At 45.0% G+C, this 72089-nt stretch overlaps 1 protein-coding gene across 1 annotated transcript; it reads right to left on the reverse strand.

Moving 5' to 3' along the window:
- Window positions 1-5011: 5011 nt before the first annotated feature.
- On the reverse strand, window positions 5012-53882 carry LRRN1 (leucine rich repeat neuronal 1). The gene is made up of 2 exons (XM_069206355.1): window positions 53608-53882; window positions 5012-8966 (listed from the first exon to the last, which is right to left on the reverse strand). Exon 2 carries the CDS (start codon window positions 8736-8738, stop codon window positions 6588-6590), a length of 2151 nt encoding a protein of 716 aa, XP_069062456.1. The 5' UTR covers window positions 8739-8966; window positions 53608-53882; the 3' UTR covers window positions 5012-6587.
- Between the last annotated feature and the right edge of the window lie 18207 nt (window positions 53883-72089).

A 72089-nucleotide genomic window follows, 5' to 3' on the forward strand; every position in this document is an offset into this window, starting at 1 on the left:
ACCTGGATTCAACCAAACCATTGATCACCATCTAGCTTGCATTCTAGCCATGAACAAGTCAGAAGGGCACAAGACGGGTGTTCCGCAACATGCACAAAAGGCCAAGTCATGCATATCCCATACAAAGAAGGCATGCCTGTTCTCTGGTGTAGTTTAAGTCATTGACCCTGATGGATGGGACCATCACCTGTATAGCTTTCTTGGCAGATAGGACAACAATCTAAAGGTCTGAAAAAAGGACATATCTATGGTTGGCGACACCAATGAACTTTGTGGGTAGAAAAAGAATGAGGACATTCAGCCTTGATTGGTTCCTGAGATTTAATGGGCCCTAGGCATCACAGGAACAACTCAAGTCATCCTACTGTGGGAATGAAGTGCCTTAAGGTGGATGCTCACTTTATTGGATAGAAGAACTACTTTTCCCTCTGGATCTTCTATGGTCACTGGTAGACACCCAGAGAAGATCAAATTAGATAGCATTGTGCACCCTAGCCATGTCTGTCTTAATGCATCAATGAAGAGTGAATATTGTGCTGCTAGATTCTTGCAGACATGGAGACCTGCCTCATAAGGGAGATCCAGAAACCCACTGGTTGGTGCCTGGATAGGAATGAGCAGAACCTATCAGGGAATCCCACAGATTGCCATACTGCTTCTTTTGCACCAAGTACCACTTAGACGTGTACCACCACCTTAGAAAGTTATGCTGCATTGTATGCCTATATGTATTGGTATTTATATAGCGCAGACTCAGTTGGGCAGAAACGGATTGCTGTACACTAGTTAGGCTGCTGGAAGACGATCTACATGGTTGTGCAAATCAAGAAGGGGTAACACAAATACATTTCTTGCACCTTATTTCACATTTTAATCAACTAATTGCAACATTATTAAGATATGATCACTCAGTACCAATACTTAATGAACATTAGCATTCACTGTCTTAGCAGCCATTAAAATCCAGTCTCCATCATTCCTCCTCTGAGAGTCAACCTAATGTGGTCATTGCTATGTTGTAATTCACCATCACTAATATAAAAACAGCATGCTGTATTGTGAGCTTTTAACTTGATTCAGCCTTGTTCATCCGATTGTAATGGATTACCTTTGTTCCTGAATTCTTGCCCCTTGCCAGAATCGCATTTGAAACCGCCCATTTCAGATTCGCGGTTGCCAGACTCATTGCTGTGCCACAGACACCAAAGCGCAGGCCTGTATCTCTGATCAGGATGGGGTCGACGCCCAGCTCCTTTACATCCTCTTCTTCATTCTCAGACCTTCAAGAATACAGAGATTTTGCAATTGCAAGAATATAGTGATTTTGCAACTGGGGAACAAAGCAAAAGCGGCGCTTCTGTGAAACCCCCTCACCTCCACTGCCACAATGTTTCAGAAATAACCTGGGAGCAATCTTTTAGTGTCCCTGCACTGCGGCGGCTAGGGCAATAAAAAGAGAAAAAACAGAAGGAAAGAGAGGTTTTCACTTCTACCGTCTCCTGCATGTTCTGTGACACCTCCAGGAATCTCCCGGTGGGACCTGAATCACTCTTCACAGAAGTGTTCCCCTGGGGCTCGCTTCAGACCCTGCGAAGGCAGCACAACCAGGAGAAAAGACTCACTGCTGCCAGAGACCAGGAAGCGGCAGATATTAGTGCTTCTCTAGCCTATGTCACCCTCATCAGGGACACTCTGCTTTCTCTGCCCCTTTCTCCAATAGCACTAATCCTTCTATTCTCCACAATGGACCTTAGCTTCTCCTGCCCACCCCCGTAATCTCACTCACCCTACTGTGGCCACCTTATTATTCGTGTGACTCTATGGCATCCACACCAGGCACTGGTTAGGAAGCCAGGAGGTAGTTAGGAGTTGCAAGCACTGTGACACCTCCCTTGAAACCCCAAAGTAAAATAAAATAAAAAAATTCAACTTTTGCTTTCTTAGGACACAGAATTTGCCTTTTTTGGGTTGCAGAATTTGCCAACCTACGGTGCCACATCATAGCGTCTACACAGTTCTCTCTGGTACAAACCGTAGAATGTAATCCCTGTGACTTATGGTGCTGTATGTTGGCAGCATTGCTTATAGCTCTTCCTTCAAGGGCCAGCTACAGTTCAAATTCCATCTTGGTTCCATCTTGGTTCCATCTTGGTTCCATCTTGGTTCCATCTTGGTTCCCGACAAGGGCTCCATAGAGGCCATCTGATGTAGAGAAAGAAGACAGTCCTCTTTGGCCGTCCGTGCAGCTCTTAACCTTCTGCCCTCTGTGGGCCCACACTTAATCATTTCTACAATTTGCAGATCCCCAATGAATCAATATTGGGATCCAGAGATTGCCCCAAGAATCCTTATTAGAAGCCAGGGATCCCAGTGTAAGCAATTGCGATGTTTTGAACCACGGAACAGTACGCACACATACCGAAACCAGCATTCAAACAAATACACAAACATTGAAACATTGTATTTAATATGTAAATAAATAGAAGAAAAAAAATCAACATTTTAATTTTAATAGGAAGGTTGGAGCTTTTCTAAATTTAATTGATGTCAATCATCCTCCATACTATATTCTGTTTGATGTACTTACATTTCTCCCGCAAATCGATCTCAGGATACTAATGTAATGTTTAGCCCCCAGTCGTACTCCTTCACAATCCCAGAACGTTTTAAAAGGGTCAAATGTACATTTTTTTCTTTACTTGTATACACTTTATTAATCTGTTAGTATTATTTAATTTTCTAAGCAGTGACAAGCCCCCTTAGTAGGCTTTGGGGATCCCAAGTGGTTCACAGGTCACAGGTTTAGGGCAACTTTTGGAGAATAGTTGTATGAAGATCTCAGCTTTGGTTTTAAGATCTGTTGTGACATTAATCGCTAGATGGCCCCTTTAAGCCTCGTACTTGTGTGCACACTAAGCCCAGATGGATTAAATCAGCTAATACGGTGGGCTACCTTACATGAATTCCTTTGGAGGCACTTACCGTCATTACTCTTTCTACATACTGTTCCGCTCAGGTCCCCCTCTCCCTTGGTTGGTTAATCACACCCACAGAGGTGGGTGAGCAGGTGACATAAATATAAACCCAGACGAACTGCAAGGCAGACCCAAGGGTCTAGCATGGGCATGGCTGTTACACCAAGCGTCATGTTGAGCCCTATTGCTACTCCTATGGAAAGACAAACAATGGAAGGGGCTTGGAAGCTTCAAGTGAAAACTAATTAAATAACATGGATCAGTCACTGTGGTTCCTAAGGACAAAAAGGTGGCATCAGTTGAAGGGATTTATTGAGAGTTTAAGGATTTCCCTCTTTGATTAAGAAGGCAACCTGTGCTTTAAGTCAGAGTTCTTGGAGAAATGAGTGGCTGAACATGCGCGTCTCTTTTACAAGAACAAGTTGCCAAGAATACAAATGTTGTGGTGGTAGGAATTCATTTCCATATTGCTAATGGAAAAAGTTATTTTGTTGTCTTTTGTTGTTGTATGCCATGGTAGTTATTACAATTTACTGATGTTTGTAGAGTGCTTCTATGCCAGTAAATAGTTTAACTGTCTTTTAAAAACAGACTAGAAAGTAGACGTGGATTACTGATTGTGGTCATCATTAATATGGTAAGTAACTAGGTCTTCAATCTCCTCTATATCTAGTATAGAAGGATGCACAGTTGCATAATTGGCAAGGCTATGAAAGCACAGCTGCACTACCCTACCATTGAAAATTTGATGACTCTTAGCAGATGTTGCTCAGTTGAGTGAAGAGTCACAAGTTGTGTTTAATGGTCGTATGCGACCAAATACAAGGATGAATTGCACTAAGGCACAATGTATAGAGTTTTGAATTTTAAGCTGCTGTTCCACTAGGTCAACTGTGAAGCAAGATCCAATGTGATCACATTTGGTAAGTAAAAGTAGAAGGTGTGCTGTCACAATGTGCACTTCTGGAATCTAGGCAGTGGACAAGAAAAAGTGATAAACTACAACAGATTCAGTTTTCAGACCATTAACATCCTATGGCTGCTACAGCAGAATCACATGAAGTGCTGAAGGATCAGATGACATCTTGACTATTGAAAAACAAGACTTGAGCTCAGTGTTCAGTTGTTGGCACAGAGATAACACACAAGGAAAAGAACCCACATTTTATGAATGAGAACTCGCGTTGTCCTAGATGGGGTAGCCAAAGAAGGTCGGAACACATATCGGATTGGGCATTCATGGTCAGAAGTCTTCCTCTTATTAACCTATAGAAAACTGAGAATCACTCAAAAGATTCTTTGCTCCATGAAGGAGGGACACTGAAGTCACCACATTTTCAAACATCTCCAGCCAGAGGAGGACCTGGGTGTCATCCTTCAAATATACACATGCATCAGTATACAAAATGAGGGAACCCACTGTGTCGAAACAAAGGGCTGAACATGAGCAATACCTTAAGAAAGGATTCAGAGATCATTTACATTTGGACAGAGTCTTCGGTCTATCGTGTAGGTATGCAATGTTGTATAGAGGAGATTTGTCATCTTCGAGGAAACACCACAGCAATGGCTGAATATATCCATTAATTAATAAGAAGGGACCAGGATAAGCAATGAACACTTGGTGACAGGCACAGATTAAAACATTGAAAGGAGGCACTGGCACAGGGTGAAAGCAGTACATTGGAAAGGAATGGTCCTAGGATTGAGGAGGTGGTCACCTCTGGAGGTGCAGTGCCTGGAAGAACTGGGGAGTTTGCTACAAAAAGGCCACATGATTAGGGTCTAATTTAGACAAGGGCAGTAATGTATAACCTGACACATAACAGTGGAAACATAATATCCTTTACATATAATGTTTGTCCAAGGAATTTCCTCCCACGGATTGTGCATCACCACCACCGTTCCTCTAAATGAATTCAACAGCTGTTTTATCACATAAACATCATAAGTAAAAAATAAAAAAAAAGTCACATTGTGTGTGTGTGTGTGTGTGTGTGTGCTTGAGTGTGTTCTGACACAAGAGAACCACTGTGTAATTGAACCATGTAGTATTTAATCCATCACCATAGAGATCCGTGACATCCAAAAACTACTGCCCTTCATCCCCATCCATGGGGTCTAGAACTCTTCTGTAGGTTGCTATGCTCTAATATCGGATAGATATCTTATCACATATAAAATTACTTTTGATGGATTTTTACAATATAAACTGCTGTATTGTCTTTCCAAGGTTCTTCTTGTGTTCATGTTTTTGCTGCAACATTTAACCTGACATCACCTGATCTTACTGCTGTTTTAAAATACCCATAAAAGCACTTTTCCTTCTTCCTCACACAGTATGCGTTACTAGGAGATTTCTTTTGCAGTCCTGCAGTTGATCATCATATGCGAGAGAAATATGTTAACATCTCTTCATAAGAGCATATACGCAGCAGCCTTACAATATTTTGTCATCCCCAGTAGAGAACAGTGTACTAAAAACACAGAATTTTACAATAAATAAGCAAGTTTTATTACTTTAAAAAACGTCTATGCTGAAAACGTTGTACACTAAATATAATTCAAGACACTAGTTACGTCTTTTAGTGATGCACTATCTGACATTACCTGCAGATTCTCTAAAAACGTGATTCCTAACAAAAAAATAGAACAGATTTGAAAAGGGTTTTTGCACGTAGAAGGGTGATAGGCATATTATCTTGTGATAACTGGTAATACAAGAATATAGACACATTTATTTCGAGAAAATGCAAAAATTGGAAAGAATGCTGTAAATTTCGTATTTATAAAAACAAAGCAAATACTTTATTAAAGGTCTGCTAGCGTTCTTCACCAGGCACTGGTGATTTAAGCGTAGCTAAAAACTTAATGTATTTACTAAATAGAAGAAAAAAAAAAGCATGTTTTTTTTTTGTGTTTTTTTTTTTTATAAAGGCTTGGCTGTACATTGTTCTATTATCAGTTCTCTTCTAGTTAGGTCACCTAGTCTACTTCAATACAAAAGAAACAACATGTCGGTTTAAAATGGCAATGTTCTGCATCAGTTGATACAACCACACAGAAAGGTTGGGCAGCCTCTTTCAAGACACCAAGAGTGCATGTGCTTCCGGTCCATCCTCGCAGGGCCTTGTGCTGCACAGGGTAGGGTATGGCATGGAAAGTGTAACACCATCCCTCCAACCTCCGCCTGCTGTCTTTCATTGAAAACATGGAAGGGCATGGGGGGGTTGCACTAAATTTGTCTTGAGCACTACCATGAGAACAGAAGAGTTTTTTCTCTAGCACTGACACAAATTACAAAAAAAGGAAAAGCCAGGTGGTGCTGCTGCAGCTGCAGTGTTTGTCAAAAAGTGTTGCGATACGCTATACTAAAACAAAAGGGAAAACATATTTAAACTGTCCACCCGTGAATCTGCCACAGTCCAGCACGGCAGAAAAAGAATTTAAAAAAAAAAATCACCATCTCCAAACTCATCACTTTTGCAGAATAAAGCAAAAAAAGGTCTTAGAGCTTCTTATTACCAGAAGCAAAAACTACACTCCCGGAAATGAGCGCTTGAGCTCTTGGAAGTGTCCCCCGGCACGGAGGGAACGCTAAATGTCCCAAAGTTAGCACATGTAATAGCTCCTGGTGGTGTCCACCTGGCTGTGCTTCCCCTCAGATGCAGCGTCTTTGTCCTTCTCGCTGTCTGCTTCCCAGAGGTTGATCAAAGGAGGGTACAGTTCATTTAGGGGAATCGAAGAGGTTTTCTGCATGTACTTTTTTAGGGAGTGGTGGTAATTCTTCCTCTTGAACCTCTTTGCAAGGTAGACGGCAACAGAAGTGAAGCTGATGACTGCAAACATGGAACCCATGACAGCTGCAAGGGCTGCGCTCGTTTCCTGGTCCGAGATGTCAAGGGCAAAGGAAGCACCACTGGTGGTGACATTTACACAAGATTTGCGCATCTGCTGATGGATGTTGGATACCGTGAGACAAACTTCATACTCTGTGGCAGGCTGAAGGTGGGTGAGGTTATACTCATGCACATCCACAGGGACGCGTGCTGTGTAGGTGATATGCGGGTTATCGATCTTCATGGTTGCAGACGACCATTTCAGGTTGGAGGTCATCACATTGGAGTTCACTTTCCAAGACACTAGAATGGAGTGGGCTTCTGCTTGCTTGACATAGATTTTCAGTAACTGTGTGCCATCCAGAAGAGTTCCGTTTACTCGTAAAGTGGCCACTCTGGTATCTGCACCCTCTGTGTTTTGAGCGACACATGTATATCTGCCAGAATCTTCCACTTGAATGTTGGAGATTGCCAGGGTGCCTTCACCACTTAACCTATATTTCTCAGAGAATGTTTCCACTGTGATTTTGTTTCCCATGGGAGTGACCCAATAAATCTCTGGGTCCGGCTCAGCCATGGCCCGGCAGTCCAGGAAGACGGTCATTCCTATGTCTAGGTTCAAGTGATTAGGGAATGCTTCATGAGAGATCATTGGCAGGCACTGTTCACTGGAGTCCTGCAGGAGCACCTCCTTCACCTGCTGCCCTCTGTACTCTGGCGGCATGGCACAGAACATTGACAGAGGCTCCATGAAGCGGATGCTCGTCTTGTTTGGGTTCATCCAGTGGATGACACAGTCACATCGGAGTGGATTGCTGTGCAGGCTGATTTCACGCAGGTTGGGAAGGGATTCCACAGTGTTCTGGTACATTGCATTCAAAGCATTGTTGTTTAACATCAGACTCTCCAGAGTAGGGATGTTACGAAATGCCAAACGATGGATGTATGACAATTTAGGATTATTAGTAGCTTCCAGCTTCGTAAGTTCAGGAAGGTTATCAAGAGCATACTTGTCAATGGAGACTAGTTCTGCCATATTGTTGATACCAAGTTCCTTCAACCTCAGCATATTTTTGAAGTCCCCTTCTTGGATTTTGTGGATAGGGTTTTTGTTCAGATCGAGGAATTTCAAATTCGGGACTTTCTGGAGTGCCAGCTGAGGCACTTTGGTCAGTTTATTATCATAAAAGGAGAGACTCTCCAGGTTATCCAATCCAACCAGAGCATTTCCAGGAATGTCTGTGAGGTACATCCCTGCCAAAACCAAGCTCCTCAAATTGGCCAATGGTTGGAAATTCATGTCTAGGATTCCCACCACTGGGTTCTCCCCTATCATCAAAATTTCCAGGTTGGGAGTGAAGTCAAACCAACGGCTGTCAAGAACTTTAAGTTTGTTGGAGTTGAGGTGCAGCCTCAGAAGGTTCTTTAGGCCAGCGAAGGCTTTGGGTGAAATGTCGCTAATCTGGTTATGATTGATGTACAGCTCCTGCAGGTTGCTGAGGTCTTGCAGGCAGTAGTCTGTCATTTCTGAGATCTGGTTTTCTTCCAGATGCAGAGTTGTGAGTTGGGTGAGGTTGGATAAGCCAGCGTCCTTGATGGTGCTGAAGTTGTTCTGAGAAAAGTCCAGCTCGGTCAGATTGAAGAGACGCTGGAGTTCGTCTGCAGTCCGGGCAATGTTGTTGCTCTGAAGAAGCAGGACCTGTGTATCCAAGGAGAGGTTGGTGGGAATCCTTGTGAGCCGCAGGTCATTACAGTCCACCGTTGTGGCTTCTCGATAGGTGGACTGCGGCGTGAACCATGGGCGTATTTCGCAAACACAGAGCTGTGGACACTCATTCGGGGCAGAGGATTCAGTAAGCGAATGTGTTAACAATCCGAGCACCAGCTGGCATGCTGCCAATGCAAAGGCATTAATTCGGGCCATGCTGAGCTTCCCTGGCAAGTCCAAGGCAACCCTGGAAGTTATCAGCCAACTGGATACAAGTTATGTAGCGGAAAATGTCAAATGTAAATATTAATGCAACGCGTTGGCTGTGTGTGGAGCAGCTGAGGTCTTCCAGTGGGTGTCCACTGATCCCAAGTCGGTTCCAGGTTCTCGCACAAAGCTCCTCTGCTGGGCCTGGTTCGCTCACATCAATGTCTGCAGACGTGCCTGAAAAGCAAAGCAGAGCAGCTGTTAGAATCAATCCGCGCACTGTGCTTGGAACAGTCCTACATCCATCCCCCCTTTGTACTCTTCTAAAAAGAAATAATAGCGGCGCCTTCTCCAACGAGGAACGCTGCGCTCCTTTTAAAAAGAAGCTACAATGTGCCTACTCTGAATTCCCAGCTCCTTCTCATCTTAATTACCTCGCGCTCTGATTTTACTGCATGAAAACTGCTTCGGAAGGCACAGAATACACATATAATTTGCCCGGCATTTGTTTTGCAATGAGCTGAGGAGATGCGTCCACAGCCGTCTTTTCAGATATCGAGCTTTTGAGGCTAAAGTGGGCACACGCCATCTCTCGAGGGGTTTGCCTTGTTTCTCCATCACTGAACGTGCAACCATTCCTTTGGAAGGGCAGCTTCTCTCATACGATCACTCTCTCTCTCTCTTTTTTTCTCTCTCTCTCTTTATCTCACTCATTTGTGTAGGGAATGTGATTATTCAACTCAAGCTTATTTATTATTTATATTGCTGAGGTTCTCTGGAGTGCAAACCATGTCTATTTTGAAGTCGTATCCTTTTACAATTAGAAACAGTTGAGAACAAAAACATTAGTTAGCTCAGTGTGCCATTGTTGGGAATGGAATGGTACCAGCTCGACTGTGTGCCTCTGGTATGGTAGTTTCTGAAACTGGCCCTGATGTCACTCCAATCAAGAGAGGTCTTGAGGCCTGGGCCTGTCCCTTAACATGAGTGAAATCCTGGACCAGCGCTGCTTGGACACCCCTGGGACCCACTTTGAACACCCCTTGCATAAGATGAAGTTGAGATTGTTTTCCAACCCAGAGGAAGTCGGAGGCTGACATTTCTGAAGCTAGAGGAGGAGAGCGAGACACTTATTTGAGGGAAGAGGAGACAAGACTCTTCTAGAAATTCAGTTAGGCCTTTTCTTGAGCCTGGGGCTGATGCTTAGTCGTCCTGGAGTGCTGCCATTTTGTGGATGATTGGTACGGAAACTTTGTTGTGTAAAGTGCAGGGGGCCCCTTAGGTGAGGTTTGTACTTTTAAATTTTCCTCTGATCACTCTTTCAATTTCGCTCATAATATCCAAGTGCAGAAAACTCACACATCTTTGGGACCCGGAGCGAAAACTTGTAAGGAGAACCAACACAAGCTGATTCTGAAAGTAAAGCCAATTAATATAATAATATCCTGCCTGCTGTTACTGTATATAAGTGGGAGCCCACTAACCCACTTGTGGTTCCAGTTCCAGGCTCTCTATGATCAGGGAAGGGAGTGCTCTGCAGAGTAATTAGAAGACTGCTGTACAAATGGAAGTAGTGTCCGCCTGTCACCCAGCTTTCCAGAGGTGAGGGAACATCACCTGAGGCTATGGCCCTTGCTGGAAGAGCTTTATACATGACCTGAAGTGCCTAGAATCCAGCTTGCCAGCTGAGTGAGGGAACAAACCTTCCAATCATGCAGAAGAAGTAACTGTCAAGAAGGAACTAGGTGCAGGGTGATCCTGGAGCTGACTGTAGCAAGCAAGCTGTGTACCTTGGTGTCGAGAGGTTGCAGTCTCTCCAACAGCAGTTCCTGGTGAAGACTGTGACGACTTAACCTGAAGATAGTCAAAGCTGAGTTGGGATATGATACGAGTCCAGTGCAACTTATACTGTATAGAATTCGTATTTATTCCTTACTAGGTCTGGCCCGGAGGCAGCATTAGATGTAGTGCGAGTTTGCTTCCAAACATATCATAATACATATAACTATACTACAAATACATATGTGGGCTTTCACTCAACCTTTTTCATTCATTGTTCAGTTCAAGTGTCATTAGAATTTTGGTTCCACTGTCACAACATATGGTAAGGAGCTATGCGTCAGCCCACTTCATCCAGTGGCTATATTACACTGTGTGTAACGGTTTTTTCCCTGCCAGCCTGTGCACAGCTGCCTGAAAAGGTATGCCCTTCAGTACCATTGCTGGTGTGCCTGGCTTGCGGGGCCACTGTATTATTTTGATATTTTTTATATGTTTTCCATATGTTTGGGGAAAAAAAGTAAAATATAACCATTGTACTCTTGCCTAGGACGACCAGTTGGCTTTGCTTCTTTTCAATGTTTAGGTTTTGTTTCAGAATTCGCAAAATATTAGCAAAATCTTCACACTTCTTTTCTGAGAGGTCTGTTACAGCTGGCTGCGAGGGGTCTGACACTACCAACTAAGAGATTTTAGTTGTATTCTTTGATGATGCCTATTTGAAAGAAGTTTCCATTGCACTTTGTAGCTTTTCATGCCTATTTTCTTTGGGTTCATATTTGCATTTTGGGGTCTTTGCCACCATACCCTTTGCAAACATTGGACGCATTTGGGGTCTTAACGTTAAATTGAATTGGAAATTGAAGATGGGGTAAGGGTCATTCAACAAGTGTGGAGGGTACCGTAGGGGGTACCAACTCAAAAACAGCAAGCCACAGTAGCCTCCAGAATCTCACTTGGGAATACAAAGTAAGAACAATGTAATTGCTTTCAAAATGGCACAGCTCAGCTCCTCCGATGAGCTAAAAATGGATTAAAAGTCAGTCGTGGCTTGCGGGAGTTACAGGGGGTGGGGCGGTGTGGGGGAGAGGGGTTGGGGATGTTCAGGGGGAGAGAGGGATTAATAAACTGAAAAAAATAAATTGAAAAATGTAAACAAAACTTACCGCCGCGCCCCCCATCCTCCGTCGTCTCCTCAGCAGGCAGACACCAGCTCCCAGACTGCCCTGCGGTCAATCCTGACGCTGCTCAAAGCAGCATTAGGATTGGCTGGGAGGGCAGACTGGGAGCCTGTGCCTGCTCTCTCCAACCCAGCAACACAGTGCTGGACTGGAGAGAGCACACTGTGTGTGTGGGTTTGGCAGGCCCGCGCCGGCCGGCCAAATATACATGCGCATTTAGAGGAGTGCACAGTGCACTCCCCTCACTGCTCATCACCCCCATAGCCCTGTCCCTTTCTCAATGAAGGGATAATAAACATAGCGGCTGTTGCTGGCAGGGCGGTGACGCTCCTCCGCAATAGCGGAGGAGCCGCGGCTCTTAAAAGCTGCACTGAAGCACACGGATAACTACAGTGACCTTGAACATGGGCTGATAGTATGGGGTGTTAAGCCAAGGAGTAGAAGCAATTGTGATGTAGCTAATGAACTGCAAAACATAACTACATCCGTAAAATAGCAGGAGCCAATAAAGAGAAGAAGTGCTATTACAGCCAAGATCACACTTGGACATTACAGATGATGGTCTGCGGGATAGCAGCTACACTGTGTCTATACAATAATTTGTGAGTGGTGCATATATCAGACTTCCACCTTGATGCTGTAAAGATTTCCACCCACATGCATTAGAAGCACAGTGAGCTTCACACACCATTCCCATTGACTGAGTGGTTCTGATTCTGTGTCCTGGTGCACTGTGGATTTCAGAAGAGGTACCATAGGTCAACTTGAAACCAAAACCCCTTCTTCGAAGAAAAAAAATTGCAATAGTTTGAGTCGAACACTGGAAGTCAAGATTGTGTAAAGCATGTGAATCTACAACACTACAAGTCACAAACAGATTGTTACAGATAAGTAACTTTTCTCATTTCTTTCTGGAGGGAAACCAGACAGGTAGGACCATAAGTAATTAGTAAATGACAAAAACGTAATTTGGGTAGCCAGCAGTGTAAAGTCTTTGGAACTGGGATGTGACTTGGATGAAGAGTTAGGAATTTGAGTAATTGGTGACCAGCCTAGACAGACTGGCTGACAGAACAATAAGGGATGCCTCATGCTCACAAGTATGTCACCCTGTTGAACCAGGACACCACTGCAATCACGGAGAGGGCGGGTCTGGTAAGAATCTCTTCCTAATTTGGGAGATGCTATGAGGCGCAACAAACCCTCAAACTGATCAATGTTGTCAGAACCCATCGGAAGGGTGGCAACTTTGTGGCAGTGCCCTGACCTTGCCCAGTCCTTGAGATAAGAAACTCCATATCATTGTGGTCCTTGATATGAGAAGCTGTGTACTCATCTACCAATCTACTGAGTCATCTAGTGTTTACGATGAACCATGCTGCACTGTGCCAGGTCACTATGCTCATTCAGTCCTTGTGGTATGTGGCTCCGTATGTGAACTGCAGGCTTGATGGCATTCAAGTTCAGTCATTGAGTTTAGAGACTCTATACTCCTGTGCTTTGCAACCCACCAAGACATCCCAGTACTTCACATGAGGGGGTGGCCACTCAATCCTTACTCTAGTCTAAAACGCTGATCCAATGGATGAGATGTGACTTTGTTGTCCTGTGCCACCAAGCCTACATGGCTCATTTGGTCATTAAGGTGACGGCTCTGTGTCCCTGTGCCAGTTCACATGGATATCTTTTGCTTAAGGTGGGACAGTCTGTGCCAGTGCGCTGCACTGATCCTGTCCATGAGACATGTGCCCTTGTATTATTGTGCTGCCTGGTCTGCTGAGGTCATTCAATCCTTCAGGTCAGAGGCGATCAGTTCTAAAGTTTAAATTTTGTTTTTGAATCAGCCAGTCCACACAGGATCCAGTTTTATGTCTCAACAGCCCCTCATGGGGTATGGACCGAATTTCGAATATGTAGGTGCAGTCAAAGTAATTTTAATAATTCTGCATTACTCTTTAACGTGGAATTACTGATAATTACACTATTTCTCCTGTTTGCATATTTAAGAGTAATTTGGGGAGAAATATCCTACTGCTAGAGCACATGTGGCAAGCACAAGGGGGCACTCGCTAGTCATGTTCTGTTGCATTTAGTCCTGTTTCTTAATGCAAAATGCATCTTCGTGTCTGTTTTGGATGCAAGGGTGCATTTTGTGCAAAGAAAATGGACCTAATAGCGGTAAATGCTGGTAGTAAGTTGGGGGTAAATCCTTCTGCAAGAACACTTACAGCGAGCGTTTCCAATTTGTGTTCTGTTGCATTTACAGCTATTTCTTAGCATAAAGTGCATGCTTGCATCCATTTTGAACGTAAGAAAGCATTTTTGGTCTAGGAAATCATGCTAAATGCAGAAGTAGTCTTCTTGTGTAATTCCAGCGTAATCTTCAGTAATTCTGCATGATTACACTACATAGAATTGCACGACTCATGCCCACCCTTGATCCTCATTTCCCTGACAGACAAGGTACTTGCAATTTAAAAACTCTAAAGGTGAAGTGTATAGCTTCTATGCCAACATCGTGAGTCACCAGTTTGATGCTGAAGGTCACCCCTCCATGCCACCCTTTGTTAATAACAGACATTTCATATACATCCAGCCACCTGCAGGTCTGCACAAAATTCAGAAAACACGACAAATGCCTTCGTGGTCCTCTAGGGCATGAAATACCTGGCAGCTCCAGCTTGGCACAGCACAGCTCTTACAAACCCTGAACCAAGTTAATTGAAGACCAAACTCTTTTTCTCACACGAGACGGAAAAGCATTTTAGAGAGGTTCTAACCCAGTCATTAAGCATCAGAAACACACTGCACCCCATTGGGACAATCAAGGACTGGAGTTTAGAATCTAATTATGCAGTAGGCGACTGCGGAGAAAATAAAGGATAATAGCCGTTTCTCCAGCAGAGATGCCGAAAGGTGAAGCAAGCCTCAGCCAATGGAACAAAAAAAAACACATTAAGCACAAAAGCCCATCAGGATCCCACCAAACGCTTTAAGAGTATGCTGAGGTTTGATGCAAAAAAGAAAATCGTGCTCCAAAGCCAAAATGTCTAAAGTGACACACACGTCGCCGCATGTGAATGTGGTTGTGGGCACCTGAGTGGCCATACATTTTGGATCCTAGTGCACAGTGCATTTTGGGATCGTTTGGGTCCATAGTTTTAGTTGTGCTTTTTGGCGCCACGAGAAAGTGCTTTTTGGACTCCCCACACTGCCTGTTACACCTACCCTTCATCCCCCTTCAGAGTAATTGCAATCAATGTGGGCTGGCAGGAATGGCCGTGCCTTCAAAGTTTAGGTATATGACTATGCCTTTTGTTTTTGAGTAGGGTTGCAGATTTTGGTCTTATGTACTGGTTGCTACTTTTGGACACACGCATGTGGGAATGAGTCATGGTTCCAAGAGTATCGCCATTCTATCTGGGATTGCAAGCGTTGCTGGTGCCTTCTGAGATCACATGTATGGTGGTATCTTTTGAAGATACTCGTAAGATTCTGTCTGTTAGGCCACCAGTGTGGCTGTGGCTGTTGTGCCAGTGAGTATGGCAATGCGTTTTGGACCCTGAAAAATGGACCTGCCGTTTGGTGAATGGTTTTGGCCGACGAGTAGGGTTGTGCCTTTTAGGTCTTGAATACCTGGTGGTCTGACTGTGTACCTCTGCTTACTGAGCCTTCCAGAAAGTCTTCTATGGCTGCAAGAATGGATGTGGCATTTCAGCCTGCAGTAAGGCCATGCCTTTAGGGCCTGCAGACATAACCATCATTTTTAGATTTCTGAATATGGTCATGTCTTTTGGCCCAGAGATTATGACTGTGGGCCTGATTTAGAGTTTGGTGGATGGGTTACTCCGCCACAAACGTAATGGATATCCCAGACGCCGTATTACGACTCCCACAGGATATAATGGGATCATAATACATCAGGTGGGAGATCTGTCACATTTGTGACAGAGTAACCCTACGCACCAAACTCTGAATGAGGCCCGTGTCTTTTTTGCTCTAGAATAAACCATGTTTTTTATCTTCATCAGGATGAGATATCAATTTTAGGTCCTACGTGTATTACCATGCTAAGCTCTCAATTACTGGACTTCAAATTTCTCTCCATATGTATGTTTATGCATAAGTACTGGAATAACTTTCTGGTTCACACTTGGGGACGTGTCTTTGGGTCTGCAAAGATGGACACCTGTCTGTTGGTCCTACAAGTGTCTGTGCCTTTTCAATTAACCAAATGTATTGTTATGCTTTGTGGGGTTCAAGAATAACCATTTATTTTGGGGTCCAGGGGATGGCATGCTTTTACAACTGTATGTGCGTGCTATGTGGGTGCACGGGTATGGGTGTGCCTTCTGAATGCATGGAGATGCCATTGACTTACGAGTCTTTAAGTACCACTGGATGTTTTTTATCTTCAATCTGGCCAGGCCACTTGGCCCAAAAAAAATGGTTGTTCCATTTCTGCCTATAGGTATGGCTGTGCCAATTATTGCCACAAGTGCCTTTGAAACCCAACATTATGTGTAGGTTTTTGGGTCAATGTTTATTAGCAAACATTTTGGGTCTAAATGTGTGCCTCTCCCTTATGTGCAGACAACCAAAGGCATACCTTTTCTGCCTACAAGTATAGGGATATCTTAATGACTATGCTTTTTAGGCAGTGAGGAACATGCTTAAAGCAACAGGTGCACCTGTGGTATATAAAAATATAATCTGGCGATCATATATGTTTTTGTCCTCTTGTGCGTGCTAGCTTCTGGGCCTACAGTCTGAGCCTACTGGGCCCACAAACCCTGGTATCACTCGCACTCAAATTGCAACTATACGCCATGGGCTTGCATGCATGCTGTGCATGTGGAGCCTGCGGGTATGGCTGTCCATGTTGAACTTATCAGAAAGGGGGTGCCTTATAGCTATGTAACAACAGATGTGGAATTTCTGAGTCCACAAATGTCGAGGTACCTTTAATGCTGGATGTAGGGCGATGAATGACTTGACGGTAGGGCAGAAGATCGGGATCACTGACAATGGGACAGAGTTTTGGAAGACGGTGCCTGACTTTCTACGTAGATATTCACAGAATCTGGAGGTTTAAGTGCTCAAAAAAGTAATAAAGATGGAAAAGCAAAGCCGAAGAAGGTTGAAATCATAATTGTGTGTATAAAGAGGACCGAGGGCGACGCTGAGAATGAATTAATCAAAGTCATCCTTCATTGCTGCCAGTCACAATCTGTGGGCCTGGTAATGGTGTCCTGGAGTGAACTTAACTATGCGTCATTTCCATATCTGCAGCATTTCCCAAAAGGTAAAATGCAAATTGGACAAGACTGAAGAAAGTGGTGGCAGCGCTCAGACAACAGCCGAGCAAGTAAAGCACACACTACCGACATAAACAGCCTCAGTGTCTAAAGGCACTACCTACAACATAAATATATTTTAAATTATGATTAAACAAGGCATTTTCACAGAAGCTCACCTAACGATAAAAGTCATCGGTACCTACCATCTTCAATTAGACTGTTGTTTTATGGAACGGCGCTGCATGGGTGCCAGAGGCGGCTTTGAAGTACACACCCACATAGGCAGACAAGAGGTAAGTGATACAGACCACGAATGTTTGCTTTTGTGCAGGAATCTGTGGAACTGTTTTTATTAGTTTCGGGTACTAAGTCTATCTTCTAGCCAGGCCTCCACATATTTCATACCCCTCCCCTAAGGGTCCCCAGCTTGCGCCTCTTGCGCAACCCGGGGTGGGGGAGGGGAAGGGACCTGAATAAGTAGCAGAGAGGGGGATTTAACCACCAGACCACTCAGCCATCTAAAAGAGGAAGGAACCTATGCAGAATGTAGCAGGAGCTTCCACCAGCCCTTCAGTGCCACAGGGCACAGCACCATCAAATGGACCTGCTTGTAGCAGCATTGACATATCCACCCTTGCTTCTCCTTCTGAAAGCATGCAAGCCTGTAAGTTGCACGGGTAATGTTGCTGATTTGCCACAGGTTAAACACATACCAAGTTCTCATGCTTGTTTCTTAAAGGAAAGCTCTTTATCTTTCCAAATCCATTGGTATTTCAGCTCAGTGGCCTTGGATGGTGCTTCTATTAACAAATTCAGGGCCAGCACTAAGTGAAGTGTGACAAGGCAGTGGCTTCCACCTACATAATCATTATCTCTCCCTATTGCATGAAGCGCTGCCTTATCCTTGCATAAGCTTCAGTACATAACATTTATATATCACCCAGAAGTAGGACATAAAATGATGCCCTCAGTCTTTGTAAAGTTTGGAGAGGGGCTCTATAATTTCCCATCATTGGTGGCCTCAGTAGTATCCAATAGAATTAGGATTAATATCAGCAGGGTGCCCTGGGGTCTGGAGGCCACCGTGCAGGACAGGGGCTGCAAAGAACTGTGTCATACTCTTTAGTATAACCTCACCCATCGCATCAAACAGGATTTGCAGCTACAACTTGCAGTTATAGATGTGCCCTGATGATCCAAGCCAGTGGCGTGCATGTGCCTTCTGTAGATCACAAGGAAGAGCTGAAACGTCAGATAGGAGACATTTGTGGGCTCAAGTTGGTCTATTAGCTGCTGCTAGTCAATGGTATGGAACAGCCTTAAAGGCAGATCAGGCTGTTCAAGTATTGCTCTGTCCCTCCAGCTCCACTCACAAAATGAAGAACCCTCTCAAGTAAAGGTCGTGATCAGCATGACTGGCCCTCATCTGAGCATGATTGGATGTACTAGGTGTACACATACCTCCACTGAGCATGGCTGAATGGTCCCCGTGTTTAAAGGTATCCATTGAGCATGACTGAAGCCCCAGTATACAAAGGCCACCACTGAGTGTGGTTGGAAGGTCCATATATATATAAAGGCCTCCACAGAACATGGGTGGAAGTCACAGTATATACAGGTCCCTAATGAGCATGCCTGGATGGTCCCAGTATATAAAGGCTTCCATGGAGCATGGTTGGATAATCCCTGAGTATATAACCCTCCATCGGGTATCACTGGATACTCTCAATGTATAAAGGCCTCCTCTGGGCTCCTGGAAAAAAGAGCAAGACCTGAGCGGCTCTGTCCCTTTAGGGTATACTAACCACTGACCGCAGGGAACCGAAATAAAGTCACCTTTCTCGAGTTACAATCAAACCTCATAGGATGAACATCTTAGACGCTCTAATATCAATCATTTTAATAATAACTTGGTCTATTGTAGAGGCTGCCAAGAGCTCTACATAGATCTTTGTAGCAGGTGCAGAAACTCACTAGGCTACTTAAACCTTCAATTAACCGGTCTAGACTTTTCTAACACAATCCCAAGTAACAGAAGCAGACAATAAACCTTACCATCTATTGTACAGATTGAAAACCCTGCTTCAGTCACAATTTTGCACAAAGCCTACCCCAGAACCTTGACCTGTTGCCCGCAGTTAAAATGCATGGACCAGTCTTGCATATTTTCCTGTGGTGTACCAATGGCTGTCATTCACTTGATGCTGTGGTATAGAGTAGTATGGACGTTTTAACATTTCCAATTTATAACACACACACTGATCGGGCGGACACAGGGTGCAACATTTTGTGATACCATATCTATGCTCTTTAACCGTGTATGCCTGTGGGCTAAAAGGATAGTAATAACTCACAAATTCTACTACGGGGAAGCCCATTGGATGGTCATGTTGGCTCTCACCAGACAAAAGGTCATGAAGTCCGAGTAGTAGCCTTTACAAAGTCCCCTGTTGTCCTCACAGGGCTAAAGCTTCATCAAAGAACAACTTGTGGGTGTTAAAGTCATGTCCTCACTCCTTCTTCCAGACAGTGGATCATAGATCAATTTGTTCTCCCAGATGTGTCCATTAAGAATGCACCGTCTATAACAAGTTTCCAACGAGTAGCTCATGATCTATGGGTAGCTCTCCAACTACCTCTAAGTAGCTCTTCTGTGTTTAGTCCAGCCTACTCACATAGAAGCTTTTGCTAGGTTCAATAAATACATGTAAAACAAAATTAAAAATTGCATATTTGAGATGAAAACGTCTGCATTTTCAGAACTCATAAGCTGATGTTTGGTGAAAATGGTAGAATGTTTAAAATGAATTTAACGCTATAATTTGAGTGATAAATCATGCAGAGAGAGTAATGTTGGTATTACTACTTTCCAAAGACAAGTTCAGGAGCAAATGAAAGGAACACTCTTACGTTCAGGGAGAATCTTCCAGACAACCCATGGACACAAGATAAGTGGAGGACTTGAGTCTTTCCCACAGGCTAACACTTCAACTGGACTCAACTGCCCTCAGAGACATCTCAAATAACATCATGCCAGCATAATGCATAGCCCCCTGCGTGTTTGAAATGCTGAGTAAGCAGGTTTGAAAACCTTGAATTGTGCCCGTGCGTTTCATTTCCGGAAATCAGTGTTTAAGATGGGCCGGTACTCTTAGGTACTGAGGGGCATATTTACAAGAAAGTGGTGCAACAGCGTTAATGTTCTACTTTTCCTGCACCTCCCCATAATGGCATCATGGGTGTGCCATATTTATAATAAGGCACACCATGGCGCACAATACCACAATAGCGTCAACATTTTTGGGGGTATTATGGCGCTTTGGTGCACTAGCGCCAAAAATGTTGATGCTAGTCCAGCAAAGTACAGGGAGGCCCATAGGAGATCATGGGTGCGCCATTTTTGCGCCTGCCCTGAGCAGGTGTATAAAATGATGCCAAAAATGGCACAGTGAAAGCTAGTGATTTTCACGGCACCATTTTCTTGGGCCTCCCTGCATGGAAACACCCCCCCTGCATACATTATGCCTGGCGCAGGCATAGTGTCGCTCATGGGTTTACAAAGTGGCGCAATGCAGTCATTGCACCACTTTGTAAATATGGCGTGGTAAATTGCCTCCTTAATGCCACATTAGTGTCAAAAAATTACACTAGGACTGCAATACTTTAAATGTGCGAGTACCAGCGCTTCTCAGCAGGGGGTGCACTACCTTTAAACTGAGAGACGGAAATCTCTCAAGAGCAAACAGCTACTTTGGGATATAATCCCTGGTTCCTCCCTCTATAATTCCCTTTGCAAGCACTACCTGAAACTTTAATAAAGAGCTCACGTTCTGAACTCAAGGCACCTCGGAAAACCATGTACACTCGGAGACACTAAGCAATCCTGAATCAGAATCCAAATTTCCCCCGAAGCATCGATCATTTGACACTAACCGTTGACAGAATACGCCTCCACGTCTCTCCTTCTGATATTCTGCCGAAGTAGGATATACTCTGCAAGGCTTCAAGGTAAATTAATCAGTCTTACTCGCTGGCTGTGGAAACAGTCTCCTGATATCTAAAAAACTGACATCCAAGCATAATTTGAACACAAAAATTCTTACTGCTGGAGATAAGTCAACGCACTTATGGAAATACCACCCTCAGTCTATGGATAAAGCCTGCAAAGCTCCCATACTGCCTCTGCCTTCAACCACCACAGAATATGTGCCACGGCGCAGGACACACACCTCAGCCGAACAGCGGCTCCATAGCAGAGAGCACCTTTTTGCAGACTTAGGTGGTCCCGCCAGGCGGGAACCGCCAATCGGCCGCCATGCTGGCCGGGGCCCTGTTAGGGGACCGCTGCACTGCCCATGCCAGTGGCATGGGCAGTGCAGGGGCCCCCAGGACACCCCTTACCGCCAGCCTCTTCCTGGCGGTGAAAACCGCCAGAAACAGGCTGGCGGTAAGGGGGTCAGATTCCACAGGGCAGCGCTGCTTGCAGCGATGCCCTGGTGAATTCGCCCAGCCGGGGCAAAAACGGCGGGAAACCGCCAGCCCCGGCTTTACCGCCGCGGTCAGAATGGGCTTGGAAGCACCGCCAGCCTGTTGGCGGTGCTTCCGTCATTCTGCGCCCTGGCGGTCCAAGACCCCCTTAAAGTTTAACTCCTGCCCTTTAAAACTGGGAAACAACAAAACGCCTACAGGTCTATACAAATGTATGGTCACAAATGAGAACGGGGGCTCTATATATTTCTAGACCATAGTTCAGGGAGCAGAACTCACGGTAACATCTTAGAAGAGCAGAGTGGAAGATTTTCAAAATATACTTGGGAGAATGTATTCCCCCCACTGTCAACCATTGAAGGAGAAGCATTTTCAGGAAGGAGACAGCCAACATAAAGCAGTTTTTGGCTTAGTGTCTCCTGCCTGAATCGGGTTTATTGGCATGTATGTAAGTTGGCCTGGTGTTTTCCTGGGCCAAAGCCTATGCTTCATAAGGCATAGCGAGATGCAGCATGGGGCATCTGTGCTCTCTGACTAGCCCTTCTACAGGAAGGCGGTCCCACCATTGGTGTAACAAAGGCCCCTGCATCCCCTGCGGTGTGGCGGAGGGCCCCGAGCTCCAGGGGCCCCATACCAAAGTACACTGTGCATTGGTGGCAGGTCCATGACTGGGTCCAGGGCGGAAGGGCCTCCCCTTCAGGTACTTTGCAGGCAGGGTGGGCTCATGTTTTGTTATGTCACCGGCTCCCCCTTGTGAAGGACGGAGAGGGGACTAGTTTCTTAGGCTCTGCCCTGACTGCGCATGGTGATTACAGCCAGAGTACAGTTCACCTGCCTGTCAGCCGTTGTACACATCCAGCTTTGGCCATACGCAGTGCTTAATTTGTAAAGAACAAGGTGCCGGTGCTCAAAGCTCTCCTCTTAAATACGCAGCTGCTGCAATTAAATGTGGGAACACGGAATACTGAGGCAGCATAATCCTGAAGCCATCTCGGGCCACTTCATTAAATTTAAAGTCGCTCTGTGCACCTTCAGCTCACTCCTGCAGATTTCTGCTTTCTCCCATTGTGACGCTTTTTCGTTTTATTCTTCCTCCATCTTTCCCATATGTGTCTTTTGCCCGCAGCAAATGCTTGGGGGCGAAGAATAAGCGCCGACCCTCAACAATAAGTGCCGGTGCTCAGCACCAAAAAGAACAAGCACAAATTAAGCACTGGCCGTGCGTGTGCTGTATGTGGCATTTCCCAGCCGTGAGCCGTGCTCTAGTCACACCCACGCAGTGGGTGTCATTTCATCTCTCAGTTTCCGTGCATACGATCACTTGCACCAAAGAAAAGGGAAGACGCCCTGAACCTGGGGAAACAGGGCAGTTAGTAAACGAAATGAAAATAAATAAAAAGCTCAGGATTATTTTATAGATTCCAAAAGGCCATAGCCATTAACACAAAGTACGTCAAACCACGGTCACTGGATTTATGCGGCACAGCAGGACCAAATTGTGCAGTACCGTTGCCTACATTATGCATCCAAAACAAGCACATTAATTGACATATTCCAACACATTTTGTGATAACATGACCTCATTAGTTTGTTCGTTTTACACGTTAACAAAGCTTAGGAAATGTTTCATCTCATTAGTCCTAGTTTAAAACCCGGACACAGCAATAAGCAATTAAAGATTACCATTCACCTGTCAAAATGTATGTAGCGGGTGCAGAAGTTACTGGACCCAATAATTAGAGGGTATGGTAAACTTCGCACAACTAGTAATTGCGATCCATTTGCAAACTGGGGTTTTGCAGGGATCTTAAAAATTCAGGGCACTAGAAATTGAGGCTGTTGTATTACTTATTGAAAGAACATAGGCCTCCTGGCACTGCACTCCAACCCTATTACGCAGTGACTCTCTCAAACCTATGACGTAGTACTCAGTGGTACTCTTAATCCGTATCACACTTAGTAACAGACTCCTTGGTGCTACTCTCAAACCTAAACACCATTAGGCATTCCTGCTGCTACTAAAACGTATGTGCCACATGGAGATACTTATTCCTTCACCCCAGGACTTGGCCTTCCTAGTGGTAATCTCACTCTTTAACACCTAGTAGCTAATGGTTAATTTCATCACCATTGTGTAGGTCACACGGTGCAGGTAACCCTTACTATCAATTTATATCATATGCCTCCTGGTGGTACTGTCAATCCATATCTTCTATAGGGTTTAGTCATTTCTGTACTTCTCCCAGACTCCACTGCGCCAGGGAATGGGCCAGTCAGAGGTGGCTAATCCCTAACATCATATAACATTGTCCTCTTGTTAGTAAACCCATGAGCCTGGAGAAGAGATCTCCTGGCAGCACTTTTGATCTGGTGATCTGGTGATATTTTCAATCCGTATCTTCTTTAAGGCATGGTCCTTTTGCAACTACATCCAGATCCCTCCGCTCCAGGGAACGGACCTGCCGGAAGAAACTAATCTCTATCATCATAAAACGTGGTCCTCCAGTTAATAAACTCATATCCCATGTCCGGAGGCAGAGACCTCCTGGCAGCACATTCAGTCTCTATCACGAACATGGCACTTCTGGTGATAGTTTCAATCCATACCTTCTTTGGGGCATTGTCCTTTTGGAACTATAAACAGTCCCCCATTGTCAACACAGGTAGCTAATCCCAGCACCATAGGACCTGGTCCTTTTGTTGGTAACCCCAGACTCCATCATCCTTCATCAGAGACCTGGAAGCAGTTTCAATCTCTATTGACGACTTGACATTTCTGGTGATATTTTCACCATATGTCTGTCTTCTTTAGGGCATTGTCTCTTTGGAAAAATACACAGACTCTTTTATACCAGTGGTGGGCCTAACAGGGGTACCTAATCCCAGCATCATATGACCTGGTCCCTTTGTTCTTAACCCCAGACACCATCACTCTGCATGACAGACTTCCTGGAAGCACTTCCGATCCATATCATCAGGAGACATGACACTTTTGTTGGTGTATTCTTTCTCCATTGCTTTAGGGCAGAAGGCACCAGACGTTATTCGTATTGTCTCATTTCAGAGGCCAGGATTTTCTCCTTAGGTTATACCATTGCTGTTTCTCTTATTCCGTAAACCAAGGATAGGTCTTGTTGACCTAACCTTTGTCCCTTTCACAGACTTATACTGATATAAAGCTACCCATCACTTTCTATCTCGACATGTATGGGATTAGTCTGGGAAGTGCACGGTTCAACAATCCACCTGCCACCTGTAAAATAGAGAGGGGGGAGCCAATCTGAGAGCATGCAGCCCGCGCTGACTTGAGATCATGCAGCCTGCACTGATCTGACACCCTGCAGACTGCACTGATCGGACTGCATGCAGCCTGCACAGATCTGACACTCTCAGGCTGCACTGATCTGAAAGCATGCATCCTGCGCTGATCTGAAAGCATGCAGCCTGCACTGATCTGAAAGCATGCATCCTATAGAGTTCTGAAAGCATGTATCAATCAGAAAACATAAAGCCTGCAAATATTTGACAGCATGCAAAACTCATGGATCTGAAGACATGCACCTTGCGCAGATTAGAGAATACGAAGAAATCTGAGCGCATTAAGCCTGCAATGACCTGAAATCCTGCACCCTAACCTTCACAGATCTGAGACCATCACCCCTGCACACATTAAGGAGTGCAACCTGTTCAGGTCTGAGAGCGTGCAGGCTGCAAATACCTGACAGCTTTCAGCCAGCACAGATCTAACAGCATGCACACATTTGAGAGCAAGCTGCTTGCACGTTTCTGATAGCAGGCCAGTGCACAGTTGTATTTTCAAGGCAGGCACCCCGCAGATCTGAAAGCATAAATCTGGGTGCACACAGGCCGCTAGTATCGGAGATAACATCCTGCAGGCTTCTCGTCTTAGATTGAACAAAATACTGCAGTGTCCCAAATGAATGCTTCGCTTTTGCAGATGCAGTCGCTTTCAAAGCCCTGCAGTTCGCTCATTACAGGCAATGAAGAAAAGATGTATTATAATGAATGCACAAAGCTAATACAGCAGTAAAAAAAAAAAAAAACAATAACAACATTAAACTCGTTGTTTTAAAGTGTTTAAACAACTACATTTACTACCGAATCTTAACTGGGATCCGAGTTTCCCTCTGACTTCAAGCTCCATAAGAAGCCCTTTAAAAACATCTCACAATGTACACCTACTTGGACACTGTTAGGCTGTGCTCTCGCTGAAGCAACATTTCTCAGCGTGGACTGACAGACTGCCTGATTCCCAGAAGCCTCCACTGCAGGGTGTGTGAATGAGTCCTAACTGAATCAAGGATCTAGCATTACCTGGGGTGTATAAACTAACCAGCTAAGGCACCGCCGGAAGATCTGATCCAATGGCCGCTTTCAGGGAGTGCAGGCTTTACCCAAACACTTTTAAGGTGTCATAGTGTGGCTGTGGAGTGCACATAGGCACCTTACCTTTAAACCACTCAAAGATCCATCTTGGTGAGCTGTAGGATTCTCCCTTATAGCCTGTCTTTTTAAATGCTCCACTCAAGACACCCAATCAACTACTTGGAGGTCCTGGCATTGATTTTTACAGAGGGCAAGGCATCCCAAACAACGCAGGAACCTCTTTGCAAGAAGGTGGGTTGGTCCCCTGGAGGGAAAGCCTTCCTCTTGAGACAGCTGGCACTGCTGCATTCGAGGTAGAGTGCTCTACACGCTGCGCAGCGATGGATCACTTATGTTGTAGATGACTTTGCAACCGTGTTGAGCACATTGACGATCACCAATGAACATGTTGTGCCTCAAGGAGCAAACCACCTTAACCTGACATCCTGAAATTCATCCTGTGCCAAAAGAAATATCATGGAAGACAGAGATATCACTCAAAACATTCCTTGGTCTCTGTGCCTTGTACCGAGTCTCGGAATCCAGAATACAGTCTGAGGGTTCTTGGTTTTCCCTCAGGGCTTGTCTCCGTAAAGAGTCTTGTGTGTAAATGATACCGGTTGTTGGCGGTCCCATGCAGAGTTGTTCCCAAGGGGGGGTAAAGTCTTCAGTGCACATCCTACCTGCCTGATTGTTGTAAGTTGTCTCCTGTTGTGGGTCTTCCTTGGATGAGGGTTTGTGTAGGGGAGAGAGAGTTGGACTTCTGCTTCCAATGTATTTCCACTTTTACCAAACGGTGTCCATTGATGTTAGAGATGCAGATGTGCAGAGCTACCTCCCCCAGTCTGTGCTTGTTGCTATTGGCATATCCCCACTCTCAGAATCTCTTTGTCCTCATGAGTCTCTTTTGACATGTTTATTTGCATGTGTGTGTACATGTCCGTTGGTTTCACTGCCCCACTCTCCTTGTTTCTGGGTGGCGGTTCCATTTCCTTTTGCCTCGCTGTGTTTCAATGTGCCACGAATCCATCTGCCCTCCTATCTCTTTATCACCCTTCCTGTCTTATCCCTGTGTCTCCTTATACCCAGTGCTTAATTTGCGCCAATGGTTGTGGTATGTTGGGGTGAGGGGGGGACCAACACTTATTTTTGAGGGCCGGCACTTATTTTTCTGCATCAGGCAATTACTGCGATCAAAGGACACATATAGGAAAGACGGAGCAAAGAAAGACGGAAAAGCGTCAAAAAGGGAGAAAGCGAAAAGCTGCAAGAGTGAGTTGAAGGGGCAAGGAGTGGCTGTAAATGGATTATACAGGCCCGCAATGGCTTTTGGATTACGCTGCCTCAGTATTCTGTGGTCGCACATTTAAATGCAGCAGCCGCGTGTTTCAGAGGACAGTTTTGGGCACCGGCACGTTTTTATTTACAAATTAAACACTTGCCTTTACCACTAACACCTCCTACCCCAGTCAATGAGCAAGCAGAAGTCTGCCACTTAGGTGCCCTAAAATCTCCTTTCTGGCTGTTCAAAAAGGGAGGCAAACCTGCTGCCCCCCTCACTTACCCCATCAGCAGCCCCTATTCCTCCCACCCTTCTGGTGTCTGAAGGTGCCTTGTTGCAGCAGTTTCCTGTGCCTGCATCCAGAGCTACTCAGGTCATGAGCAGAGATGGGAGTGAACCACAAGCAGGGTAAAGAGAATACGTTGACAGGGACCGAGAGCGATCACAGCTAATGAAGGAAACCATATAGTCCAACTGGAGATAGGATCTGACAGAACTCTTCTGAAAATACTAAAATGAAGCTCTGATATCTTTTCTGCCCAAAGTTTTGAAGAGAACTACCCAATACATGAAAAGGAACAACACCCATGGTGCGCTTGGCACACAAAAATGGCTATCATGTTATGGTGTGTTATTAATACTCATAGAGTGCAGCTGCTTCCCAGAAGGGTACTGGCACTAGACCTGAAAAGAACAGTATCAAGCTGGGAGACCGAACAGCATTCAGAAATAAAGTGAAACGTAACAGGAAAATGGAGTCAAGCCTCTAAGCACACTATACTAGTGGGCTTATTACCCAATTAGGCCAAGAAAGTTCACATTGAGAAGGAGCTTCTTTCTTTCCAGAAGTGTTTGGCCCTTACACAAGCTCACACATTTGACCAGCAAGAGGGGATTTGCATGAGGCTTGATTTGCACCCTTAAGTTCAGAGTATAAATATATATATCTCAGTAAGTGCACACTTAGACCCATACCAAATATCCCAAACACCTCACGCAGTGAAAGACCCAAAATAAAATCGATATGAATAAAAAACAATCCTAACATAATTGTAGCTAAACAGAGACCAGAGGATGCCACAAAAATTAAGAAAGACAATTGGACATCAGCAGATCACGCAGCTGAAATGAAAGAGCTGTGTGACATTCTCCAACAAGAAATGTCAGGGAACTGAAGTATCCCTATAATTTCATTTTAAAATCGAGTAATAAATACTCCATCTTTTATCAACGAAGCTGTTCACTTTAGAAGTGCGCACAAAAAAAGAATAAAACCAAAAAAAAAGCAAAAAACGTTTCCCACATGGATTATCTGAAAATGGTCCAGGGCCTAAATGAGAGTCACTTATCGTCCATTCCTTTCTTAAAACATGTACATCATTTTCTGGTATCGTTTGCAAGGGTTAAATTGTGCCCTGACTGCAGACTGCATTTCTGTTGATCTAAAAGAATCAAGCATTTGCAATGCAATGGGTCTCGCACTTGCTCGAGTTAGGGCTATAAGCCTTGTAAATTCCTACGTGGACTTTTCTTGCCACATAAATTGAAAATGAAGAGTAAAACAGTTGACATAAGTGAGCTGATTTAGAGTGTCATGGCCGCCGTGAGCATGAGCGCCAAGGAGAGACACAAAAAGAAAAAGAAGTTTGCTTACAGTCAAACGTAACAGCGGTCGTGCAGTTATCCATGTAACAGGTGCAGTCTGCAAGGCGGTAACAAACCACCTCAAGGAAAGACAAACGTAAAGCATTTACCAATGATGATAGGATTTTTGAAAGGCAAGCCCACGAACGAGTGAAAGTGATGGGCGTGCGGTGGGTGTGGTTAAAAGTCCGCAATACTTGCACGCTCGACCTAATAAACAAACTGATCATCAGGATGAGGAGGTCTCTGCTAGGAGATCCCAGTGCAAGCTATAGAGAGGTCTGTGGTAAATCAATGTAGGTTTCTCCATTAAGGATGTATGGTGTTGGTTGGGGCTACACTGGTCTCTGCTAAGCAGTCTCTTTTGTGGTCAAACATATGGTCTCGTAAAGCTAGCCAGAAGTCACTGTAAGTGCAATGCAGCAGCTCCTGTTGAGGGGACAGAGAGGTATCTGGCAAGTTTGTCTAGAGCTCTGCAGCTGTTTCTGTTAACACTACAGGGAGGTCTCTGGTAAAGGTATATGGAGGTCTCTGTTAAGTAATCTTTTTTAATGTTATGGAGAGGTCTCTGGTAACTCTGTATAGAGGTCAAGGTTAAGGCTACAGGAAAACCTCTGGTACATCTATAGAGAGATTGTTAAGGCTTTGCAAACCTCTGTTAAGGCTATAGAAAGGTCTCTAGTAAATCAACATGAAGCTCTAAGTTAGAGCTATGTGGCCGTCTCTTGAGGCTATAGAGAGGTCTCCGGAAAGCTTATAAAGAAGTCTCTGTTATGGGTATGGGTAGGGTCTCTAGTAAATCTACTAGCGGTCTTTCAAGGTTATGGAGAGGTCAGTTCTAAGGCTATGGAAGGGCCTCTGATTACATGTAGCAGTCTCTGTAAAGGTTTTTGGTGGATCAATTTAAAGCCTACTTAATAGTATCTGGTAAATTTTAAAAGATGTCTCTGTTAAGGCTATGTAGGGGTTTTTGTTGAGTCTATATAAAGGTATATGGTGAATCTAAATAGAACGTCTGTAAGACTATGCAGTAGTTTAGGACATAGAGAGGTCTCGGGTAAATTTAAATAGCAGAGTCTGCTAAGATTATGCAGAAGTTTCTGCCAAGCATACAGAAAGATCTCCTCAGGCAAATTTTTATACAGAAGCCTTCTATACAGAGGTCTTCTTACGTTGTGAGGAGGTATCTTCTAAGGTGAAGGGCGAGTCTCTGATTAAGCTCTAAAAGTCCCTCTTAAGGCCTTCGAGATCCTTTTAAGCCTATATGATAATTTCTGGTATCTTAATATCTTAAAATGTGTGGAGGCCTCTTTTAGCTCTATTCAGAGGTCTTTCTAAAGACTGTGCAGGAGTCCTTGTAAAGGCTATATGAGGGTTCTCTTAAGGCTGTGTAGAGACTTCATCTATGTAGTGGCCTGTGTTGAAACTATATAGAGCTTGGATGCCCAAATCAAATCACCAAGGTAAGTTTGGCCCTTAACCATTTTCACTGATGAAAGCCATGGCTTTTCCGAGATTTACTAATTGCATTTTAACACTTACACCAGACATGGAAAGAAATACCAACCTCACTTGGACTGGAATAGTGACTGTATCTGGATGTGAGACATGTAAACATTCTCAGGTCAACAAACACTTCATCATCCACACACTCAATGAGGACTGAAGAATATGCCTTTAAAGGCACTCAAATCACAAATACCTTCCTGGACTCATCAAATGACTAAAACAGAGATTGGAAACCACACCAGATTATATTCTTCTGAGAACTGTAGACAAAGACGAGTCAGCCATACTGAATGTGCTTCATGTGCTGGAAAAACACTGACATCCTGGAACGGAAGAGGTCTTCCTCTAAGCATTAGCTTAATGGCAGTAAGAGCAGGAGAGATGGTTCTGGTGACTCCAGTAACAGTCTTCTGATAGTTTACCTTAAACAAACAATGGCCTCAATGTCAGCTTAAACCCACCAACCAGCGGGAAAAAATCAAGTTCCATTTCATGTTCCATGGAACAAAGCAAGACAAAAAAACCTCCTAACAGAGTGAAGTTGCCATGAGCACACTGGAATTTAACTTGTTGTTCAGGTTCAGTCACCTTCTTCCACTGGTCCTTTTCGGAACTAGCACAACAGTCTTTCTTCTGGCTCTTAAATACGGTACTGTGATCTACAGGGCGTGTCGCAGAAGTGACACACCAGAGCTACCTGAACATGCAGTGTCAGCAGCGGAGGAGCATGTTGGCGTCTTACAGTGGCCATCTCTGGTTTATGATTCATTAAGGCTTACTATTCTGTTTCTTAAATTACCTGACTTAGCAGTCATTCCCTGACATCACTCTACAAGGTAACTAATAATCTAACATTATACATAAAAAACACAAGATCCTGTAACTAAGCATCTCTTAAAATCAAAAATACTCCCTGTTGCATGAGGGCTGTGCACAGGCCTACCAGAAAGGCGTGTTTTGTGTTTCCAGATAGCGCCTTTTCACAGCAGAATGCCACTGCATGCTACCCCCTGCTGATCAAGGCCACAATATACAAGAGTTCAAATTAACACTTACTCACGCCTACTCCATTTTATGCTAGAGAGATGTCTGTCATTCGTAGATGTCTACCTTAAAGGGGGCGCATTCATAAGTCTCCCAAACATGCTCACCCTCGAACACCAACTTCATCATCAGCAGTAACATTAATTTATTTCTCTCTCAAACCAACACCTACAAAAAAACAACTTCTCCATTCTAGAAAATACGTTATTACTCCATACGAAACAAATTCCCTCAGCCTCCAAGACCAGCATATGGACCAAGGGTCTAGGCCACGTCACAGAAGCTGGCAAGACAGTCCAATGATTTAAAATGATAGCAGCAGATAAACTCAGGGAATCGCATGTCTGACTGAAGTCCCTCTAGGGTACCAGCAGAAAAATGTTGGTGACCAGATGTCTGACAGCCGTCCAGGGAGGGTAGCACCATCACATATCTGATAGACACCCCGGTACAGTAGCAACAGATAAACTCTGGGAACCACTTATCTGACACTGCCGTCAGGTGGGGTGGCAGCAGATAAACTGTGGGACATAGAAGCCCTGGTAGGGTAGCAGCAAGTAAATTCCAGAATCTCCATGTCTGACAACGTCCTGGTAGGGTAGCAGCATATAAACTGGTAACCGCATCTCTGCTATAGACGTTGTGGTAAGATATCAGCAGATAAACTGGTAACCACGTCTGCCGTAGACGCCCTGGTAAGGTATCAGCACATAAACTGGTAACCACATCTCTGCTATAGACGCACTGGTAAGTTATCAGCAGATAAACTGGTAACCACATGCCTGCTATAAGCGTCCTGGTAAGGTATCAGCAGATAAACTGGTAACCACATGCCTGCTATAGGCGTCCTGGTAAGGTATCAGCAGATGAAGCCTGGGATCCACATGTCTGCTATAGACGCCCTGGTAAGGTATCAGCAGATAAACTGGTAACCTCATGCCTGCTATAAGCGTCCTGGTAAGGTATCAGCAGATAAACTGGTAACCACATGCCTGCTATAGGCGTCCTGGTAAGGTATCAGCAGATAAACTGGTAACCACATGTCTGCTATAGACGCCCTGGTAAGGTATCTGCAGATAAACTGGTAACCACATGTCTGCTATAGACATCCTGGAAAGGTATCAGTAGATAAAGCCTGGGAACCACCTCTGACATGGCGGATACTGCATATGTGGAAGTCTGTTGGCCCTACATTCTTTCTTCGTATATGCCGCAGATGAACCTATAACACCCTGTACTCATGGCTTCACAGGTGTACACCTTAGCCAGGGGTGCAGATACATATGGGGCCAGAGGAAAGGCGGGGTGAGAGAAGGACCCCGTCTAGATCACCGAAACACTTCAAAACGATACTGTCTGCGGGAGGGAGGCACCTACAGCAATCACGGTATTTGATCTTTACAACAATGGTGCTTTCCTTAGGAAGGTAAACATCTCGCAGTCAGTAAGCAGTGGTGCCTGCGGTGGGACGCTGAGAAAGCAGCCTTTGTGTCCCAATAACTCCATGCACTTTGTGATAAAAACATTTCCTGCCCCGATGCTGACAATTGTTACTCGACAGGAAGTGAATGACGAAGAAGGAAAGACTTCAGCTCCTGATTTCAAAGGGGCTCTTCACACATTCTGTTCCCAGGGAAGACGAAAATAAAACAACCCTCTTCAGAAGGGTGCATTTGTGGCCTTTGCGTGACTTCCTAAAATCCCACACGCTGCCCCACAATTTAGGGTTTCTTTTTTTTTTAAATCAGATTCTTTCTGCATCCTAAAGCAAGGGTCGGGAGAAGGTCGTGACCCCAACTGGCATAAGGCCACCTCTTATGGCAATGGGACCACATGTAGGGCTAGTTTGGGTAACTGCACCTCACTGGTGGTGGTGCACTTGGTGATGCATGGTATTTCTGTAAAGTGGGACTACCAGGACGAGCATCAGTTAGGGCTCACCCTGCCTTCTCTTTGGCACCCCTGATTTCCTTACTCAGGTTTAGGGGACATGGAAGGAACAGAAAACAAGGGAGATTTTCAGGGCCTGGCTGCAAACGAGAAAGCAGCCCTGGGAACCTTGTCAGACCTCGTCCTCTCCCCCCCCCAGTGCTGGAAACCAGCCCCCACCCTCCCATGGAAATGCCTAATGCCCCCTATGGCCAGTCCGGCCGTGCACATGCTTATTTAGGATACTCCCACTCTCCCGCCTTCCCCTACTGCAGTTCTTTACAAGCAAACATAAATATGCAAAGGGCCTGAGGATGAGTCAAGGAGTCAATCCTGTGAGGTCATCCGGGGGCAAGAGGTCTGTGATAACAAAAGAGAGAGAGAGAGAGAGAGAGAGAGAGAGAGAGAGAGAGAGAGAGAGAGAGAGAGAGAGAGAGAGAGAGAGAGAGAGAGAGAGTGTGTGTGTGTGTGTGTGTGTGTGGTGGATCAGTAGAATAAGTAGAGGGAAATATATATCGTCATTGGGAGTAGTGGATGTGGTAGACATGAGTCTGTTAGTTGGAAGACTAGGATAGATGATGGAGAGAGGAGGGGAGATTTTAGAACGGATTATTTAAGAGTTCATGGTAGTAACAGATGTTTGGATGAGTCAGAGAACCTGTTAGTTGGATGACTTGGACAAGGGATGGAGAGAAAGGGGAAGGCTTTGGAAAGAGTGGTTTGGGGGTGCATAGTAGTAAAAGAGGCTTGGGATGAGGCAGAGGGCGAAGGTAGGGGATATTTTGGAAGAGGAATCGGATGTCAGAGGGTGGTGATTGAATGAGGTTTGGAGTGATTATTTTGTGTGTGTGCGTCTACCTAAGTGCATGTGTGCGAGCGTGTGGTGTCTGTGTGTGTGTGTGAGTCTTTGTGTGTGCTGTCTCTTACTATGTTTGTGTGCATATACGTGTTTGTCAGCTTCTATATGTGCACACGCGCTTGTTTAATTGCTTTGTTATTTGCTTTATTTTTTTAATTGAGAAAGGGTAAAAGCAAGTAGATCTGGAGTTAAAGTTGTAGGAAATGAAGGAGAAAGCGCAGTCGGCAGCGTCAGACAGACACAGAATTTGCCCTTTTAGAAGAAGTGCCAGCATTTAGCAGTGAAGCTAAAAAGACAAACCATTCTCCCTTCCGCCCATCTGTTCCTTCTTTTAATTAGTCTGAAGTACAAACTAACGACACCTTCGGATCTCTGACGAACACAGCGCCAGCATCTTCACGAGGCGCTCGTCATCTTCAGGGCTGCTGCCAATGAGAGCACGAGGAAGCTTACACTCAAAGCATCTCTCTTCTTCACACTAGACAACGCGCATTTAAATGAAAGATAATTTCCATTAAATGCATTTTTGTCATTAGTATTTTTTTTCTCAAAAGAGCCACCTTGCTGGTGCCCATAAAACACCCGTGCACCCCACCCATACAATGATAGCGCTTCATAGATTCTTAAATAAACTATCTAGGCCTGTTTGGCGCAGCAAGGTGGCCGAACAGTAGAACAAAATAGACGCAAAACGCCAAAAGTAATACACATCGCGATTTAAAGCATATTTTAGGATGGGAGCGCGGAGGGTTTATTCTGCGTCGTGCAGCCTCCTCCCATGAACCCCCCACCCCAGTGCACTGCCTTCCCACCTCTCTCTCCAACATAAAGTATTTGTACTGCGGTATTAGTGGCAGGAGGGCGACAGACGAGGGGCAGGAGAGGGTCACACACTAGAGGCGCGAGCGCATCCATGGAGTTCCAAGGCAGCTGTCTTTGTCTCTGGGCAGTCACAGTGCAGGGGTGTAAACTTGACGCTGTGAGGGGGAGGGAGAGATGGTACAGTAAGGGCCTGCGCGAGGCGTCGGCAGAGAGGTCACTGTATGCAGGATATGCAGGTGACCTTGAGGCACGAAATATAAACACATCTTCTGCCTCATTCAGCACAGAATAGCGGCCACCACGCTGACTTCACACTCAGGCCCTGATTTATACTTTTTTGGTGCAAAACTGCACTAACGCAGTTTTGCACCAAAAAAGTTTTGCATCGGCTTGCACCATTTCTAAGCACCAGCCAGGCACCATATTTATGGAATGGTGCAAGCCGGTGCAAAGGGTAGGCTAGCGTAAAAAAAAAAAGTGACGCTAGCCAGGTGGGGCAGGCGGTATGGAAGAAGGAGGTTTTGCACCAAAAAATGACGTTAGGCAGGATGGAGTAAAAAAAAAAGACTCTAACTAGCCTAGCGTCATTTCCTGACGCAAAACCATCCATACCACATGACTCCTAGCTTAGAAAAGACAGGAGTCATGCCCACCACCCCAATGGCCAGCACAGTCCCCTGTGCATGGCCATTGTACCCAGTGCCATGTAGGGGGGCCCATTTCAGGGCCCCCAATGGCAGTTAAAAAAAATACTTACCCATACTTACCTGGGATGTGGTCCCCCATCCTCCGATGTCCCTCTGGTGTGAGTGGGGGTGTCCCTGGGGACTGGGGAGGGCACCTGTGGGCTTATTTGATGGTGTTCCACCATGGAAATAGGCCCACAGATCCCCTAATGCCTGCCCTGACCAGGCGTTAAATAATGGTGCAAATCAAGCTTTGCACCATTATTTGACCCCCTCCTCCTCCTGGGCGTGATTTTAGCACAGGAGGATAAATATGGCACTAAGACCATAGAGTTATTTTATACACGGGAACGCCTACTTTGCATCTCATTGACGCATAAAGTACAAAAAAATGACATTAACTCCATAAATTTGGCGTTAGACAGGTCTAGCGCCAAACTATAAATATGGAGTGTATTATGCACCGAACGTGTGTAAAAAAATGATGCAAATTACGTGCAAAACAAGTATAAATATGCCCCTCAGTAGCCACGGCCCCCACACTGTGAGGGGTAGCTGCAGACTCCCAAGCACTGTAAAACACTGTGAGAGGTAGCCACAGACTCCTGGCACTGTAGCACACTATGAGAGTTACACACAGACTCCCAGGCACTGTAACACACTGTGAGAGGTAGCTGCAGACTCCAGGCACTGTAGCACACTGTGAGAGCTGCTTGCAGATTCCCAGGCACTGTAACACACTGTGAGAGGTAGCTGCAGACTCCAGGCACTGTAGCACACTGTGAGAGCTGCTTGCAGATTCCCAGGCACTGTAGCACACCGTGAGAGGTAGCTGCAAACTCCTAGGTACTGTAGCACACTCAGAGTTACCCACAGACTCCCAGGCACTGTAACACACTGTGAGAGGTAGCCAAAGATTACCAGGCACTGTAGCACACTATGAGAGGTAGCCACAGACTCCCAGGCAGTGTAGCACACTCTGAGAGGTAGCCGCAAACTCTGAGGTACTGTACCACACTCCGAGCTACCCGCAGACTCCCAGGCACTGTAGCACACTGTAAGAGGTAGCTGCAGACTCCCAGGCACTGTAGCACACTGTGAGAGGTAGCTGCAGACTCCCAAGCACTGTAACACACTGTGAGAGGTAGCCGCATACTCCAGGCACTGTAGCACACAGTGAGAGCTAGTAGCAGACTTCCAGGCACTTTAACACACTGTGAGAGGTTGCCACAGATTCCCATGGACTGTAGCACACCGTGAGAGGTAACTGCAGACTTCCAGGTATTGTAGCACACTGTGAGAGGTAGCCACATACTCCTAGGCACTGTAGCACACAGTGAGAGTTAGACGCAGACTCCCAGGCACTGTAGCACACTGTGAGAGGTAGCTGCAAACTCCGAGATAATGTAGCACACTCAGAGTTACCCGCAGACTCCCAGGCACTGTAGCACACTGTGAAAAGGTAGCCGCAGACTCCCAGGCACTGTAGCACACTATGAGAGGTAGCCACAGACTCCCAGGCACTGTAGCACATGGTGAGAGGTAACCGCAGACTCTCAGGCAGTGTAGCATACTTTGAGAGATAGCCGCAAATTCCAAGGTACTGTACCACACTCCGAGCTACCCGCAGACTCCCAGGCACTGTAGCACACTGTGAGAGGTAGCAACCTCCAAGACATTGTAGCACACTGTTAGAGGTAGCAACAGACTCACAGACATTCTAGCACACTGTGATAGGTAGCAGCACACTCAGACTTTCTAGCACACTGTGAGAGGTAGCAGCACACTCAGACTTTCTAGCACACTGTGAGGGGTAGCAACAGACTCACAGACACTGTAGCACACTGTGAGAAGTAGCCACAGACTCACAGGCATTCTAGCAAACTGTGAGAGGTAGCTGCAGACTCACAGACATTCTAGCACACTGTGAGAGGTAGCAGCACACTAAGACATTCTAACACACTGTGGGGGTAGCAACAGACTCACAGACACTGTAGCACACTGTGAGAAGTAGCCACAGACTCACATTCTAGCAAACTGCGAGAGGTAGCTGCAGACTCACAGACATTCTAGTACACTGTGAGAGGTAGCAGCACACTAAGACATTCTAACACACTGTGGGGGTAGCAACAGACTCACAGACATTCTAGCACACTGTGAGAAGTAGCAATAGACTCACAGACATTCTAGCACACTGCGAGAGGTAGCCGCAGACTCACAAACATTCTAGCACACTGTGAGAGGTAGTGTTAGACTCATAGACATTGTAGCACACTGAGTGGTTGCAGCAAACTCAGACATTCTGCACACTGTGAGAGGTAGCTGTACACTCACGGATATTGTAGCACACCATGAGGGGTAGCCGCAGACTCACAGACATTGTAGCACACCATGAGTGGTAACTGCAGACTCAGAGACATTGTAGCACACTGTGAGAGGTAGCCGCAGACTCACAGACATTGTAGCACACTATGAGAGGTAGCCGCAGACTCACAGACATTGTAGTACACCATCAGTGGTAACTGCAGACTCAGAGACATTGTAGCACACCATGAGAGGTAGCTGCAGACTCAGAGACATTGTAGCACACTATGAGAGGTAGCAGCAGACTCACAGACATTGTAGCACGCCATGAGAGGTAACTGCAGACTCAGAGACATTGTAGCACACCATGAGAGGTAGCTGCAGACTCAGAGACATTGTAGCACACTATGAGAGGTAGCCGCATACTCACAGACATTGTAGCACACCATGAGAGGTAGCAGCACACTTAGACATTGTAGCACACCAGGAGAGGTAGCACCAGACCCACAAACATTGCAGCACACCGTGAGAGATAGCAGCAGATTCACAGACGTTGTAGCAAACCGTGAGAGGTAGCAGCAGACTCACAGACATTCTAGCACACTATGAGAGATAGCCGCAGACTCACAGACATTGTAGCACACCATGAGAGGTAGCACCAGACCCACGGACATTTAAGCACACCTTGAGAGGTAGCAGCAGACTCAGAGACATTGTAGCACGACATGAGAGGTAGCACCACACCCACGGGCATTGTAGCACACTGTGAGATGTAGCCGCAGACTCACAGACATTGTAGCACACTGTGAGATGTAGCCGCAGACTCAGAAACATTGTAGCACACTATGAGAGGTAGCTGCAGACTCGGAGACATTGTAGCACACTATGAGAGGTAGCCGCAGATTCAGAGACATTGTAGCACACTGTGAGAGGTACCACCAGACCCACGGACATTGCAGCACACTGTGAGAGATAGCAGCAGATTCACACAAGTTGTAGCAAACCATGAGAGGTAGCAGCAGACTCACAGACATTATAGCACACTTACAGCTTTCCAGACTTTGTAGCACACACCAAAGAATAAAATCCAGCAAAAACCTGACAGCCTCTTAGATAATGAAACACAAAGACAAGGCAGGCAGTCTCCCAGACAAAGCCGCACACAGTGAAGGCTAGGTGTCTCCCAGGCATTGCAGCACACAGTAAAGCTTGCAGCTTCCCATATATTGCAGCATGAAGTATATACAAGCAGAGGTTTCAGACGTCACAGACTCCCAGATATTGTAGCACACAGTGAGTGCCCACAGCCTCCTCGACACTGCAGCACACAGAAAAGGCAGAAGTATCCCAGATAGTGCTGCGCACTGTTATGGTTAGAAACGCCGAAGACAATTCAGCACACAGTGAAACCTTGAAGCCTCAAAGACACTGTAGCAAATGGCCAAGCACTATTAATTACCTTCAGAATTACATCACTCATTACATATTCTATGACACAACTTATAACATCATTGCAACACCTGAAATGACACAATTGATGACAACACTATTTATAGGGGGCTGCGAGTTATAGTTACTTTAGGGAACAAGTTATAGTTACTTGAGATAACTATAAGTGGTGAAGTTCAGTGTTTTTATTTCTCTTTAAAATTGTATGTTTTAGCTGACATTTTGGCCTTACAATAACATCCTTTTGACTTTGGTTTCACTGGATAGTTATAATATAATTAGGACCACATCTCCAAAGGGAAAACCTTTTTTGCTATGCTAATACCGTTAGAAGAGTCTTCACAAAACTTTCCAAAACAAGTTAATCCACCTCAGCTCCTTTCTGGAATGTTTTGGGTTGACATAAATTTTGGGAAGGGAGGTATGCAACCCACCTTCTCGAGCTGTACATTAGCCCAGAGACCCCATCCCAGGGGACCTGACATGAGCAGAGATCCTATGACCCCATCCCCAGGACAACACGACTTTGCTCCTGTCTGGGCAGGAACAGAAAAAAATGCTGCTCCTGTCAAGGTGGGAGCAAAGCAAAGGAGCCGGCCCCCGCCAACACCACAGTGGGTGCTGGCTGGGGAGCCGGCAGGGGCTGCTGTGGCACTGGGACTCCACATGTATCCCCTAACAATTGTAGCATTTGTGGGTGCCCCGAGTGGGCATCCGGGCCCATATTTGAAAAGAATATAAAATGGCCTACTCCGCTATGTTAGTGGCTGGCATTGCGGCTCCACTCACAACCCCCAACATTTGTGGCGGTTGTGGGTGCCTTTGGCTGGCACTGGGGCATTCACTTTAAAAATGAAATTGCCAGACCCAGTATGAGTTCAGTAACTCGTAACTTGTGCCCTAAAGTAACTATAACTCAAGACCTCACCATTCACTGCTAAGGTTACCTCACATATTACATCACTCATTACCAGTTCCATTAAATAATTGGCAACATCACTGCTGACATCTGAAATGACATTATTGATGACAACACTATAAATATGTGATTATTATTATTATTATTATTACTAATACTACTTTTACTATGATTACTCCTACTACAACTGATAATAATAATAATGTGGCTGGGGAGAAAACCAAAGCAGTCTCTAGACCTCCTAATCCAACTTGAGGGCTCTGGTATGTATTACCAATTGGCCAAATGTGCAAGAGATTCTGAAACCCAGTGGCCAAGCTATTCCACAATGTGTCCTTCCAAAAGATTTTGCACATATTGCTTTGTCCCCTTCAGTTCTAGCCTTGGCGCTTCTCCCGAGTTTGATGGTGGGTACAACATCTGTCGTACCCTTCTTCTAACCTTCTCCTCTTGGGTGCCATACCCACTGTGAAGTTCCTTATTGAGTTAGACAGCAGCTCCCCTGACTCACTTACCTTCTCATTTATGACTATTCTTATTCCAGAGTAGCACTTTCCTCTTCCATTGTGCACATTCCCACATTCCCAAACATTTTGTCCCCAATCACGTGTTGAGTGATTCAGACAGCATTGGGGTCTGTGCCAGAAGCCCCTTCCTTCTGTGCCTCCAGCGCCTAGATACCCCCTGGGGTGATAAGCCGTGCTATACAAATACTAGACTGATTGATTGTCCCTAGTACACCAATGTAAAAATAATTAATCTCCTACTCGGGAAACACTTTGGCTTCCTCCTTCTCAGCCTCTCTCTTTCCACTCCAAACTGCGTTCCCTGCAATACCCGGCTTTCCCCAAATATAAGGTCATCTGTTTCTTCTGCTGAGATTACTCAGATCTTCAAAATGATAACTGCCTTTAAATGCCACAATATTGTCTCCCCTCTTCACTATTGTTACTTACCAAACACAACATCTTCGATGCACACATCACACCTATTAGCTTCTATGCTGCTAAGACAGACACCCACCCTCAAGAAAAGTGGGGAAGGTTGGAAAGGAGAGTTGGAGAGAGACCCACCGTATGTACAACCCCCTATCCACTATCCATTGCTCAAAGGGTGGCACCCACCCTCTACCCCACGGGTACAGCTTGCAAAGGCGGGGTGGAAAAAAGACCTACATGATGTACATCAATCTAGGCCCTCTCTCGGCCCAGAGGCAAACAACAAACCTCAAGAGAAGGGGGTTGGGGTAGGGATTGACAGTCTCTACCTCCCTATATCACTCTATCAGCCCTCATACTTCAATGACAAAGATCTCTTGGCTTCTAAACACTCATTAGAGGCTGGAGTTCTTGCCAATATTCTTCCAGCTGAGACGACTCTTGGGAGAGAGCACTGGGAAAGGTCAGAGCTATCAGAACTGGCAGGCCATACCAGGCAGGCGACTGGAGGAAGGAGCAGAAACAACGCTGACAGACATCGTGCACTATTGCATTGTCCATACACAGGACGTACAGCCAGCACCTGATGGTTTACTAGCGCTACAAATAAAAGGTCTTCTTCTTAGATGTTAAATGACTGACCTGCCTACTAGCAGCGCTCCTCAACAGGTGCACTGACCTGCTGAGCAATATTGATGACTGCTCAATACATCAACAGAAAACAATCCAAACAATAGTAGATTGAAGAGCATTCAAACATAAACAACTGGAAAGAAATACCATTTCGGACTCCTGGTGATTTCTACGGCAAAGGTTCGACTCTGTCCCCAGGTGTACAATAAAAAAACTTTCCGCACTTGGCGAGATTGAAGAATGCAGTTCAACCAATCCGGGTGTTTGCTTTGCATCCTGGGATTTGCAATAGTACTGAACCTAATGCTTACCCGTAATATTCATTAGTCCGAATTTGGAGATCCTTGTCCCAGTTCTAATGTTTGCGGATCTACTCTTTCCACCAGCGCCCACCCATGTCGCGTATCCTGTAGAGTAGTCCATTACTTTCTTTAAACTACTCCTAAGGCCCACAGGCACTTTCTGTCTTCACAAAGCAGAGGAGGGAGGGCCAGGAATGGGACTGGGACCCAGTGGGGTAGCGTGGGTTGTCAGCACCCGGGGCAAGGCAAGTAATTTGCGCCCCCTAACCCGTGGATTTAGTCTCTTCCAAGATGTTGCGCCCGGTGCGGCCGGCCCCCTTTGCACCCCCCACGCTACGCCACTGCTGGGACCAGGAGCTCCTGATTTGGAGTAATGAAGATTATCTTCAGTAATAGGTTAAGTACCTCCTTATCGTCGCTTCTCCTCTAAGTCCTAATAGTTTAGGATAAAAACAAGCCTCTCATGCTTCGATGACCTTCACATAGACTTTTCTAGTTAAAAAAATACTCACTCCAACAGACCACAGAAATTATCCACAATTACCTAACTGCAGCTTTCAACACCCTGCGGCAATTCAAGGAATCGCCTGTATTCACTTCCAATCTATAACGTGCCACAAAAGTGTAGGAGTGAACAGAGTGGCTGCTCTACAGATCACCTGTAGAGACACACCAATGGACTCGGCTCAGAATGTAGAAATGACCCTGCTGGAGCATCCTTGCAAACCTTCTGGGGACCACACACCCAGCTGAAACATAGTCCTGGCGACAGCTCGTTTTACCCACCCACTCAAAGGTGCAGCTGCAACTTTCCTTCCTTTATTTGCCGCACCAGAAGCCACGCATAAAGCTTTTACGGAATGTTTTTTTTCACTTTGGAAAATAAAATGGAGAACATCTCTCGATGTTGACTTAGAAACCCCATGATTTTGCCCCATTGTCTAACACTGTTAGTACAACCCCCTGCGAACAGTAACTTGCTTCTCTGCATTAGGTCTGAATTTACAATCAGGCCTCAACAGTGTTCTAATCTGGAAGGGGTTTAGGGTATGGGTAATTAATAACCAATGCACCTGGCAACTTAATCTCTTGCCTGATGTTACTGCTACCAACAAGGCCACCTTCACCAACACCCAACCTGTGTCTGTAGACTCCAATGGCTCAAAAATATTTTCCTGCTAACCCTTTAGACAATTTCTGTACAAAGGTACCCTCTTTTGGCATGGTTACCCCACATTTTGCCTATCAGTATGCTTAGACTGTTTTTACTTGGATCCTGCTAACCAGGACCCCAGTGATTGTGCTCTCTCTCTCTCTCTATCTAAATTTGGTTGTCTAGGACTTTGCACATCCCACAATTGGCATACTGGTGCCCCTTTATAAGTCCCTAGTATATGGTATTTAGGTACCCAGGCATTGGGGCACGAGGGGTTCCCCATGGGCTGCAGCATGTATTGCGCCACCCCTGGGAGCCCATACATAATGTGTCTGCAGGCCTGCCATTGCAGCCTGCGTGAAAAGCTGCATGCACCCTTTCACTACGGGTCACTGCACCAGGTCACTGTAAGTCACCCTTATGTTAGGCCCTCCTACCCCCGAGGGCGGGGTGCAGGTCTGTGTGTGTGAGGGCACCCCAGCATGAGCAGAGGTACCCCTACGAACTCCACATCCATTGAACTGGACTTCGTAAGTGCATGGAAGACATTTTACCTGTGTAACCGGACACAGAACACTACCTGTGTCCAACTACATAATGGTAACTCCGAATCTGGGCATGTTTTGAATCAAACATGTCGGAATCATACACCAATACTATTGACAGAATTGGCTGTATGATTCCATGCACTCTGGGGCCTCCTTAGAGGACCCCCCAGTATTGCTTCTACCAGTCTTCCAGGGTTTTGCAAGCAGTGCGCGCTGCGGCCACCCTCCAGATGGGTTTATGCCCTCCTGCTGCTAGACCAGCTCAAGCAGGGGAAGGCAGAACAAAGGATTTTCTGTGGGAGAGGGAAGCAACACCCTCTCCCTTTGGAAATAGATGTGACATGGCTTGGGAGGGGTAGCCCCCACAACCCACTGGTATGCTTTGAAGGGCACATTTGGTGCACTCCTAGCACAAACCGGTTTGCACCTGTCCAGGGACCCCCAGTCCCTGCTCTGGCACAAAACTGGACAAAAGAAAGGGGAATGGCCACTCCCCTGTCCATCACCACCCCGGGGGTGGTACACAGAGCTCCTTCAGCTGGCCACTTGATTCTGCCATCTTAAATACAAGATATGCTGATGCCCCAGGGAGCATCTGAGTGGTCAGGTCAGGTATGTGACGTCACAGCCCCATCATGATAGGTGAAAGCAAGAAGACAAAAATATCCAGCAAGGATAGATATATATTAATATGTCTGAGTAAAAACCTTAATTTTTTACTGAAAAATAATTTCTTTATTCCAAACTAGAGCAATTAGATCCTAAAGTCCAAATATCACCTGTACAAGAACATAACACATATAAAAACAAATACAAAAACAAGAGCACCGTGATACATAAAAAGAAGAACTGCTAAACCATCTAGTGGTAAGCAGTCGTATTTCCAGGTAGTGACTGTTGTGGGAAGAAAAGATCCTATGTAGTGAAAACACTCCTTCATTTGACTGTATCAAATGAAGGAGTGGCTCTTGGAACTTTGAATAAGATCGAATCATTCGGGGAATGGATTGAACTTTCATCTTAGTGAATAATTGTTTTCACTACATAGGATCTTTTCTTCCCACAACAGTCACTACCTGGAAATACGACTGCTTACCACTAGATGGTTTAGCAGTTCTTCTTTTTATGTATCACGGTGCTCTTGTTTTTGTATTTGTTTTTATATGTGTTATGTTCTTGTACAGGTGATATTTGGACTTTAGGATCTAATTGCTCTAGTTTGGAATGAAGAAATTATTTTTCAGTAAAAAATTAAGGTTTTTACTCAGACATATTAATATATATCTATCCTTGCTGGATATTTTTGTCTTCTTGCTTTCTCTTCGTCCCCAATCCAGTCTGGTTACAGGGACCGCCCCTTTTTTTTACGTATACCATCATGATAGGTGGTCACCCTGCTAGGTGACCAAACCCCTATCCTGGGCTATTTAGGGTCTTCCTCTTGGGTGGGTCCTCAGATTCAACGTGCAAGAATCCACAGGGATTCCTCTGTATCATTTGCTTCATCTTCTGGCTGCTCCAGCGATGCAGGACTCCTCTTCATGTGTGCTGAGTGGGCCTCACTGTGACTTGCTGTGCCTGCTGCCAGTGGGTGGCCTGTGGGGGCTGCATCCTCTTCTGTTGGCTCACCCAGCTTCTGAGGGTCATCTTGGACTCCCCTCCAAGGGTTCGCGTCCCCAGGACCTTGCTGGTCCTCTTCAGCCTTTTAACTCTTCTTTTCCTTCTCCTGCACTTGCCAAGGCTTATTGGTGGTTTTCCTGCACCATTGACCAACTGCAACCCGGCAGCCAACGGGGGATACCATCTGCATTACTTCAGGGACTCCTCTTTATCTCCTGTGCTGCACAGCTGATTTTCTTCATCCCTTGTCAACCTGGTCCTGCATCCACAGAAGGGTGGGTAGTGGCTCTTGCCATGACAAGGCATTCCATCACAAACTGTACTTGGTCCCCTTCTTTTGCAGGTCATCTTCTGCCGGAATCCACCTTTTGGTTTGGGTCTTGCACAATCCTTTTCCTAAGTACTCCTGTTGGTTTTGGGGAAAACCAGGTACTTACCTCTGATCTCCTAGTCGCTGGGGGTCACTTTGGGACTCACCTCTTGGGGTTCCTAGTTTCTCCAGCTCCCCTATAATAACTCCACATCCTTGGGGGGGGGTCTGTATCTCGCCTTCCACTTTCATAGTATATGGTTTGGCCCTCCTCTGAGGCCCTCACTGTTTTCTAATACTTTTGCCAATGCTTGTTGCTTTTATGCTCCTTACTGATTGATGATGTGTATATAATAGTGTGTTTACTTCCAGTTGGGGAGACTGCCTATTAGTATTCTAGTATTTGTGATCCCATAATAAAGTACCTTTATTTTTGTAACACTGTGTGGTTCTTTCATGTGTGATAGTGCTGTGTGACTATATTAGTATTGCATAAGCTTTGCATATATCATAGATAAGTCTTGGCTGCTCATCCACAGCCACTTCTAGCGAGCACTGGCTGCCTAGACACTGTCTACTCTCACTCATAGGGATACCTAGACCTGGTATAGGGTTGTAACACCATAGGTGTCCACCACACACCAGGCCAGCTTCCTACAATTCCCATGTAGCTGTAAGAGAATGGGCCACTGGTATTTTTAACTTAAGACGCTTCAGAAGCTTGAAAACTAAAATAACAATCTTAGAAATATTTCCAGATGGCTCTGTCAAACATCTAACCGCTGCCAACTGGGCTGACAGCATCCAAGGAAATAGGCCTGACACACAACCACCCCTCAAAAAAATCTAAAATAAGGAACTGGTCACAAAACCTTGCACCTACCCCCTTCTTCTGGCACCATGTAAGAAATTTCTCCAGTACCTTACCTACAAGAGTTGAATGTTTCCTAAAGGCTAATTGCTAATCTCCATTGAACACCCTAAACCTTGGAGGGATTGCCGTTCAATCTCCAGGCGGTGAGACATAAAGTCCTCAACCCTGCTGCGGGAGAAAGATGGAGAGCAAGAAGGTGGAGGATGAAGAGAAAGCCGAAAATAGCGACCCTCCACAAACAGGGTCAGCCATGGTAAGTGCCTGGGGGCAGGAAGGGGCCTTAAGAATTATGGAAAGTAAAGAAGGGCTACTCTTTGGGATGCTGGACATGAGCGGGACTCAAACGTTAGAACTGGGACGAGCAGCCACGGTGACGAAGCAAAATCATATTATAAAATCAAGAACACAAGCCCCGGGAAGCAGAAAAGTACCTATATAGGATGAAGCACTCTGGCATGGACCGGGGAAACGTTACCACTGCAGCACAACTTGGGAGAAAATTCTTTGTAAAGGGGCTTATTACATGCAGATCCAAACCAGCTAGCTCAGTGGGTTTATGCATCTAATGCGTGCAACCTGCAGTCCGCATGTTCGATTCAGTCAGTCGGGCTTTCATCATTCTAAGATTGATAAAACGGATGACAAATCCATTGGGTTTTAACAAATCTGCTGCAAAATTGAGAAGGATGGTAAGGGGGGTTCTTGTATAGCTAGATTATGACAGTAGAAGGTGTGAGGTAAATCTTAAAAAATTGACGTATTTTTACATATGCGACATGCAGAACTAGTAGCGTAGTGTGTCATGGGTCCTAGTGTAAGAAAGGAAATGGGTCCCTTGGCTGCCGTTTGCACTGAGAAAAGCAGTAATAATAAGGATTCGGCGGGTCCCTTGTCCCCGGTGCCACTTCACCTGCTGCACCAATGGAAACTTCGACCCTGTGCAGAAATGCCTGTGCTGTATCCGGGGACGGACTGACCTGGTCTCGTGCAGTGCGGCCCTGGGAGTGGCGGGGGGCACTCACGGTAGATCCTTTCTAAGGGTCTTTGTTGTCGGGACCCCTTGTCTTCGGGCTCTGCTGCTAGTGAATAGGCGGCCCGGGACATCTGCCAGCAGCAGGCCTGCATTAGCATGCCAATCAGGGGTCTCTGGGGGTGGCGGGCCGTGCGCCAGACGACGAACCCTCTGCCAGGGCGCACACAAAGCGCCTATTCTACCCCGGAGGACAGTGACAAGTGGCGTTAGCTCTCTTTACAGCCACACGACAGGTTCCCCCGCCCCTCACCCGCGCAGAGTGGGTGGGGGTGCCATCGGGTGTGTTTGGAAAAAGGAATGATAGGTGTCTTTAGATTAGGGGGTCATTACATTTTCAGAACCGGGCGGCGTCACTGAGTGCGTTTTCAATCCTCCAACCTTACAAGGCACTATACTGTGCATGGTCAGAAAGAACATCTCTACCCTGTATGAATTAGTGCAGGGAACGCATTTCACCCAAGCCCTAAAAGGCATCTTGCCACAGAGACACTATTGTTTTCCGTCATAAATTTCAAAAGCTTCCTTATCTCGACTTGCTAACACCAAGGCGTACAATGTAGGGCACAATAAGGTGGCTGGGATTCGAGATAGATCAAGAAAAAAAGGCATTTCCTTCAGCGTACAGATGAACGAAATCGCGTCGTGCGGTGCGCTACATTTCAGCATCGCGGCTGTGAAAGTATAAAAGTCCTAAAAGAAAACTTCTTCACAAGAATGACCCGTCGGCTATGCGTAATCAACAGACCACGTGATAAGACCAACTCATCCTCACAACCTTGGTGCAAAACAGGAGCCCCATTAATTGGGCTATTACAACGGCATCAGAAGTGCTTAATTTGAACTAGTGGTTTCCGGTGCGGAACGCCGGTACTTATTTTTCTGCCTAAAGCATTTTGTGCGAGCAAAGGACTCACATGGAAAAGAGGGAGGAAGAGAAAAACGAAAAGGCGTCACACAGAGAGAAAGCAGAAAGCTGCAAGAGTGAGCTGACGGGACCGGGAGGGGCTGTAAATGGATTAAAGAGGCCCGAGATGGCTTCGGGATTACGCTGCCTCAGTATTCTGTGCTCGCACATTGACCTGCAGCAGCCGCGGGTTTTAGAGGAGCGCTCGGGGCACCGGCACGTTTTTATTTACAAATTAAGCACAGGCGCATCAGAGCCACCAAACCCCCCGAGTTTAAAAGTGTCTGCAGAAACCAACGTGAACGACCACTCATTTTAGTGTACTGGGAACCGAAGCCTTAAATATTTAATTGCCGGGCGTGCAAAAAGCTACGTTCGAGGACAGGGTGGGTTGAGGAGAGTAGACTTTTTGTTCCCAAAATCAAACATTCCTTTTTGTAAACGATCAGGGTCTCCGCTTTATAGCCATTATACTCCGAAACATTTCTAAGAGAATGGTGTTTTCACTCCCAAAACAGGTGTGAATATTCTGGTTAGGGGCGGCTTTACCAGTGATAATAAACTCACTAGTGGCTTCAAGGCGCGTGGAGACACGACAGTATACAAAGAGAGAGAAGTCCGCGCTGGGATGGATGGGGGAGGCGGGTTGGGGGGGGGGGTGGAGGAGGGGGGGGGTGCCTCCGGTGCCTCCGCAGCGCTAAAGACACACGAAGACGGAATTAGCCATGTTATTAATCAAAACGAGAATGTGTGAAAAATTACACCGTCTAGTTTTAACTTCGGCACTTCTGTGATGCCAGCTGCTACGGGTGACGCTGGTATCCGTGCGCTGTACGATGTCACAATCACAAAGCCTCCGCGACCCTTTTTGCAAAGTAAACCCTTCGCGCGATGTCCAGCTCATTGCTTACACACGAATGAATACACGGTGCGTGCAGGGCAGCTGTCAGGCCTATTGGGATGAGTGACTCTGTCCACCCCTGCCACCCTCCCCCATCAGATGAACATTCTTTCACATCCCATCTGACTCCCCCGCCCGGAGGGCACAGAGGTCACTCCACAAGCCGGCCTGGGGTCTGCTCCCAGAGGATAGCGTGTACTATGGGACAGCAGGACTCTGAGCATGCGCAGAGAGGCTGGGAGCACCCCCTGCCTAGCACTGGATATGCAAAGGGACACCAGGCTCTGCCACGGCAAGGAGAGCCCCACTCGGTGGAAGGGTGCAGACGGGAAGTTTCACACGTATCCTCTAGGCTACCATCTCTGAAGAATTCAAGCTCAAGGCTTCCCATAGACTACCGCAAAAGACACATACTGGGAAACCAAACCCACTGTTATACAGTCTCAAAATCCATGCCAGTCGACACTGAATTTAGCGAATAGCAGTGCCTTGAAAGTGTGTGGCACTTCAGACTTCAAGGCGGTAGCGTGCCTAAAGTTACGAACCATGCTGTGGCAGGGCCAGACTAGAAACCAAAAATCACCCTGGCACAAATGTTCACTACAGCCCTATACTTCAGGACCCAAGATCTAAAAGGGGTGGGGTGTGGGGGCTTAGGGCATGGAAAGGTGAGGGCAGCACACCTTACTCTAAGAGCAGCACCCACCCTGCAGCCTACAAGGTAAACAACGGAAAGATTAAAGGGACCGTCCAGCTCTGGGCAGCAGCTGGAGAGGGGACGGGTGGGGGGGGGGGGGGGGGGGGGGGGGGGGGGGGTCGTCGACTGGCCAGTGGTCCTAATGGACAATAACCAGTTTCTTGTGTGTTTTTTGTGCGGGGGTGCTGCAATGGGTTCCGAAAAAATGGCACTTCCCTTCTTTTCGGGGCGAGGAAGTGAGAACCATGCGGTTAACGGAGGGGATGGCATTGAGAGCCCCCCCCCCCCCCCCCCCCCGGGGTGGTGAGGTAATGTCCTTGCAGGGGAGGTGAGAGATGTCAGGGAGTCGCTGGGTCACAAGAGGGGTGTCTTTAATGTATGCCCGGACGTTGATAGGATGAGATGGAGCCAGTTAGCACATTAAAGTGTACTTCTGAAGGGGGGGGGGGGGGGGGCGGGGGATGGGGGTGAAGGGAGTACCCACAGAAGACACTTGCTCTGGTGTCTGAAGGCAACTCAACTGCCAAACCGAAACACACCCAGCTGTGCCCTGTTCACTCTTTTAGGATTTCAGCCTTAAATTGTTCCACAAGGTGACACAACAGAAGCTTCCTGCAACAAAAGAACAGAATATGGCGAGAAAGCAAGTAGGCCTGTAAACCAAGGTTATATCTAGGTCACAGACAAGGCAGCCAAATGCAACAATCTATGACGCCATCCCTGGCCCCCTAGGCACAAGGAGAACCTCCTAATTTAATAGTGATGTGGATCATGTCAGACTGTGGCCGACTGATACCACCACTGATGGACACTGACGCTGTCGGGAGGTATCTCCCCATAAGAAGCCATCGCTGCATAAAACCCCAGGAATGAAGACAGCACTCAAGGAGCAGCCCATCGACAATCAGCAAAGTCTAGGCCACAGTAGACAGTTGCAAGACTTCTGATGCTACAGGAGGGCCGTGCCATATAAGTTGTAAAGCTCAGGGGTATCCATTGATCTGAAGCCTAGAGGTTTCATGGCACAGAAATCACATTATGCTGCAAAGATGACTCTCAAGCGGGTCAATGACTTCAATAAAATGGTCCATGAGCTCTCCACTGGGTATCCTTGAACACCATAATTCCTGGCCCTGATGTTTAGATGCCAAACATCCACACATACGAAAAGACAAATGAAGGCGTAGTTCTGCCCCTCCAGCTGTGTGACCTGGGCTCCAGGTATCAAAATGCACCATGATGTCTTTTGCATGAACGAGTGTATGAGAGAATGTATGAACGAATTGATTAATTTCATAATGTCTTAGGCGTTCATGGGCTGTACACAGATCCAGAGCACTTTCCTCATGGGACAAAACAGGGGCACAGCCACACACTTCTAGATATTTCTGCATTAAAGCACATTGCCTGGAAGATAGAGAAAAGTTTGTGGGATATCGTGGAGTAAATATCAAGATCCTCTACAGAGGGACGACACACTACTCAACAAGCAGTTGGTGACCAAGGGACATCCCTCCACCACTACTTAATTTGTGTAGGTGCCTGCAGGTGTTGGTCACTGTTTTAATTTTGAGGGACCATGATTTCTTGTTCATGCTCACACGTTGACCCAGAGCAAGAGAAAAACAGAGCAGGGGAAGGGAAAAGAAAAAGAAGAGAAGGAGGGGGAAACTACTGAGCTACGAAGAGAGGAATTGTAGAGCAGTGGCTAAGGAGGAATGAGGTGCAATCAGGACTAGGGAGCTTTCGTATTCGGCAGCCCAGGCCTTTAGCAGAGCCGGTGGTGGGCTCCCACTGGGTCCCTGCTTCTATTATTTTTATTCTGCAGATTGCATGGTTCTGGTCACTGCCAGGTCTTAAGCATTTATCGCCACAGTGTACACAGCTGGTTTTCAACCAGAGTCAGGATACTTCCCAGAGTGTTCAAGCGCTCTGCAAATCTGCATAACAGTAGGCACTGCACAAACTAGAATGAAGAACTTAGAAGAACAAACAAGTGATGTACGTAGAATTCATATCAAATAATAGTAATTACTTGGAGCCACAATCTAGTATATTCTATTTTTGCTCACTGTTCACTACAGACAAGAGATGAGCTGTATACAAATGAGCCGCCAAACCAAACTGCCAGGACATGTATTTAAAAAGTGGAACATCAGCAATCACTGCTCGGTGTCAGCTGTATTGGGCCATGGCACCCATGTCTGGCACGTTTATGGAATTTCACTTAGAAACAAAGCGCAGGCGTAGCACATGGATCGGCCCAGTGAGCTAAGGACCCACGTCTCAGTATATCTGTCACACTTACGGAATTTCACTTAGAAACCAGTGTCCCACATCGGACAATGCACACATGAACTGGAGAGGCCGGGTGCACGGATGGAAGGATAAGCAGTGCTTTGTGAAAGAGAGTGCCGGTGCCCCAGGATGTGCTCAGAAGTCTGCAGCCGCTGCAACTAACGTCGGGATGCCTCTTTAATTCACCAACTGACACTCCCTGCCCTTTTATCTCACTCTTGGAGACCCCTGCTTTTTATCTTCGTGACAATTTGCTGTCTTTCTCTGTGTGTGCTTTCCCTCTCTTGCGCTCGGTAAATACCTGACGGGGATGAATAAGTGCCGGTGGCCCCCACCGGCTCAAATTAAGCACTGGGGAGCGGTTCGCCACAGCCTCCATTGTGCACTCTGCCGCCTGCCACAGGGGCTGAGATGGGAGGAGGGAGTTTTATTGGCGCTGCCTCTGGGTAGGGACCCAAGGGCAGCGAGCCAGTGTAGATGCAGCCCGCATCAGTAGGTGCGATGTGTGTCTTGTTACATTAAAGGGAAGGGATAAAGGTACTTGGATTGGTGGGGTGCAGAGGAGGGGGAGGCTGTGTTTATATGGGTGCGGTAGAAGAAGGGTTATGAACTGTTGCGGAAAAGAGAAGACCGAGTCTTTATGTTTGGGGGTGTAGAACAGAGGGATCTTTATCGCTAGGTGTGTAGTGGGATGCGTGTGTTTCTGTTGGGGGTTGATTGTGTTTATGTGAGGAAAAGGATGTTGTGTTGATGGTTTTGTGCTTGTTTAGGGTCTATATAGTAATGACAGTTTGTCCTGTGTGAATGGCCCCTGTATTGTTTGATGGACAGTTCCTACATGGCAGTGTGTGTTTGGTCAATTTTCACATGTAGGAAGCTATTTTGAAAGACTAGGCACACACGGTGTTGAGGAACCAGAGTACCGTAACAAAGGTGATATGGGCACTCATGCAAGAACGAAAACTTGCCCCATGCCTCCGGATGGTTAGTTAAAGGCGGCCAAAGCTGCTGTGCGATAAGCCTCTCACACCCCTCGCTCCGGTGCCACTGCACCTGCTGCACTCAGTACTGATAACTTCTCACCTGCTCTGGTCGCTCCTCCGCCTCGTGTTCAGCTGCTCGTGCCACACTCCCCTTGTTTGTTTTTACTGCCTCCTGAGCGTCTTTTCTCCAGGCTTGTCTTCCTTTCTTGTTTCCTGAGTCTCCGGGAGCCCCACGTGGGCTCGCTCCTCTCCTTTGGGGAAGTCTGTCCCCTGAGCGCCTCAACTGCGTCTTCTCCTGCTCCAACCAGCCTCGCTCCCCGCCCCCGGCGCCCCCAGCTTCCCTCTCCTCTCTCGGTGGTCACTCGCCTCGGTCTGAGCTGGTCTCGCGCCCGCACCTGCTCTAAACTGGCAGCCGGGGGGCACGTGACCGCACACCGCGCCATCTGATTGGCTCCTCATGATCCAGCTGCCTTTACAGAGTCGTGAAAGGGAGGGGAAGGGAGAAAGCCATCTGCACCACCAACAAAGCAAGCCTTGGAGGAGGGCAGGAGGGAAGGGGGAGAAGAGGAGATGGGAAACGAATGCAATGGTGATGCAAGAGTGAGGCTAATGGAGAGCGCTTCAACGCCTAGTCAGGGATAGTAAGCGCTATGTAAATCCAATTATAATTAGTGGAGAGAAAGACGGAAAGAAGTAGCGTGGTAGTAGCAGTAGGACAGGAAGAGAAGTAGAAACGAAGGGGAAGTGAAGGCGAGGGATATATGCAACAGACACGAAGGTAAAAAAATAATTCGTGGTCTAGTAGTGCCTAACTTTCAGATTGTGGTTTCAACTTCCAAGTTCGAAGCAAAGCACCCACACTTGTCCATAATTATTCGAACCAGCATAATTCACCTTATCTGCATGCGCATTGGCACTTTTGCCTGCCAAAATAGGATGCATTTAGAACAAGCATTGGCAAAACCAATAGGTCTTGTCTATGTGCAGTCTATTGGCTTTGGTGGAGTGGAGTGAAGTAGAAAAGGCAGCCCTGCCAATTCACACGAAGCCACAGTGTGTCAGACGATTTCAGCTCTCTTCACACGGTCACCTGTCCAGGAGCCAAAATCACACAGTGGTAGGCAAGGTGAGATGGAAACCACTGCATATAGTGGATTTCCAACTCGTCTTTTGCAGCTGTAAGCAACCAATGTCCATAAGAGGTGTGAAACACCTCAGTGAAAGGGCAACAGCCTCAGCAACCCTTTGTTTTTTGGGAGTGGGGAGGCAGTGGTAGGCTTGGTAGAGTGCAAAGTGCCTCTCAGGTAGATCTCGGCATGAGGCACCACCACCTTCAAGGCTCTGCTCCCTCCGCATATGGTGAAATTTATTTATGGGATGGCAGGTCTGCATGAAGTGGAGTGGCACTGTGTGAAGTGGAATGGCACTTAGTGGAGAGGAGTGGCATTAAGAGGAGTGGTGTGGGGTAGAGAAGCTTGGAGTGGTACTGAGTGGTGCACACTGGCACTGAGTGGAGTGGTGTGAAGTGGAGTGGCATTGAGTAGAATGGAATGGAGTAGTATTGAGTAGAAAAGCTTTAAAGTGGAATGGCACGGAGTGTGGTGAAGTGACTGAGCGGAGCAGATTTGTATTGAGTGGAGTGGCATTGAGTGGAGTGGAATAACATTGAGTTAAGCTGATTAGACTGGAGTGGAGTGGCATTACGTACAGTGGAATTGAGTGTTGTGGCATGGAGTCTAGTGGTGTGAGAGAGTGGAGTGGCATGCAGTGGAGTGGTACTGAGAGGAGTGGGATTGAGTGAAATGGAGTTGCATTAAGTGGAGTGGAATGGCAAGTTACCCAAGTTGCCACAAATTGCCCTATTGCGCTTCAAAGCCTCATGCTATATATAAAATGCATTTTTAATACAATATGTTAGCATTTATATCGACCTACAATCTATGCAAACATTTGAAGTCTATAATGCAAGAACTGTGAAAAGACCACCGAAGTCATAATGATGGCCTCTGCTTCAAATGCCGTGGTATAACAACCATAGCGTGCAATGTGAGCATGTGACCTTTGCCAAGACTAGACATCATAATGCCCAGGATGCCCACCATATATCAGTAATGGCAGCCATTATTATTCAAGGGGTGTCAACATTATGTCAGGGATGGCTAAAAGTAAACCAGTCATGCTCTTAATATGTCATTAATGGCTGTCGGTATGCCTCAGCTAGGCAGAAAAGGCCCCAAGGATGTCAAAGATGACCATTACTAGGCAACTGCTGCTTTTATGCCATGAATGGACACCATTGTGCCAGAATATGTACTTTTGGGTGCTCTCCTCAGTTGCTGGGCTGATGGTGCACACAGCAGACTTAGTTTTACTCTGGTTCCTGCAATTCCACACTTCAAAAAGTTAGCACTAGTTACTGTTCAGGCTACTGCTGCCCCTATTCTTTCCTGGTCCATAGTTCACACACTAGTGTGATTGATAGAGCAGGGCCTAGAACATGGCCAATCTACTTGTGACAGCTATGTTTGAAAGTGGCAACACATGCCTGATGCAAAAAGTCAAAACACCAGATTCACATGCAGTTGTGTCACTCAGGACAGGGCTACATGCCCATTTAATGTGCAGGAGACATTCCCAACAATCCATGATATTCGCTAGCAGGACTGCCCAGATATGGATAATGAGTTAACTGTGCTATGCAGGCTCTAAGTGTACATCCCCAGTGAGGCCAAATAAGAAGGAAATTTGTCTGGGATTTTATGTTGCCCTTTCAAGAAGTTTTTTTTTATTAAGTTTCCTATGCAGGTTGAAATGTACAACAAGTCATACATAACAGGTCAAAAAGAACATCAATTCGAACATGCACCTACCCATCGTCTCTCCTCCAGTCAAGCCATAAGCACATTGAGCAAGACATCATGTTCACAATATATATACATTGCATATTCATAGTCACATGTCAGACATAGTACTTCTGAGCATCTCGCAACCTTTTTATTCAACAGTGTTCATATGAGTGTGCCATTAGGTATGTTATCTAGGGCCCCATACATCTTTTGGTCGTGACTCTCTAGGTAACTCCTCCACATACAATTCTAGTTGAGTCTTACAATATGTCACATCTGTCCACCATCACGCCTTGGTAGGCTTAGCCTTGCTACCCCAATGAATAGCGACCCTGCGCTTCGCCAAAAGCAGAGCAATGGACACAAATTGCCGATTAGCCAGCTGAATATTCTGAATCAGGCCCATCAAGCATACTATTAGATCGCACATTATTTGTTGCATTTCCATCTCCGTGAGAGCATCTGTGATCTGCTTCCAAAACTCATGTATGGCTGTACAGTGCCAAGCGGAACGTAGAAAATCCACCTCCCCTGTCCCACAGCGAACACAGTGTGCATCATTGCACAACACACATCTTTGAAGCTTCAAAGGAGTATAATAAATCTGATGTAGAAATTTAAAATGTATGATCCTTAAATTACAATTGGAGGTAAGCGTGTGTAATTGCGCACAGCAAAAAGACCATTTAATCTCCTATATTTCTCTGCCTAGTGATTCATTCCAAGCTCCCCGAACCCTGTCCGTATTTAGCTGCCTATCCACTTGCATTGCTATATATAGTTTAGTTATTAAATGGTGGTGTGTGTCTCTGGTAAGCAAGACCTGTAGGGCGGTGAGGGTAGGGGGGACAACAGGGAACTGAGGGTAGAGTTGGTGCACAGCAGTTCTGAATCTGTAGTAAATTAACCTAAAAGTGGGGTGGACGTCCGCGTGGGGGTGAGGTCCCTCAAGGCTCACAAATGGGTCATTAAGCTATGCATCTCTCATAGTTTTTAACCCAGCCTGGTGAAGCAATTTAAGTGCCATGTCTTCCCATATAGTCGAAATCGCTGGGTGATACTGCAAGGGGAGTGCTGGTGCGAATACGTCAGGATTGTGTAGTAGAGCGAGTGGTATCAATCTCTGCGTGTGGGATTCCCTCCCAACAATATGATAGTAAAGCCTGGAGTGGAACAGGATCAGCAGCATCATGCTCGACTGCTGTATGTGGTATGTACTCATGTGCCACATACCAGTCGTGTGCGAAATGGGGTTGTGAGCTTAAATAATATAGATATAGATGTGGAGCATTAAAGCCGCCTCTCTCGTATGGCAGAGTGAAGAGATTCCAACTGATTCTGGGCTGCTTTCCTGCCCATACCAAAGTTAGTAATTATGACCAAATTCTCTTGAAGAAATGCATGGGCAGGATTAACGGACTATTGGCAAATAGGTTGAGAAACTTTGGTAACAGCACCATCTTTGATGTTGATGTTCTATCCACCAGGGACATAGGTAATTATGACCAGCGGACGCCTGGTCTTCCAATTCGAAAAGTGCTGTGCCATAATTTTGACAGATCACCAGTCCAGAATTCCTGTGGATCCCCACCCCTAAGTATTTGGCAGGAACTCAATGTGGCATGGCAAGGTGTACGGTGTGAGTGGGAGTATAACAGACCTGGACCACTTGATGCATAGCCCAACGTAATGTTTGAGACTGATATATTCCGGGATTACTGGGGAGAGGTGCACTGAGGGGTCCGTACATATAGCACCATGTCGTCTTCAGATAGGAAAATGCCTATTGGTCGCAGGCTAAACCACAGTGCTGTGGCAGCTCTGGCGAATAACACATGCCAATGGTTCCAGAGTAGGAGCAAACAGCAGGGGCGACAATGGGCACCCCAACACATTCCGCTAACTATTCAGAAGTGTCCGTTAACATGTTCTCGTGGCATCAGTCCTGTATACAAAAAAAGGCAGACCCAGTGGAGAAATATCTCTGGCATACCCATAGGGTCATGATGGTGAACAAGTACTGCCTTTTTGCTATTATATTTTACAGTTATATTTATTAGAGAAAGAGGCCTATAAGACTCACTGAGTCCAGGGGATTTATCTGGTTTGAGTAGTGTCACTATTAATGCTGGGATGACAACAGTTTTTTTTTCGGGTACACTTCCTCATACCTAGCATGTAAGTGTGTGGCCAACAGATCTATGTATTCTTTATAGAATTCTCCAGTCAATCCGTCCATTCCGGGAGCTTTTCTGTTTGGGAGGGATTGGGTCGCCTCCTTAACATCTTCTGCAGTGATTGGCTGCTGTAGATATTTGCTCTGGCCTTGAGAAAGACAGGCCAATCCAATATCTTCTAGGTACCCTGCTATATCAGTCATAGGAGAAGTAACTAGAGTTTTATACAGTTCAGTATAAAATTTCCAGAATGCAGTGATGATGGACGATATATCATCTTGGGAGGTGGTGTGGGATAGCAATACTCCCAGTACTCTCTTTTTGTGTTTTATATAGGAGGATATATCATAACAGTCCCTGTTTTGTTCATCTGTTATCTTTATTATTTGTCCCTCCCCTGCAGGTGACTGCTGTTTAAGTGCTATACTGTGCCCTGGCCGCCTCCCCTTCCCCATACCGTCACGCCACATGACATTTCGATAGGAACTGTGTTTCATGCTCTGCTAGTTCTCAGTACTTTTGATGCATTCATGAATTTTAGCAAGAGTAGCCGGTAGAAGGTTGGTCTCATGTGCGCACTCAAGAGAACGTAATTGAGATTCTATGTTGTGAAGCCGTTGTTGAATTGCTTTAAGTACCACAGTCTGTGTGCTTATACAGACCGACACCAACTCCCCACCCCCTGGATAGTGACTTTAAAAGTTTTGCATAGAGTATCCTGACCACTCATGGACCCCTCATTTGTAGCAAAGAAGGTTATAATTGCTGACCGCACTCCCTCCCTGAGTGCTGCATCAAACAGCGCTGACGCTCTGTATCGCCATGCAAAAGGTGCAGGACCTACACTCAGCAGCATGAGACTGAGTACTACAGGAGATTGATCCCAAAAAGTTTTGGGCAGGTGTGCAGCTTCTGTTACCCATGGGCAGGCCTTTTGATATTAACCAGTAATCTTAACCGGACCATGTCCCATGGATGGACAACATAAATGTACTCTCTTTTTGAATGGGATGGGGAAGGTGCCAGGAATCCACCAGTCCCCATTCCTCCATACTCTCCAGCAGAAGAGTGGTCGATTTCTTGCCTCCCCAGTGTAGGAAAGTACCATCTTGCCTGGCATGTTACCCCCATATTTCACTGTATATATGTTGTTTTAGTTGTATGTGTCACTGGGACCCTGTCAGCCAGGGCCCCAGTGCTCATAAGTGTGCCCTGTATGTGTTACCTGTGTTATGACTAACTGTCTCACTGAGGCTCTGCTAATCAGAACCTCAGTGGTTATGCTCTCTCATTTCTTTCCAAATTGTCACTAACAGGCTAGTGACCAATTTTACCAATTTACATTGGCATACTGGAACACCCTTATAATTCCCTAGTATATGGTACTGAGGTACCCAGGGTATTGGGGTTCCAGGAGATCCCTATGGGCTGCAGCAATTCTTTTGCCACCCATGGGGAGCTCTGACAATTCTTACACAGGCCTGCCAGTGCAGCCTGAGTGAAATAACGTCCACGTTATTTCACAGCCATTTACCACTGCACTTAAGTAACTTATAAGTCACCTATATGTCTAACCATTACCTGGTAAAGGTTGGGTGCTAAGTTACTTAGTGTGTGGGCACCCTGGCACTAGCCAAGGTGCCCCCACATCATTCAGGGCAAATTCCCCGGACTTTGTGAGTGCGGGGACACCATTACACGCGTACACTACACATAGGTCACTATCTATGTGTAGCTTCACAATGGTAACTCCGAATATGGCCATGTAACATGTCTAAGATCATGGAATTGCCCCCCCCCCAATGCCATCCTGGTATTGGGGAGACAATCCCATGATTTCCCGGGTCTCTAGCACAGACCCGGGTACTGCCAAACTGCCTTTTCAGGGGTTTCACTGCAGCTGCTGCTACTGCCAACCCCTCAGACAGGTTTCTGCCCTCCTGGGGTCCAGCTAGGCTTGGCTCAGGAAGGCAGAACAAAGGACTTCCTCAGAGAGAGGGTGTTACACCCTCTCCCTTTGGAAAAAGTTGTTAAGGCAGGGGAGGAGTAGCCTCCCCCAGCCTCTGGAAATGCTTTCATGGGTACACATGGTGCCCATTTCTGCATAAGCCAGTCTACACCGGTTCAGGGATCCCCCAGCCCTGCTCTGGCGCAAAACTGGACAAAGGAAAAGGGAGAGACCACTCCCCTGACCTGCACCTCCCCTGGGAGGTGCCCAGAGCTCCTCCAGTGTGCTCCAGACCTCTGCCATCTTGGAAACAGAGGTGCTGCTGGCACACTGGACTGCTCTGAGTGGCCAGGGCCAGCAGGTGACGTCAGAGACTCCTTCTAATAGGCTCTTACCTGTGTTGCTAGCCTATCCTCCTTCCTAAGTAGCCAAACCTCCTTTTCTGGCTATTTAGGGTCTCTGCTTTGGGGAATTCTTTAGATAACGAATGCAAGAGCTCATCAGAGTTCCTCTGCATCTCTCTCTTCACCTTCTGCCAAGGAATCGACTGCTGACCGCGCTGGAAGCCTGCAAAACTGCAACAAAGTAGCAAAGACGACTACTGTGACCTTGTAACGCTGATCCTGCCGCCTTCTCGACTGTTTTCCTGGTGGTGCATGCTGTGGGGGTAGTCTGCCTCCTCTCTGCACTAGAAGCTCCGAAGAAATCTCCTGTGGGTCGACGGAATCTTCCCCCTGCAACCGCAGGCACCAAAGAACTGCATCACCGGTCCTCTGGGTCTCCTCTCAGCACGACGAGCGAGGTCCCTTGAACTCAGCAACTCCGTCCAAGTGACTCCCACAGTCCAGTGACTCTTCAGTCCAAGTTTGGTGGAGGTAAGTCCTTGTCTCCCCACGCCAGACTGCATTGCTGGGAACCGCGTGTTTTGCAGCTACTCCGGCTCCTGTGCACTCTTCCAGGATTTCCTTTGTGCACAGCCAAGCCTGGGTCCCCGGCACTCTAACCTGCAGTGTACGACCTCCTGAGTTGTCCTCCGGCATCGTGGGACCCTCTTTCGTGACTTCAGGTGAGCTCCAGTTCACTCCACTTTGTAGTGCCTGTTCCGGCACTTCTGCGGGTGCTGCTTGCTTCTGAGAGGGCTCCTTGTCTTGCTGGGTGCCCCCTCTGTCCCCTCACGCAATTGGCGACCTCCTGGTCCCTCCTGGGCCACAGCAGCATCCAAAAACCCTAACCGCAACCCTTGCAGCTAGCAAGGCTTGTTTGCGGTCTTTCTGCACAGAAACACTTCTGCACGACTCTTCACAACGTGGGACATCCATCCTCCAAAGGGGAAGTTTCTAGCCCTTGTCGTTCTTGCAGAATCCACAGCTTCTACCATCCGGTGGCAGCTTCTTTGCACCCACAGCTGGCATTTCCTGGGCATCTGCCCACTCCCGACTTGATCGTGACTCTTGGACTTGGTCCCCTTGTTCCACAGGTACTCTCGTCAGGAAATCCATCGTTGTTGCATTGCTGGTGTTGTTGTTTCTGGCAGAATTCCCCTATCACGACTTTTGTGCTCTTTGGGGAACTTAGGTGCACTTTGCACCCACTTTTCAGGGTCTTGGGGTGGGCTATTTTTCTAACCCTCACTGTTTTCTTACAGTCCCAGCGACCCTCTACAAGGTCACATAGGTTTGGGGTCCATTCGTGGTTCGCATTCCACTTCTAGAGTATATGGTTTGTGTTGCCCCTATCCCTATGTGCCCCCATTGCATTCTATTGTGACTATACATTGTTTGCACTGTTTTCTATTGCTATTACTGCATATTTTGGTATTGTGTACATATATCTTGTGTATATTTGCTATCCTCATACTGAGGGTACTCACTGAGATACTTTTGGCATATTGTCATAAAAATAAAGTACCTTTATTTTTAGTATATCTGTGTATTGTGTTTTCTTATGATATTGTGCATATGACACTGGTGGTACTGTAGGAGCTTCACTCGTCTCCTAGTTCAGCCTAAGCTGCTCTGCTAAGCTACCTTTTCTATCAGCCTAAGCTGCTAGACACCCCTCTACACTAATAAGGGATACCTGGGCCTGGTGCAAGGTGTAAGTACCCCTTGGTACTCACTACAAGCCAGTCCAGCCTCCTACATCCAGTCAGTAAGGGACTATCTATCCAGTCTGGCATCTAGATAGGTATTCATGTCCCCACCTCACAATATGGTGGCCGCTGGTAAGCTGTGTAATCACCTCCACATTGACGTGACGAAATCAGGGTCGTCGACACTGGGTGCATATGTATTGACTAAGGTAAGGTGCGTGCCATATAAGCATTCCTGTACAATGGCCAGGTGGTCCTATTTGTCTATTAGTGATTGTGTGATCATGAAGGGGCCCCCTCGCTTGACAAATAGGAGAATGCCATACGCATATGAGGAATAAGACCAGGCCAATCTGTATACTGCGCAGTGGGTGCCCATTGTTTTGTCTGTACTCGGTGTTAAATGAGATTCTTGGATGCATGCAATGTGTATATCATGCCTGTCTAAATAGATAAGGACCAGCCTGGTCTTGCGGGGTTATTAAGCCTGCATAAGTTTCAAGATAACAGGTTCACCCGACTATTAAATTAATGATAAATAAGCTCGGGGAAGATGGTGGTCCCAGGGGTTTTTCTAAACCCTGGGAGGGGATCCTGTGAACCCCCCTTCTACTTTGCCCACACTGCCCCCGGGACCTGGCCCACCCGGGGGCACAATTAAAAGCGAGCGCAGAAGACCATGCTTGCTCTTTTAAAAAAAAAGAATCATAGTGAAGTTTGCAAATATTCGCGATTTTCAGTGTGATTATAAAAAAATACTTTTTAGCACTGGTGGTCCCCTGGGGGACTGCTCAAATAAGGTTAGGGGGGTTTAGGGTGATGACACCCTGTCCCCTTTTCTTTGTCCTTGTTTTTCCTTTCTTTTTAGCCTCGGCTGAAGCCGGGTCTCAAAATGGATGCCAACACTTCCTGGTTGAAATGTTGGCAGCCAATCAGATCTCTGCACGAGATCGGCTGTATTCACGAATTGGTGGCATCCCTAGATATACAAATTTGGACTTCATTTGATATCTACAAAACTGCTGAATGGATTTACACCAAATAACAAAAAGCACTCTTCCTGGACCAAGAGCTACCTTCCTGCCAAATTTGCTGCAATTCCATACAGTAGTTCAGGCTATAGTCGTGTCTAAAATCTCTATGGGAATTAAAATGGGAAGTGCATTTTTTTTTACTCTCCCCTCCCTTTTTTTCTCTGCCCCCGCTTCACGGATCACCCAAAAACTTTTCATGCACAACAAGATTCCAGAAAGCCCTTTTGTTGGAAAATTTCATGAAGATTTGTCAAACGGTGCCAAAGAGATAGGCAAGTCAAAAAAGTTTCTTCAATGGAAACTAGGTCCAAACCGTAACTACCTACTGGCGACCTCCAGTAGGTAATATCTCTCTCTCTCACACTCTCTCACACTCTCTCTCTATCTCTCTCTCTCTATATATATATATATATATATATATATATACATATATATATATATATATATAGAGAGAGAGAGACAACATAACTAATAGAGAGTAACATAACTAATAAAAATATTTATTTCAAATTATATAATTCTTTTATATTTTAAATATATTGCTAAGATTTTTTTTTTTTACATATATATACATATATATATCCAAACACAAATGCTCCTAGTATAGGCTCGGACAGCCCGTGAGAGGTGGTACGCAAACGGCTAAGAGCGAGCCGATATTCCTCATAAACTCCAAACGAAACAATAGATAAGACGCACTCAGGACTTCAAAAAAGGAAAATCAAAGCTTTGAATCACAACGCGTTTTGGCTGATAGCACAGCCTTGATCACGTGAAATCCAGCACCAATCGAACAACAATTTAAATATGTCGTATTCAGTTGCATAGAAATAGGACTTAACAGTTAGAAAGAAACTCAGAACACCGGACAAAAATTAATTACTTAACATACAATCTCTTAATATTCTACCATTGCATAGATGTCACTAAAAAGATCATCTTCCTTAATTTATCACTGTATGAAACATCAATATAATATATCATAAAATATCTTTCAATTAATATATACAGTAGATATTTAAGAGAGATCTACAAAATAGATCTAAATGCTGTTAATTTGATTGCCCTAAAATCTGAAAGGAAGGAGGGAAGCGAGAGAGGGGAAAGAAACGGGGAGAAGGTGTTATTGGTACATAAAAAACAAATGATAAAATTCAGAATATATATATATATAACCTTCATATACATAAATTACCATCTTCTAGAAGGTCAATAAATACCAAATATAACAATTCCAACATCTGTACCAGCCCCCTTACCCATTACACAATTATGAATGTTAACATTATGGGGGTTATTACAACTTTGGAGGAGGTGTTAATCCGTCCCAAATGTGACGGATATACCACCAGCCGTATTACGAGTTCCATAGGATATAATGGACTCGTAATACGGCTGGTGGTATATCCGTCATTTTACCGTCACTTTTGGGACGGATTAACACCTCCTCCAAAGTTGTATTAACCCCCTATGTTCCTACTTCCTCCATAATAACATAAGCCTAAAAAATACAACTAAATAAAATTCTTATCTAGTTATTCGACCAGTTTTGCACATAACAAAGAAACCACAAAGATATATACTAAATAAATAAATTCCTTATCTGCATCCATCACCCAAAGCACCAAGTGAAATTCAAATCTAAGTGAAATTAAAGGAAAATGGATGGGATCCAATTATCATTCATTTGGACCCCAACTTCCTGTAAAAATAATATGAAATCAAATAAATATACACACTAAAAACCGCAATTATCTACAACCACAATAAAAGAGAAAAAAGAGAGAGAAAAAAGAGAAACAAAAGGCACATATTCGTTATAAAGTATCAAGATGAGGAATTATACATACATAACAAAATGTACCCATACATATCATGATAAACAACCAATCCATTAATCCTCATAAAGGTGAGTAACCAATTCTTCACCGGAATTCAAACCTTTGGGTATCTTAGTTTCCAAATCCAAAATATATCTCGATTCCTTTTTACGTAATATTTGTTCTCTGTTGCCACCTCTATGGTATGGTGGCACATGTTCACTAGCAAAAAATGACAATAGAGAGCCATCAGAATTATGTTGTTGTTCAAAATGTCTAGCTACTGGATAATGAGTGTCTTTAGATGTAATGGCTCGCATATGTTCCAGGACACGCTTCTTTACACTGTGTTTTGTACTCCCCACATACCATCTTTGACAGGGGCATTCAAGTATATAAATTGTAAAAGGAGTACTGCAGGTCAGAAATTGAAAACTCTGCTGCATGTTTCCTGGTTTACAAATAGAATATTCTTTCCACATACTGCTATTGCGGCAAGCCTTACAATGACCACAGGGAAAGAATCCCTGTAAATTATGTTCTCTGATTTGGGGAATAGTAGTGATATCATTCGATCTCAATATATCACAAAAACTCCTTCCTCTCCTGTATGTAATTTTTGGTCTGTTTTGAATTGAGTTCCCAATAATAGGATCACTTCTCAAAATATTCAAATTTTTAGAAATAATTTTGTTAATATGAGGAGTATCCTCATTATATGTTAAAATCAATCTAATACCGTCACTATCATCATCCTTTTTCTTGGATGTATTATCAAATAATGTCTTTATTCTTTTCACTCCTTTCATTTTTTCAATCACCTTATTAATCACCCAATTGGGATAGCCTTGTTGTTTAAACCTCAAAATCATATATTTTTGCTTCTTTTCAAAAGCCTCATCAGTGCTGCAGATTCTCTTAGCCCTCAACAACTCTCCATATGGAATACTCCATTTTAAACTCTCTGGATGCCCACTAGAAGCATGTAATAAACTGTAACCAGCCGTACTTTTACGGAAGAGTTCTGTATTGATTCTCCTGTCTTTAATAACAACCAAAGTATCCAGAAACTCAATCAATGATTTGCTCATATTGTATGTCAAAATAATATTTAAATCATTCTTATTAAGTTTTTCAATGAACCTTTTGGCTTCTTCTTCAGTTCCCTTCCAAATAATGAATAAATCATTGATATATCATAGCCTCAAAATGGCCTGTTGAATTTCTGGATAATTTGCCTCATCCTTAGAAATCTCCTCTTCCCACCAGCCTAGAAAAAGACAGGCAAAACTGGGAGCAAAGCAAGTCCCCATCGAAGTCCCGAGGATTTGTTTGTATAATATACCATTGAATAGAAAGATATTATTGGTTAGACAATATTTGATCATATTGACAATCATATCTGTATGTGCCAAATATTTTAATGATCTCGTATGTAAGAAATTTCTGCAGGATTGTATACCTTTATCATGTTCAATGATTGTATATAAGGAATTCACATCCATCGTTATTAATATGAAATAATCTTCCCAACCAATTCCTTCCAATTTACCAAGAAAATCTTTGGTGTCACGAACATATGAGGGTAAATTCACAACACTACTTTATGATCAGTAGGGAAAGTGTAGGACTTCGGAGGGGTTAAATTTACTATTAACATTCCAATCACCACATCGATAAGGAGTGTTGGACTTTGGACAAGTTATATTTCCTGTTCCTACTCCATTCTGTGCAACAGTATGAAAAGCGTTGGACTTCAGAGGGGTGAAATTTACCATTCCTACTCCAGTCTGTGCAACAATAGGAAACTGTTGGACTTTGGAGAGGTGAAAGTTATTCTTCCCACTTCAGTCTACACAACAGTAGCGAAAGTGTTGGACTTCGAAGGGGTTACCTTTACTATTCCCACTCCAAACAGCACCACCGTAGGGAAATCGCTGGATTTCAGACAGGCAAAAATTACTATTCTCAATCCAGTCTGTGGAAAAATAGGGAAGCTTTGGACTTTGGAGGGGCAAAATTTACTAGTTCCACTCCAATCAGCACAACAATAGGGAAAGTGTTGGACTTTGGAGGGGTAAAATGTACTATTGCCACTCCAGTCTCTGCAGCAGTAGGGAAAGCATTGCGTTTCAAAGGGGTAACATTTACTATTCCCACTACAACCAGCTCAAAAGTAGGGAAAGTGTAGATCTGAGAAGAAAATAATGTTACTACTCCTACCGCAGTCTAAGCAAAAGTAGGGAAAATACTTCACTTCAAACACATTACATCTATGAGTAACCCCATCAATGTAGAAAGTTTTTGAAACTTCTAATAAAAAAATTAATTAACATAAACAACATGTATTAAAAAAACGAATACATATTTAATCAATTTACATAATTACTATTCAATAAAAAAATAATTATCAATGAAATAATTGTTATTCAATTATTAATTTATTAACTTCCCCCACAAACGTAGCAGCCTGCACCTAAAATATAACTTAAAAATACTATTCCACAACTTACACATTTAAAATAAATTAAATAATGAACAATTAATTGTTACTTAATTATTACTTAATGAACTTCCAACCAAAGATCGCAACAAACCTAGCATTCCACAACTAAAATAAAATGAAAACCAATAAGAATTTCACAATTTACATATTTACAATTCAATTAAATATTAATTTACAAATAATAATTACTAGTTAATTAATTATTACTTATCTTCCTATCCTGTGCCGCTACAAACCTAGCATCCTGCAATTAAAATATAAGTAAAGTATATCAGTATCCCATATTTTACAAATTAATTACTATATGTATTACTTAATTACAGCCCATCTCTACATCACATACAAACCTAGCAGCCCACAACTAAAATATTAGAAAAATAAACATTTTCCATAAATTGCATAGTTAAAAATAAATAAAATAATTAAAAAGTAATAATTATTTGTTAATTAATTATCACTTAAGTAAGTTCCCACCCTATCCCCCTACAAATCTAACAGCTGGCAAATAACATAGAATGAAAATAAATCAGTATTGTATAACTTATATAATAAATATAAACTATATAATTAAATAGAATGTATTAAATAATTCTTAATTAATTATTACCAAATTAACTTCCTACTGTATCACCCTACATCAACCCAGCAACCCACTATGACACTATAAAATACTATTACAAATTAATAAAATACTCTAAATCATTTAACATTTCAAGCTATGTTTTAAAAGCAAATAATAACATTTACATAACCAATAGTAACACATACAAATAATATATCACGTTCAGCACATTAAAATTATTTTTAAAAAACAATATTTTAACCACTATATTTGTGAAAAAGATATTAAAAAAATTATATTATTTACATCACTTACCTCAAAAAACAATATTGTTGCCAATTATATTTGTGTGCAACGATATTTAATTTCTGATACTTGTATCTCCCATTATTTTTAAATCAATATTTTGTCCAAACACAGAGCAACCTTAACCTTATCCCCAAGTGTGTCTGCTTCTTAGTTGGAGCCTGTATCATTATTTGTGACTGCATTGAGGCCATTATTTCCCTGTTTCTGGAGAGCAAACATGGTTGGACCCACCCATAAACTCTGGGAGCACTCAGTCTCAATTAAATGCAGTTTCTGTCCAATTCCAAGATTTTGGACATGGCTGACAGGTTGACTCCTTGTTTAATTTGTTTCAATACAATGATGAAAACGTAGAAGTCAGTGGCTGTATTTAAAAGATTTATCTAAACAATAATCCATCATTCTCCTTTTATTTAAGTGCCACGCCACAGCATAGTTGCACTACTTAAATTTAGGCATGTTTCTATACTTATTTTGGAGCGGATCACTTTACTTCTATTTGTGGCCCAGGGCAACAAGATACACCAAAACAGCACACAATGGAGGCAAGCCTTGAGCGATGCACATGGAATATCCCACTGAATTCCAGGGCTTGAGTGTCAACTAAGTATTTAACATTAGAAGATAGTATAGAGACCAACTCTCTTATCTTCTAAAGGCCTTTGAAAAACGTTCAATGCATTTGCTCTTATTATCATAACTGTAGCATGCATCATCCATTTACTGTTGCCCAGGCTAACATTGTCCACAGGTAGTGTCCTTCTCTGATGTATTTTTGGTTTCAGGGCATGAACTAAGTGAACAACTTGCTCAGCTGAAAACTGATTACATTTTTTATATCAGTGAAGGTTATTTTCCATTCTCATGATCTCAGCTAGAGACCTGCTTGTATTCTTTTTGTGAAACCTTACCCTGTGACCAATATTAGAAACTTGTGTGTAGTAGAGTATAATTTGGGTCTTGCCTCTACATCCATTGATCAATTCCCCAGAGATGGGCTGAATGATTCATGGACTATTAATTCTTCTTTTGTTAATAAATCCTTTCATACCTTTAAATAGCATGTAAGGATATTTCCTTGTCAGGTTGACTTTCTCATGTCCTTGATCATCCCATAGTGACCATCCTGGTACCCAGTGGCTTGATCACCTGATCATACCACTGTTTGATTAGCTCTGGGCTGGCTTGATGATTTGCCTTCATGTTTGTCATGACCTGGACCATCTTACTGAGGTCAACCACAGAGTTCTGAACGTAGTTCACTACATCATGGATGAGGAACCACACATTTAATTGCTGTGGCCTGGGAGACATCTGATGTCCTTGCTGTTTTCTGGCTTAAGCTTACAAGCATATTATAAATGAACCACTGTTCCCTGATCACCTGTAAATGCCCAGCTACTTCACCATCACAATGTACCTGGCCCACCATGCTTGGCCCTCAGCAGAGTAGAACATTGCATGTGTCTTACAGGACCCCATATTGTATAAAAAATTGATAGCAAGCAACTGTTGTAACTCTGGGTGAGTTTTAAAATTTGGTACATCTGTTCCTAAGGCCAGAATATACTCTTCCCATGAAAGGACAAGCAACTTTGTAGGAATATATAGTATTCAATGGCGCAGTGTGATTAAAGTACTCTCTTTCACTTAAAAGACTAACATAGGGCTGAACAATACTATATTGTGTCTGTTGTTTGGCTGTTGTTGGTTTGGAGCTTTTTCCCTTTTCTCCCAGGCTACAACCCCAAGAAGCCCGTGACCACTTACCCTAGCTAGCCTGACACTCATGTGCATTAAGGGTTGTACTTGACCCAGTTTCCAAAACCATAGTAGGACGGACCCTACCCCCCCATTGGCAAACAAAGTCAACCACCAACATTGGGGGGGAAGAGCCCCTTTTTGCCTGCTTCTCCAACAGGGTCTGACAATTGGTCATCTGCATGCTTGGTGTATTCCCGGGACAACTGGGATTTACATACTTACTGGGTTTGGCCGACAAGTTTCAACACACACCTCTGTATTGGCCTTGAGCATCTGTGACACCCTCAACTTTTGTCTCTGGAATGAGGACCCTGTCAAAGGGCCACTGATTTCATCTTAGAGCCATGAAAATTTAGATTTACTTGAGGAGGTTTCTCGGATGCCATTTGCACCTTTTCTCATGGATCTTTGGTTGCCCATTCACCCCTTTTTAATCATCCTATTTGCAACCCACTTGTCAGCAACCACAGCAGCAGCGTCATGTGAGTGTTGTGGCCTGCAAAATGTTAACAAGACTAAACCAGAAGTAAACAAACTTCTACCGGACATTTGCTCAAGAAGAGGTTACATATTCTCTTGGTGGCAGTCATACATGAATGACTGACTGATCCACTCAGGTGCTCTCACCATGCATCCAACTACCCTAGTTAGCATGCTGTGGGTTTTTTTCTGGGCCTCCTTAATGGTTCTCATGTTCCTTCTCACCAAGAAACGTCTTCCTTCTCATCTATCAACTTGTCAAGGTAAAAGTAAACTGTAAAGAAACAGTAAACCCTGGGATTAATTTTAGGATTTATGTAGTTTATAATTAAATTACAAATAACATTTTAACTTACCTTGTGAATAGTGGTAAGTCCTTTGTGCAATAAAAATCAAATAGACGGATGTCCTTTGGATAAACATCGTCCGGGGGGAATATTATTTCCAGGATGTTGTTACCAAACCATCTGACATCTTTCTAGCCTTATAAATACTTCCTCACATGCATCTCAAGTTGCCATTGCAGTATTGCATTAAAACGGCAATTAAAATGAGTTTGTAAAGGTAGCACAGGCTGACATAATGTTTTGCTATAAACTATAAACCATGATGGATGAGGCTTATTCCGAAGAGTAAAGCTCATACGTGAAAAGCTTATTCACCTGTAACTCGTCAATCTCCATTTTGGTGGTCTTTGCTCATTTGAAGGTGAACCGAAAAAAGAAAGGATATTTTATTCCCCCACATCGGCATAGACAGTCTCCCGTATAATGTCACACCATCCAATTTCAGACATGTGCCTCTTTGCATTTATCATCGGATGGCCCTCAGGTCCCTAATGATGAACGCCTTCAAGGCTGAGGTTCTTAACTTTCTCTCCTTCTAAGCCTATCTCTATCCGCTTTCCGCCACACACCCTGACTTTCTCCTCCTCCACCAGAAACCTCATGATTCTCTTCTTCCCTTCTATATCTATGTATATGGAAGAATGTATCTCCACCACAGTCACAGCCGCGTGCTACCAGGTTCTAAACATAGGAAAAA

Source organism: Pleurodeles waltl, chromosome 9, assembly GCF_031143425.1.
Source record: "Pleurodeles waltl isolate 20211129_DDA chromosome 9, aPleWal1.hap1.20221129, whole genome shotgun sequence".
NCBI lineage: Eukaryota > Metazoa > Chordata > Amphibia > Caudata > Salamandridae > Pleurodeles > Pleurodeles waltl.

What these genes read in the sequence shown, in the direction of transcription:
- LRRN1 (XM_069206355.1), bottom strand. Translation starts at nt 8,738, where the DNA reads ATGGCCCGAATTAATGCCTTTGCATTGGCAGCATGCCAGCTGGTGCTC.